Source organism: Triticum urartu, chromosome 2A (genome assembly GCF_056163025.1).
Source record: "Triticum urartu cultivar PI428250 chromosome 2A, HENAU_Tu73, whole genome shotgun sequence".
NCBI classification, from domain to species: Eukaryota; Viridiplantae; Streptophyta; class Magnoliopsida; order Poales; family Poaceae; genus Triticum; species Triticum urartu.
Window position 1 is genome coordinate 2,740,544 of NC_141874.1, and position 72,089 is coordinate 2,812,632.

At 44.6% G+C, this 72,089-nt stretch overlaps 1 protein-coding gene across 1 annotated transcript; it reads right to left on the bottom strand.

Moving 5' to 3' along the window:
* Positions 1-42,632: 42,632 nt before the first annotated feature.
* Positions 42,633-46,472, bottom strand: LOC147982676 (uncharacterized). Its single transcript, XM_087539829.1, has 3 exons — positions 46,394-46,472; positions 42,973-46,178; positions 42,633-42,866 (listed from the first exon to the last, which is right to left on the bottom strand). The coding sequence occupies exons 1-3, from the start codon at positions 46,470-46,472 to the stop codon at positions 42,633-42,635; spliced, it is 3,519 nt and encodes a 1,172-aa protein (XP_087395955.1).
* Between the last annotated feature and the right edge of the window lie 25,617 nt (positions 46,473-72,089).

Sequence of the window (72,089 nt, forward strand, 5' to 3'; positions counted from 1 at the left end):
GGTAATGAGATTGAACTAGGTATTGAGATACCGACGATCGAATCTTGGGCAAGTAACATACCGATGACAAAGGGAACAACGTATGTTGTTATGCGGTTTGACCGATAAAGATCTTCGTAGAATATGTAGGAGCCAATATGAACAAGGTCAAAAAATATGAGCATCCAGGTTCCGCTATTGGTTATTGACCGGAGACGTGTCTCGGTCATGTCTACATAGTTCTCGAACCCGTAGGGTCCGCACGCTTAAAGTTAGATGACGATCGGTATTATGAGTTTTGTGTTTTGATGTACCGAAGGTAGTTCGGAGTCCCGTATATAATCATGGACATGACGAGGAGTCTCAAAATGGTCGAGACATAAAGATCGATATATTGGACGACTATGTTCGGACACCAGAATGGTTTCGGGGAGTTTCAGACACATACCGGAGTACCGGGGGGTTACCGGAACCCCCCGGGGAGTTTAATGGGCCAAGATGGGCCTTAGTGGAGAAGAGGAGGGGCGGCTAGGGCTGGCCGATAATGACCCACAAATATAGGGGATCTATCGTAGTCCTTTCGATAATTAAGAGTGTCGAACCCAACGAGGAGCAGAAGGAAATGATAAGCGGTTTTCAGCAAGGTATTCTCTACAAGTACTGAAATAAGTGGTATCAGATAGTTTTGTGATAGGATAATTTGTAACGAGCAACAAGTAACAAAAGTAAATAAAGTGCAGCAAGGTGGCCCAATCCTTTTTGTAGCAAAGGACAAGCCTGGACAAACTCTTATATAGAGAAAAGCGCTCCCGAGGACACATGGGAATTATCGTCAAGCTAGTTTTCATCACGTTCATATGATTCGCGTTCGGTACTTTGATAATTTGATATGTGGGTGGACCGGTGCTTGGGTGCTGTTCTTACTTGAACAAGCATCCCACTTATGATTAACCTCTATTGCAAGCACCCGCAACTACAACAAAAGTATTAAGGTAAACCTAACCATAGCATGAAACATGTGGATCCAAATCAGCCCCTTACGAAGCAACGCATAAACTAGGGTTTAAGATTCTGTCACTCTAGCAACCCATCATCTACTTATTACTTCCCAATGCCTTCCTCTAGGACCAAATAATGGTGAAGTGTTATGTAGTCGACGTTCACATAACACCACTAGAGGATAGACAACATACATCTCATCAAAATATCGAACGAACACCAAATTCACATGACTACTAATAGCAAGACTTCTCCCATGTCCTCAGGAACAAACGTAACTACTCACAAAGCATATTCACATTCATAATCAGAGGGGTATTAATATGCATATAGGATCTGAACATATGATCTTCCACCAAATAAACCAACTAGCATCAACTACAAGGAGTAATCAACACTACTGGCAACCTACTAGTACCAATCCCGGACTTGGAGACAAGAATTGGATACAAGAGATGAACTAGGGTTTTGAGAGGAGATGGTGCTGGTGAAGATGTTGATGGAGATTGCCCTCTCCTGATGAGAGGAGCGTTGGTGATGACGATGGCGATGATTTCCCCCTCCCGGAGGGAAGTATCCCCGGCAGAACAGCTCTGTCGGAGCCCTAGATTGGTTCCGCCTCGTGGCGGCGGAGTCTCGTCCCGAAAGGTTGCTTATGATTTTTCCCTGGACGAAAGACTTCATATAGCATAAGATGGCCACCGGAGAGCTAACAGGAGGCCCACGAGGCAGGGGGCGCGCCCTGGGGGGTAGGGCGCGCCCGCACCCTCGTGGATAGGTGGTGGCTCCCCTGACGTATTTCTTCCGCTCAGTATTTTTTATTATTTCCAAAAATAACTTTCGTGGAGTTTCAGGACTTTTGGAGTTGTGCAGAATAGGTCTCTAATATTTGCTCCTTTTCCAGCCCAGAATTCCGGCTGCCGACATTCTCCCTCCTTATGTAAACCTTGTAAAATAAGAGAGAATAGGCATAAGTATTGTGACATAGCATGTAATAACAGCCCATAATGCGATAAATAACGATATAAAAGCATGATGCAAAATGGACGTATCAACTCCCCCAAGCTTAGACCTTGCTTGTCCTCAAGCGGAAGCCGATAACAATAAATATGTCCACATGTTTAGAGGTAGAGGTGTCGATAAAATAAAATACGGACATGAGGGCATCATGATTATTTTCATAACAGCAACATAGATGGATATTGTCATATGATTTCTTATGCTCAAGTAATAATCTATTCACAATGAAAAGTACGAATTAGAAACTTTATTGAGAACTAACAAACTATAATCTCAGTCATTGAAGCAATTGCAATTTATCATAACATCAGAAAGAGTCTATGTCAGAGCTTTCTAGCAAGTCCACATACTCAACTATCATTTAGTCTTTCATAATTGCTAACACTCACGCAATACTTGTGGTTATGGAGTTTTAGCCGGACACAGAGAAAGATAGGGGCTTATAGTTTTGCCTCCCAACCTTTTACCTCAAGGGTAATGTCAAGAATAATATTTCATGCTAACCTACATCCAATTATATATATATATATATCAGGATCTTTCCAACACCCTATGCTTGCCAAAGGATAAAATGTAAAAAGGAAAGGTGAAGATCACCGTGACTCTTGCATAAGGTAGAAGATAATGATAAAAGATAGGCCCTTCGCAGAGGGAAGCAGAGGTTGCCATGCGCTTTCAGAGTTGGATGCACAAAATCTTAATGCGAAAGAACGTCACTTTATATTTCCACTTGTGATATGAACCTTTATTATGCAGTCCGTCGCTTTTATTTCTTCCACATCACAAGATCGTATAAAGCTTATTTTCTCCCACACTAATAAGTCATACATATTTAGAGAGCAATTTTTATTGCTTCCACCGATGACAACTTACTTGAAGGATCTTACTCAATCCATAGGTAGATATGGTGGACTCTCATGGCAAAACTGGTTTAAGGGTTTTTGGAAGCACAAGTAGTATCTCTACTTGGTGCAAAGAATTTGGCTAGCATGAGGGGGAAAGGCAAGCTCAACATGTTGGATGATCCATGACAATATACTTTATCTCAGATATAAGAAAACATAACCCATTACGTTGTCTTCCTTGTCCAACATCAACTCTTTAGCATGTCATATTTTAATGAGTGCTCCCAATCATAAAAGTGTTGGGGAACGTTGCAGAAAACAAAAATTTTCCTACTTGTTTCACCAAGATCCATCTAGGAGTTCATCTAGCAACGAGTCATCGGATGCATCTACATACCTTTGTAGATCGCGTGCGGAAGCGTTCAAAGAACGGTGATGATGTAGTCAAACACGACGTGATCCAAATCACCGATGACCAAGCGCCGAACGGACGGCACCTCCGCGTTCAACACATGTACGGGACGGGAGACGTCTCCTCCTTCTTGATCCAGCAAGGGGGAAGGAGAGGTTGATGAAGATCCAGCAGCACGACGGCGTGGTGGTGGATGCAGGGCGTCACAGTAGCAGGGCTTCGCCTATACTACGAGAGAGAGACGTAACGGGGAGAGAGGGAGGCGCCAGGGGCTGGTGTATGAAGTCCTCCCTCTCCCTCACTATATATAGGGGTGCCAAGGGGGGGTGGCCGGCCCTAGGAGATGGGATCTCCTAGGGGGGCGGCGGCCAAGGGGTGGGGGGCTTGCCCCCCAAGCAAGGGGGCGCCCCCTTTAGGGTTTCCCCCCCCCCAACCCTAGGCGCATGGGCCCTTGGGGGGTGGCGCCCCAGCCCACTTTGGGCTGGGTCCCTTCCCACTTCAGCCCATGGGGCCCCCCGGGATAGGTGGCCCCACCCGGTGGACCCCCGGGACCCTTCCGGTGGTCCCCGTACAATACCGGTGACCCCGAAACTTGTCCCGATGGCCGAAACAGCACTTCCTAAATATAATTCTTTACCTCCGGACCATTCCGGAACTCCTCGTGACGTCCGGGATCTCATCCGGGACTCCGAACAACATTCGGGTTACTGCATATACATATCTTCACAACCCTAGCGTCACCGAACCTTAAGTGTGTAGACCCTACGGGTTCGGGAGACAAGCAGACATGACAGAGACGACTCTCCGGTCAATAACCAACAGCGGGATCTGGATACCCATGTTGGCTCCCACATGCTCCACGATGATCTCATCGGATGAACCACGATGTCGAGGATTCAATCAACCCCGTATGCAATTCCCTTTGTCAATCGATATGTTACTTGCCCGAGATTCGATCGTTGGTATCCCAATACCTCGTTCAATCTCATTACCGGCAAGTCACTTTACTCTTACCGTAATGCATGATCCCGTGACCAGACACTTGGTCACTTTGAGCTCATTATGATGATGCATTACCGAGTGGGCCCAGTGATACCTCTCCGTCATACGGAGTGACAAATCCCAGTCTTGATCCATGTCAACCCAACAGACACTTTCGGAGATACCTGTAGTCTACGTTTATAGTCACCCAGTTACGTTGTGACGTTTGGTATACCCAAAGCACTCCTATGGTATCCGGGAGTTACACGATCTCATGGTCTAAGGAAAAGATACTTGACATTGGAAAAATCTAGCAAACGAACTATACGATCTTGTGCTATGTTTAGGATTGGGTCTTGTCCATCACATCATTCTCCTAATGATGTGATCTCGTTATCAATGACATCCAATGTCCATAGTCAGGAAACCATGACTATCTGTTGATCAACGAGCTAGTCAACTAGAGGCTTACTAGGGACATGTTGGTGTCTGTTATTCACACATGTATTACGATTTCCGGATAACACAATTATAGCATGAATAAAGACGATTATCATGAACAAGGAAATATAATAATAATGCTTTTATTATTGCCTCTAGGGCATATTTCCAACAGTTTCCCACTTGCACTAGAGTCAATAATCTAGTTACATTGTGATGAATCGAACACCCATGGAATTCTGGTGTTGATCATGTTTTGCTCTAGGGAGAGGTTTAGTCAATGGATCCGCTACATTCAGGTCCGTATGTACTTTACAAATCTCTATGTCTCCATCTTGAACATTTTCACGAATGGAGTTGAAGCGACGCTTGATGTGCCTTGTCTTCATGTGAAACCTGGGCTCCTTGGCAAGAGCAATAGCTCCAGTGTTGTCACAGAAGAGCTTGATCGGCCCCGACGCATTGGGTATGACTCCTAGGTCGGTGATGAACTCCTTCACCCATATTGCTTCATGTGCTGCCTCCGAGGCTGCCATGTACTCCGCTTCACATGTAGATCCCACCACGACGCTTTGCTTGCAACTGCACCAGCTTACTGCCCCACCATTCAAAATATACACGTATCCGGTTTGTGACTTAGAGTCATCCAGATCTGTGTCAAAGCTAGCGTCGACGTAACCATTTACGACGAGCTCTTCGTCACCTCCATAAACGAGAAACATGTCCTTTGTCCTTTTCAGGTACTTCAGGATATTCTTGACCGCTGTCCAGTGTTCCTTGCCGGGATTACTTTGGTACCTACCTACCAAACTTACGGCAAGGTTTACATCAGGTCTGGTACACAGCATGGCATACATAATAGAACCTATGGCTGAGGCATAGGGGATGACACTCATCTCTTCTATATCTTCTGCCGTGGTCGGACATTGAGCTGAGCTCAATTTCACACCTTGTAACACAGGTAAGAACCCCTTCTTAGAATGATCCATATTGAACTTCTTCAATATCTTATCAAGGTATGTGCTTTGTGAAAGACCTATGAGGCGTCTCGATCTATCTCTATAGATCTTGATGCCTAATATATAAGCAGCTTCTCCAAGGTCCTTCATTGAAAAACTTTTATTCAAGTAGGCCTTAATGCTGTCCAAGAGTTCTATATCATTTCCCATCAATAGTATGTCATCTACATATAATATGAGAAATGCTACAGAGCTCCCACTCACTTTCTTGTAAACGCAGGCTTCTCCATAAGTCTGCGTAAACCCAAACGCTTTGATCATCTCATCAAAGCGAATGTTCCAACTCCGAGATGCTTGCACCAGCCCATAAATCGAGCGTTGGAGCTTGCACACCTTGTCAGCATTCTTAGGATCGACAAAACCTTCCGGCTGCATCATATACAATTCTTCCTTAAGGAAACCATTAAGGAATGCCGTTTTGACGTCCATTTGCCATATTTCATAATCATAGAATGCGGCAATCGCTAACATGATTCGGACGGACTTTAGCTTCGCTACCGGTGAGAAAGTCTCATCGTAGTCAACCCCTTGAACTTGTCGATAACCCTTAGCGACAAGTCGAGCTTTATAGATGGTCACATTACCATCCGCGTCTGTCTTCTTCTTAAAGATCCATTTATTTTCTATGGCTCGCCGTTCAATGGGCAAGTCAGTCAAAGTCCATACTTCATTTTCATACATGGATCCTATCTCGGATTTCATGGCTTCTAGCCATTTGTCGGAATCCGGGCCCGCCATCGCTTCTTCATAGTTCAAAGGTTCACCGTTGTCTAACAACATGATTTCCAAGACAGGGTTGCCGTACCACTCTGGTGCGGAACGTGTCCTTGTGGACCTTCGAATTTCAGTAGGAGCTTGATTAGAAGTATCTTGATCATCATCAATAACTTCCTCTCTAGTTGGTGCAGGCACCTCAGGAACATTTTGTTGAGTTGCGCCATTTTCCGGTTCAAGAGGTAATACTTCATCAAGCTCTACTTTCCTCCCACTTACTTCTTTCGAGAGAAACTCTTTCTCTAGAAAGGACCCATTCTTGGCAACAAAGATCTTGCCTTCGGATCTGAGGTAGAAGGTGTACCCAATAGTTTCTTTTGGGTATCCTATGAAGACGCATTTTTCCGACTTGGGTTCGAGCTTTTCAGGTTGAAGTTTCTTGACATAGGCATCGCATCCCAAACTTTTAGAAACGACAGCTTAGGTTTCTTCCCAAACCATAATTCATACGGTGTCGTCTCAACGGATTTCGGCGGAGCCCTATTTAAAGTGAATGCGGCAGTCTCTAAAGCATAGCCCCAAAAAGATAGCGGTAAATCGGTAAGAGACATCATAGATCGCACCATATCTAATAGAGTGCGATTACGACGTTCGGACACACCGTTACGCTGAGGTGTTCCAGGCGGCGTGAGTTGTGAAACTATTCCACATTTTCTTAAGTGTGTGCCAAATTCGTGACTCAAGTATTCTCCTCCACGATCTGATCGTAGAAACTTGATTTTCCTGTCACGTTGATTTTCAACCTCACTCTGAAATTCCTTGAACTTTTCAAAGGTTTTGGACTTGTGTTTCATTAAGTAGATATACCCATATCTACTTAAATCATCAGTGAGCGTGAGAACATAACGATAGCCACCGCGAGCCTCAACACTCATTGGACCGCACACATCAGTATGTATGATTTCCAATAAGTTGGTTGCTCGCTCCATTGTTCCTGAGAACGGAGTCTTGGTCATTTTACCCATAAGGCATGGTTCGCACGTGTCAAATGATTCATAATCAAGAGACTCTAAAAGTCCATCTGCATGGAGCTTCTTCATGCGTTTGACACCTATGTGACCAAGGCGGCAGTGCCACAAGTATGTGGGACTATCATTATCAACCTTATATCTTTTGGTACTCACATTATGAACATGTGTAGAATTACGTTCGAGATTCATAAAGAATAAACCATTCACCATAGGAGCATGACCATAAAACATATCTCTCATATAAATAGAACAACCATTATTCTCGGATTTAAATGAGTAGCCATCTCGAATTAAACGAGATCCCGATACAATGTTCATGCTCAAAGCTGGCACTAAATAACAATTATTAAGGTTTAAAACTAATCCCGAAGGTAGATACAGAGGTAGCGTGCTGACGGCGATCACATTGACCTTGGAACCATTCCCGACGCGCATCGTCACCTCGTCCTTTGCCAGTTTCCGCTTATTCCGCAGCCCCTGCTTTGAGTTACAAATGTGAGCAACTGCACCGGTATCAAATACCCAGGAGCTACTACGGACACTAGTAAGGTACACATCAATTACGTGTATATCACATATACCTTTTGTTTTGCCGGCCTTCTTGTCTGCTAAGTATTTAGGGCAGTTCCGCTTCCAGTGACCGCTTCCCTTGCAATAAAAGCACTCAGTCTCGGGCTTGGGTCCATTCTTTGGCTTCTTCCCGGCAGCTTGCTTGCCGGGCGCGGCAACTTCCTTGCCGTCCTTCTTGAAGTTCTTTTTACCCTTGCCCTTCTTGAACTTAGTGGTTTTATTGACCATCAACACTTGATGTTCCTTCTTGACTTCTACCTCAGCTGATTTCAGCATAGAAAATACTTCAGGAATGGTCTTTTCCATCCCCTGCATATTGAAGTTCATCACAAAGCTCTTGTAGCTTGGTGGAAGCGACTGGAGGATTCTGTCAATGACCGCATCATCCGGGAGATTAACTCCCAGCTGAGTTAAGCGGTTATGCAACCCAGACATAGTGAGTATGTGCTCACTGACAGAACTGTTTTCCTCCATCTTACAGCTGAAGAACTTGTCGGAGACTTGATATCTCTCGACCCGGGCATGAGCTTGAAAAACCATTTTCAGCTCTTCGAACATCTCATATGCTCCGTGTCTCTCAAAACTCTTTTGGAGCCCCGGCTCTAAACTGTAAAGCATGCCGCACTGAACGAGGGAGTAGTCATCGGTACGTGCCTGCCAAGCGTTCATAACATCTTGTTCTGCAGGGAGAACGGGTGCGTCACCAAGCGGTGCTTGTAGGACATAATCTTTCTTGGCAGCTATGAGGATGATCCTCAGGTTCCGGACCCAGTCCGTATAGTTGCTGCCATCATCTTTCAGCTTGGTTTTCTCTAGGAACCCGTTGAAGTTGAGGACTACGTTGGCCATTTGATCTACAAGACATATTGTAAAATATTTTAGACTAAGTTCATGATAATTAAGTTCATCTAATCAAATTATTTAATGAACTCCCACTTAGATAGACATCCCTCTTCTAGTCATCTAAGTATAACATGATCCGAGTCAACTAGGCCGTGTCCGATCATCACGTGAGACGGACCAGTCAACATCAGTGAACATCTTCATGTTGATCGTATCTTCTATACGACTCATGCTCGACCTTTCGGTCTTCTGTGTCCCGAGGCCATGTCTGTACATGCTAGGCTCGTCAAGTCAACCTAAGTGTTTGCATGTGTAAATCTGTCTTACACCCGTTGTATGTGAACGTTAGAATCTATCACACCCGATCATCACGTGGTGCTTCGAAACAACGAACTGTCGCAATGGTGCACAGTTAGGGGGAACACTTTCTTGAAATTATTATGAGGGATCATCTTATTTACTACCGTCGTTCTAAGTAAACAAGATGCAAAACATGATAAACATCACATGCAATCAAATAATAAACGTGACATGATATGGCCAATATCACATAGCTCCTTTGATCTCCATCTTGGGGCTCCATGATCATCTTGTCACCGGCTTGACACCATGACCTCCATCATCATGATCTCCATCATCGTGTCTCCATGAAGTTGCTCGCCAACTATTACTTCTACTACTATGGCTAACGCGTTTAGCAATAAAGTAAAGTAATTTACATGGCGTTTCTCAATGACACGCAGGTCATATAAAAGAATAAAGACAACTCCTATGGCTCCTGCCGGTTGTCATACTCATCGACATGCAAGTCGTGATTCCTATTACAATAGCATGAACATCTCATACATCACATATAGATCATTCATCATTTATCACAACTTTGGCCATATCATATCACAAACCACTTGCTGCAAAAACAAGTTAGACGTCCTCTAATTGTTGTTGCAAGTTTTACGTGGCTGAATTAGGGTTCTAGCAAGAACGTCTTATTACCTACGTTAAAGCCACAACGTGATTTGTCAACTTCTATTTACCCTTCATAAGGACCCTGTTCATCGAATCCGCTCCAACTAAAGTGGAAGAGACAGACACCCGCCAGCCACCTTATGCAACTAGTGCATGTTAGTCGGTGGAACCGGTCTCACGTAAGCGTACGTGTAAGGTTGATCCGGGCCGCTTCATCCCACAATACCGCTGAAGCAAGATAAGACTAGTAGCGGCAAGAAAGTTGACAAATCTATGCCCACAACAAATTGTGTTCTACTCGCGCAAGAAGAACTACGCATAGACCTAGCTCATGATGCCACTGTTGGGGAACGTTGCAGAAAACAAAAATTTTCCTACTCGTTTCACCAAGATCCATCTAGGAGTTCATCTAGCAACGAGTCATCGGATGCATCTACATACCTTTGTAGATCGCGTGCGGAAGCGTTCAAAGAACGGTGATGATGTAGTCAAACACGACGTGATCCAAATCACCGATGACCAAGCGCCGAACGGACGTCTCCTCCTTCTTGATCCAGCAAGGGGGAAGGAGAGGTTGATGAAGATCCAGCAGCACGACGGCGTGGTGGTGGATGCAGGGCGTCACAGTAGCAGGGCTTCGCCTATACTACGAGAGAGAGACGTAACGGGGAGAGAGGGAGGCGCCAGGGGCTGGTGTATGAAGTCCTCCCTCTCCCTCACTATATATAGGGGTGCCAAGGGGGGGTGGCCGGCCCTAGGAGATGGGATCTCCTAGGGGGGCGGTGGCCAAGGGTGGGGGGCTTGCCCCCCAAGCAAGGGGGCGCCCCCTTTAGGGTTTCCCCCCCAACCCTAGGCGCATGGGCCCTTGGGGGGTGGCGCCCCAGCCCACTTTGGGCTGGGTCCCTTCCCACTTCAGCCCATGGGGCCCCCCGGGATAGGTGGCCCCACCCGGTGGACCCCCGGGACCCTTCCGGTGGTCCCGGTACAATACCGGTGACCCCGAAACTTGTCCCAATGGCCGAAACAGCACTTCCTATATATAATTCTTTACCTCCGGACCATTCCGGAACTCCTCGTGACATCCGGGATCTCATCCGGGACTCCGAACAACATTCGGGTTACTGCATATACATATCTTCACAACCCTAGCGTCACCGAACCTTAAGTGTGTAGACCCTACGGGTTCGGGAGACAAGCAGACATGACCGAGACGACTCTTCGGTCAATAACCAACAGCGGGATCTGGATACCCATGTTGGCTCCCACATGCTCCACGATGATCTCATCGGATGAACCACGATGTCGAGGATTCAATCAACCCCGTATGCAATTCCCTTTGTCAATTGATATGTCACTTGCCCGAGATTCGATCGTCGGTATCCCAATACCTCGTTCAATCTCGTTACCGGCAAGTCACTTTACTCGTACCGTAATGCATGATCCCGTGACCAGACACTTGGTCACTTTGAGCTCATTATGATGATGCATTACCGAGTGGGCCCAGTGATACCTCTCCGTCATACGGAGTGACAAATCCCAATCTTGATCCATGTCAACCCAACAGACACTTTCGGAGATACCCGTAGTCTACCTTTATAGTCACCCAGTTACGTTGTGATGTTTGGTATACCCAAAGCACTCCTACGGTATCTGGGAGTTACACGATCTCATGGTCTAAGGAAAAGATACTTGACATTGGAAAAACTCTAGCAAACGAACTATATGATCTTGTGCTATGTTTAGGATTGGGTCTTGTCCATCACATCATTCTCCTAATGATGTGATCTCGTTATCAATGACATCCAATGTCCATAGTCAGGAAACCATGACTATCTGTTGATCAACGAGCTAGTCAGCTAGAGGCTTACTAGGGACATGTTGGTGTCTGTTATTCACACATGTATTACGATTTCCGGATAACACAATTATAGCATGAATAAAGACGATTATCATGAACAAGGAAATATAATAATAATGCTTTTATTATTGCCTCTAGGGCATATTTCCAACACTTGAAGGTGTTCAATCTTCTCGTGAAGCTTGAAGATGGTCTCCCCGATGTTGTCGGCATCCAGCTTGTGGTTGTTGGTGAACTCCGCGATCATCATGTGGTTGGAGTTGAGTCCACGTTTCACCATCCCCTGGCACTTGAAAACTTGTTGCTTCATTGCTTCGAGCCTCATCTCCACGCTTCCGGTCCCCTTCGGTCCCTCAACATCGCGGATGTGCAGCAACCCATCACGCATCTCAATGGTTTGAGGGTGTTGCAGCACCTCTGCGAGGTAAGGGTTGATGACTATCGGTGTCAAAACCAGCGGATCTCGGGTAGGGGGCCCCGAACTATGCGTCTAGGCCGGATGGTAATAGGAGACAAGGGACACGAAGTTTTACCCAGGTTCGGGCCCTCTCGATGGAGGTAAAACCCTACATCCTCCTTGATTAATATTGATGATATGGGTAGTACAAGAGTAGATCTACCACGAGATCGAGGAGGCTAAACCCTAGAAGCTAGCCTATGGTATGATTGTTGATGTGTATGTTGTCCTACGGACTAAAACCCTCCGGTTTATATAGACACCGGATAGGGTTAGGGTTACACAGAGTCGGTTACAATGGTAGGAGATCTTCATATCCGTATCGCCAAGCTTGCCTTCCACGCCAAGGAAAGTCCCTTCCAGACACGGGACGGAGTCTTCAATCTTGTATCTTCATAGTCCAGGAGTCCGGCTGAAGGTATAGTCCGGCCATCCGGACACCCCCTAATCCAGGACTCCCTCAATGACCTTCTCAAAGAACATGTCCTTGGGGGCACTTGGAGACGTCATGATAATCTAGATCTGTCAGAAAAACAGCTCGAAACAAGAACAGAGAATATTTGCGTGATACATGAGTCAAAACTTTCGGGAGAATATATAATGAATTTTTACCGACCAAAATACGTAACGTGCAAGAAAACGGAGTCCGGAGAGCACACGAGGTGCCCACGGGGTAGGGGGGTAGGGCGCGCCCTCCACCCTCGTGGGGCTCTCGTGTCCTTCCCGAACTACTTCTTATTTTTCTATTTTTCTAAATATTCCAAAACGGAGAAATATTGCCTTAAAAACTGTTTTGGAGTCGGTTTACTTACCATACCACATACCTATTCCTTTTCGGAGTCTGAAATGTTCCGGAAAGTGTCTCTTATGTATTCCTCCGAGGTTACGGTTTCAATAACATTGATTTCAACATTTATAGGATTACGTTAGATATAATGTTTGATTCTTTGACCGTTCACCACCTTCGGATTTGTGCCTTCGAAGTTGTTGATTTTTATGACACCGGAACGATAGACCTCCTTGATAACGTAAGGGCGTTATGCGAGGCGGTTTCCTTGGCACGTCTTGTTAAAGCAGAGATCGTGTCCCTTTATTTCGGGATTCTCATCAATACGGGTGTGGGTAACCCAACCGCGCCATCGATTACGGCGCTTGGAGATAAGCGAGTTTTACCAGGCTGGTGGGGACATGTAGTTGCGTCCACTCATATAAGGGGATAAGAATCCACCTTTTCACCTACGCCTTCTTCCTCCTTCGCCTATCGATTCTTGCGCACTCGAGCTCCAGCGCCCAAGTCCGCACTCCCCACCTCAACCTTCTCCAGTCATGTCCGGAGCGGGAGGCAAGTGGATGGTCTCCTCCGTCATGGAGGGACATATCAAAAAGCTGAGGAAGGCCGGATACCTGTCTAACGACATCGCGTACCGGCTCCCCGAGAAGGGGCAGCTCATCCCCACCCCTAGGCCCCATGAGAGGGTGGTGTTTCTCCCCCATTTCCTCCGCGGACTGGGCTTCCCTCTCCACCCATTTGTCCGGGGGCTCATGTTCTACTACGGCCTGGATTTCCATGATCTGGCCCCGAACTTCGTCCTCAACATCTCGGTGTTTATCGTCGTGTTCAAGGCCTTCCTCCGCATCCGCCCCCATTTCGGCCTATGGCTCAAGACTTTCAACATCAAGCCGAAGGTGGTGCGCGGCAGCCAAGCGGAGTGCGGAGGCGCCATGGTGGGCAAGATGGCCAACGTCCTCTGGCTCGAGGGCTCCTTTGTGGAGACCCTAAAGGGGTGGCAATCGGGGTGGTTTTACATCACCGAGCCGCACGACGCCGAATGGGTCGCACCCCCTGAGTTCCGGTCCGGACCCCCAACGCGGCTCATGTCCTGGAAAGAGACGGGCCTGTCGTGGGGTAAAAAAGGAGAGCTGACCGGACTCCAAACATGCATCAAAACCCTGGTGGACAAGAAGCTCAAACTTGTCAACATAGTCCAGGTTATGCTCATCCGCTCGATCCTCCCATGCCAACAACGGGCTTTCAACCTGTGGGAGTTCGACCCGGCACGGCACCAGACTCTAAGCAGGCTCTTCGACACGACGTACAAAGATGCCTGGAAGATGCTTTTCAAGGGCGCCGAGGCTCCCGCATCCGCTACTGAGGATCGCGGATTCAGTGCGCAGCGTCACGCTCTCGCGGTAAGCTGTTTTTTTTCCTTTTACAGGGTATCAGTTTTTCATAATTTGACTCCATGCCGGATCTAAACTCCCTTACCTTTGACAGGATTGGCAGGTGACATCCGGACAGATCAACTGTCCGGCTCCTTTGCCCGAAGGCCCAGTGGATGCTCGCTTGGCGAAGCTGCTGGTTCCGGCACCCTAGGTGGTGCCGGAGAAGAAGGTCAAGAAGAAGGCCACAGGGACTCGAAAGAGTGCCCGATGCCCGGAGGTGTCGGATTCATCATCCGACGAATCCAAGACGCATTCCTCCCGTGAAGACGAGGAGGAGGAAGAAGAGATCCCTCCCCCTCCAGCGGGGGAAGGGAAGAAAAGGAAGGCCGCCCCAACTGGGGAGGCCGAAGGGTCCAAGAAGGGGAAAACCCTTCCTCCGGACTGCTCCACCGACGCCGACGGCGGCGGAGAGGAGTGGGCGCCTAGGGCCAAGCCCCTGGCCAAATCGTAAGTATCCGGATACCAGAGTAATTCATAGTATTCGTTTATTGCACAGCTTTCCCTCACGTCGAATATGTTTATGCAGCCCACCCAAAGACCGGCTCGACGCGTCGTCGAGCGGCTCACTGGACTCGTCGGATGTGAACTCGCTTCCGACGGCTTCCTCCCCCCGTCCTACGGACGACACCGAAGTGTTGTCCCAACAGGTTCCAAGCCGGGAGGAGGTGGTCCTGGAGGCGCCGCAAGGCAACCTCCCGGACTCCAGGAGCAAAGGGGATGAAACCCCCCAGGGCTCCAAGTCCGGCTCTAGGCCGGACACCGCTCCGGAACCTTCAAAGGTTCCAGAGTCCAGCGGGCGACCTCCTTCCAAGAGGAGCCAGTCCACTATGCCGGTGGCCCCCGTCCAACCGGAGGCGCCGGACAATATGTTGGAGGCGCTCCAAGGCGCCTCCATCGACGAGGAGCACCGCGCTATTATGAGTGCGGTGGTCCCGAAGGTTCAGTCCGCCAAGAGCGGACTGACTGAAGCTTGTACTAGCCTTTTGACATGCTTTGAGGTAAGTGAAGAATATGTAAATAATAGTACCGCATAGACAGTAGCCCCTGATGCTCTGTTTGGCGTTCGGGAAGAAAAGCCGAATAGAGGATCAAATAAAATTCGCAGGAGTCTAACAAAAAGGAGTCAATATGCGTATGCAGGCTTCTCTGCTTGCGTCCGCCGCACTGACTACGGAAGTGGACACGCTAAAGCAGAATCTCGAGCGGTCCGAGCAAGAGCTCGGTCGTGCCAAGAAGCAGCTCGAGGACAATGAAGGTAAGAAATACCTTGTTTAAATATATAAAAAAAGGTGCAATTGCAAAAAATTACAGGATTATCGTGGCTATTGTAGGGGCCACGTCTGAGGTGGCGACCCTTAAGCAAGCGCTGGACGAGGCCGAGAAGAGGGCAGCCTCAGAGCGCACCGAGCGGGAGAAGTATGAGGCCGAAGTTGGCAAGGTGCGGCAAGAGCTCCAGGCTCTCATGGAAAAACATGAGAGTTTGGAGCTTGACTCAAAGACGCGGGCGTTCGAGCTCGCGGTGGCTATTGAAAATGCCAAGTCTGCCAAGGCCAAATCCCAGAAGACCCTCCAGGAGTTGGATGAGGTGAAGAAGATAGCGGCGGGTAAGGCATTCTTTATGCAAAGCAAACACATAAACGTGAGTTACTTGTTACTTACCCGAATCCGGAACTCTCCAGGAGCGTTCGCAGATCTTCCCCGGAGTGTGTCCGATGCCGCCGCATTCTATCGAGCCGAGGAGGGCAGCTCGACGGAGAAGGTGTTCTGGTCTCAGTACGCTGAGGCCGGACACCCCGTGCCCCTGAGCGACCAGCTGAAGCAACTGGTCGAGCTCCACAAGGCGGCCGAACAAGCCGTGAAGGGCCTCATTGTTCGGCTGTGGCCTGGAGGGGCTCTGCCTGGGAGCTATTTCGGGCTGGTGCGGCGGCTGGTGGAGGCCTGTCCAAGGCTCGAAGTCATCAAGCGCTGCGTCTGCATTGAGGGTGCCCGTAGGGCCCTTGCCCGTGCTAAGGTGCATTGGGGCAAGCTGGATGCTGAGAAGCTTGTGAAGGACGGGCCACCGCCGGGGAAAGAGCATCGCAAGCCCGAGAATTACTATAAGGATGTTCTGAAGGGTGCCCGCCTTGTGGCGGATGAATGTTCTAGGGATGTAATTTTTGAGTGAAACTTGCTCGTTTTGTCCTGTGTGCCGAAAACTTGTTTATATGCGCTAAGCAATGCTGTTAGAATTTACAATATTACCTTCTGTGCGGCTGTTTATCAATTCTGAGAGATGGCGAGTCGTCAGCTTCTGCCCCCGTGCCGCTAGTGCTGGGGTGTTCGGGGATAAACCTGAGCGCTCTTTTTCCCATGTTTGGGTCCTTCAAGGGAGGCGCTCAGCCCAACGAACAAGCCACTCGAACTATAATGCGTGAACACTCTCACTTAGCCATAGAATTCTATAATTTTAAATTTCGGCAAAGCCCCTAGTATTCGGAAGACCGAGTTTGGGGCGCTATCCACGCCTTGGCCGGACAGCGCCGGCTCCTCGCCCTAAGCGGCGTAAGTCTTTAGGGACTCGAAAAAACCTCTCGAACAGCGACCGGCTCTCGCTTCATCATGACAGTCAGTTTTAGCTTTCTCCACTGAGGTGCTCGACCCAGCTCAACCGGAGCACAATCGCAGTGGTTCTCCTAGTGCTACCTTAGCTGATATAGCGGAATGTAAGGCACCAAAACATAGGAGCCGGGCAAACCCAACTATTGACCCAAGACATGATTCGGAGCCGATGCATATAATGCTATAAGTTCGGGGTGCCGCACTTGTTAAAGTGTTCGGACTTCTCACACCGTATTGAGGGGTACTAAAGCCCCTGGCGTATTTTGGTCGTACCAACGTGTACGGGTGCAACATGTCGTTAAGGAACATATATAAAGAAAAAAAGGTAATGCAAAAATAGACGAAAGCTATGCATTGTTTATTAAAAAGGGCTGCGATCAAAGCAGAACGATACAAATAATGCAATAAGTGGAAGGTTGGACTAGTTAACATGTCCGTTCCAGGGGCAAGCTGCGGAATAGTATGCAGAACGGGTATACTGCTCGTGATAGAGACCACCTGGGAGTTCCGTAGTGCGGCGTGGCTTGTCTGCTTCCCTGGTTCTTGCATCGTTTGTGCGGCAATTGAACTGCCGAATAGGCCTTCCGAAGGATGAAGTCCTGAAAGTAAGAGAAAATTAAAAAATAGGCAGCCCCTGGTACGGTTTAAGCCGTGTTTTGGGCGTGCCGTGATAGTGCCCCTCCCCCTGTGCCCATGGTATCTCTAGAGCGTAGTTATGTATGGAAGTACTGGCGTCGCCTTTTTGCGAGGGTTGGGGTTGGGGCCGCATTGCTACGCCTGCTCGGATCGTGCCAGGCGGTCTTGTTGTAGGTTACTCCGGGCGTGCTTGACGGTGTCCGGTCGTTTAGTGGCTGGACTGGAGAGCTGCCTGGAGAGGCTGCTTTGAACTTCCGCTGCAAGGGCCGCCGTGTGCTCCTCCATTCGGAGGGAGCATTCGGTGTTTCCATTGACCGTAATTACTCCTCGAGGACCTGGCTGTTGGGGAACGTAGTAATTTCAAAAAAATTCCTACGCACACGCAAGATCATGGTGATGCATAGCAACGAGGGGGAGAGTGTGATCTACGTACCCTTGTAGACCGACAGCGGAAGCGTTATGACAACGCGGTTGATGTAGTCGTACGTCTTCACGGCCTGACCGATCAAGCACCGAAACTACGGCACCTCCTAGTTCTAGCACACGTTCAGCTCGATGACGATCCCCGGACTCCGATCCAGCAAAGTGTCGGGGAAGAGTTCCGTCAGCACGACGGCGTGGTGACGATCTTGATGTACTACCGTCGCAGGGCTTCGCCTAAGCACTGCTACAATATTATCGAGGACTATGGTGGAAGGGGGCACCGCACACGGCTAAGAATATGATCACGTGGATCAACTTGTGTGTCTATGGGGTGCCCCCTGCCCCCGTATATAAAGGAGTGGAGGAGGGGAGGGCCGGCCCTCTCTATGGCGCGCCTAGGGGAGTCCTACTCCCACCGGGAGTAGGATTCCCCTTTCCTAGTCCAACTAGGAGTCCTTCCATGTAGTAGGAGTAGGAAACAAGGAAGGGGCGCAGCCCCTCCCCCTAGTCCAATTCGGACTAGGCCTTGGGGGGGGGGGTCTTGCCCTAGGCAGCCCCTCTCTCTTTCCCGTATGGCCCAATAAGGCCCAATACTTCTCCCGGCGAATTCCCGTAACTCTCCGGTACTCCGAAAAATACTCGAATCACTCGGAACCTTTCCGATGTCCGAATATAGTCGTCCAATATATCGATTTTTATGTCTCGACCATTTCGAGACTCCTCGTCATGTCCCCGATCTCATCCGGGACTCCGAACTCCTTCGGTACATCAAAACTCATAAACTCATAATATAACTGTCATCGAAACCTTAAGCGTGCGGACCCTACGGGTTCGAGAACAATGTAGACATGACCAAGGCATGTCTCCAGTCAATAACCAATAGCGGGACCTGGATGCCCATATTGGTTCCTACATATTCTACGAAGATCTTTTATCGGTCAGACCGCATAACAACATACGTTGTTCCCTTTGTCATCGGTATGTTACTTGCCCGAGATTCGATCGTCGGTATCCAATACCTAGTTCAATCTCGTTACCGGCAAGTCTCTTTACTCGTTCCGTAATACATCATCCCGCAACTAACTCATTAGTTGCAATGCTTGCAAGGCTTAAGTGATGTGCATTACCGAGAGGGCCCAGAGATACCTCTCCGACAATCGGAATGACAAATCCTAATCTCGAAATACGCCAACCCAACATGTACCTTTGGAGACACCTGTAGAGCACCTTTATAATCACCCAGTTACGTTGTGACGTTTGGTAGCACACAAAGTGTTCCTCCGGCAAACGGGAGTTGCATAATCTCATAGTCATAGGAACATGTATAAGTCATGAAGAAAGCAATAGCAACATACTAAACGATCGGGTGCTAAGCTAATGGAATGGGTCATGTCAATCAGATCATTCACCTAATGATGTGATCCCGTTAATCAAATAACAACTCTTTGCCCATGGTTAGGAAACATAACCATCTTTGATTAACGAGCTAGTCAAGTAGAGGCATACTAGTGACACTCTGTTTGTCTATGTATTCACACATGTATTATGTTTCCGGTTAATACAATTCTAGCATGAATAATAAACATTTATCATGATATAAGGAAATAAATAATAACTTTATTATTGCCTCTAGGGCATATTTCCTTCAGTCTCCCACTTGCACTAGAGTCAATAATCTAGTTCACATCGCCATGTGATTTAACATCAATAGTTCACATCACCATGTGATTAACACCCATAGTTCACATCGACTTGTGACGAACACCCAAAGGGTTTACTAGAGTCAATAATCTAGTTCACATCACTATGTGATTAACACCCAAAGAGTACTGAGGTGTGATCATGTTTTGCTTGTGAGAGAAGTTTAGTCAATGGGTCTGCCACATTCAGATCTGTAAGTATTTTGCAAATTTCTATGTCAACAATGCTCTGCATGGAGCTACTCTAGCTAATTGCTCCCACTTTCAATATGTATCCAGATTGTGACTCAGAGTCATCTGGATCAGTGTCAAAACTTGCATCGACGTAACCCTTTACGATGAACCTTTTGTCACCTCCATAATCGAGAAACATATCCTTATTCCACTAAGGATAATTTTGACCAATGTCCAGTGATCTACTCCTAGATCACTATTGTACTCCCTTGCCAAACTCAGGGCAGGGTATACAATAGGTTTGATACACAGCATGGCATACTTTATAGAACCTATGGCTGAGGCATAGGGAATGACTTTCATTCTCTCTCTATCTTCTGCCGTGGTCGGGTTTTGAGTCTTACTCAACTTCACACCTTTGTAACACAGGCAAGAACTCCTTCTTTGACTCTTCCATTTTGAACTACTTCAAAATCTTGTCAAGGTATATACTCATTGAAAAACTTATCAAGCGTCTTGATCTATCTCTATAGATATTGATGCTCAATATGTAAGCAGCTTCACCGAGGTCTTTCTTTGAAAAGCTCCTTTCAAACATTCCTTTATGCTTTGCAGAATAATTCTACATTATCTCCGATCAACAATATGTTTTTCACATATACTTATCAAAAATGTTGTAGTGCTCCCACTCACTTTCTTGTAAATACAGGCTTCACCGCAAGTTTGTATAAAACTATATGCTTTGATCAACTTATAAAAGCGTATATTCCAACTCCGAGATGTTTGCACCAGTCCATAGATGGATCGTTGGAGCTTGCATATTTTGTTAGTACCTTTAGGATTGACAAAACCTTCTGGTTTCATCATATACAACTCTTCTTTAATAAATCCATTAAGGAATGTAGTTTTGTTTATCCATTTGCCAGATTTCATAAAATGCGGCAATTGCTAACATGATTCAGACAGACTTAAGCATAGATACGAGTGAGAAAATCTCATCGTAGTCAACACCTTGAACTTGTCGAAAACCTTTTGCGACAATTCTAGCTTTGTAGATAGTAACACTACTATCAGCGTCCATCTTTCTCTTGAAGATCCATTTATTTTCTATGGCTTGCCGATCATCGGGCAAATCCATCAAAGTCCATACTTTGTTCTCATACATGGATCATATCTCAGATTTCATGGCCTCAAACCATTTCGCGGAATCTGGGCTCATCATCGCTTCCTCATAGTTCGCAAGTTCGTCATGGTCTAGTAACATGACTTCCAGAATAGGATTACCGTACCACTCTGGTGCGGATCTCACTCTGGTTTACCTACGAGATTCGATAGTAACTTGATCTGAAGTTACATGATCATCATCATTAACTTCCTCACTAATTGGTGTAGTAGTCACAGGAACAGATTGCTGTGATGAACTACTTTCCAATAAGGGAGCAGGTACAGTTACCTCATCAAGTTCTACTTTCCTCCCACTCACTTCTTTCGAGAGAAACTCCTCCAGAAAGTTTCCGAATTTAGCAACAAAAGTCTTGCCTTCGGATCTGTGATAGAAGGTGTACCAAACAGTAACTTTTTGGGTATCCTATGAAGACACACTTTTCCGATTTGGGTTTGAGCTTATCAGGATGAACCTTTTTCACATAAGCATTGCAACCCCAAACTTTGAGAAATGACAACTTTGGTTTCTTGCCAAACCACAGTTCATACGGTGTCGTCTCAACAGATTTAGATGGTGCCCTTTTAACGTGAATGCAGCTGTCTCTAATGCATAACCCCAAAACGATAGTGGTAGATCGGTAAGAGACATCATAGATCGCACCATATTTAATAAAGTACGGTTATGACGTTCGGACACACCATTATGCTGTGGTGTTCCAGTTGGCGTGAGTAGTGAAACTATTTCACATTGTTTTTAACTGAAGGCCAAACTCGTAACTCAAATATTTTACTTCTGCGATCATATCGTAGAAACTTTCATTTTTGTTATGATGATTCTCCACTTCACTCTGAAATTCTTTGAATTTTTCAACTGTTTCAGACTTGTGTTTCATTAAGTAGATATACACATATCTGCTCAAATCATCTGTGAAGATCAGAAAATAATGATACCTGCCACGAGCCAATTCATCGGACCACATACATCAGTATGTATGATTTCCAACAAATCTGTCGCTCGCTCCATTGTTCCAGAGAACAGAGTCTTAGTCATCTTTGCCCATGAGGCATGGTTCGCAAGCATCAACTGATTCATAATCAAGTGATTCCAAAATGCCATCAGCATGGAGTTTCTTCATGCGCTTTACACCAATATGACCTAAACGACAGTGCCACAAATAAGTTGCACTATCATTATTAATTTTGCTTCTTTTGGCTTCAATATCATGAATATGTGTATCACTACGATCGAGATCCAACGAACCATTTTCATTGGGTGTGTAACCATATAAGGTTTTATTCATGTAAACAGAACAACAATTTATTCTCTTACTTAAATGAATAACCATATTGCAATAAACATGATCAAATCATATTTATGCTCAACGCAAACACCAAATAACACTTATTTAGGTTCAACACTAATCCCGAAAGTATAGGGAGTGTGCGATGATGATCATATCAATCTTGGAACCACTTCCAACACACATCGTCACTTCACCCTTAACTAGTCTCTGTTCATTCTGCAACTCCCATTTCGAGTTACTACTCTTAGCAACTGAACTAGTATCAAATACTGAGGGTTTGCTATAAACACTAGTAAAGTACACATCAATAACATGTATATCAAATATACTTATGTTCACTTTGCCATCCTTCTTATCCGCCAATCACTTGGGGTAGCTCCGCTTCCAGTGACCAGTCCCTTTGCAGTAGAAGCACTTAGTCTCAGGCTTAGGACCAGACTTGGGCTTCTTCACTTGAGCAGCAACTTGCTTGCTATTTTTCTTGAAGTTCCCCTTTTTCCCTTTGCCCTTTTCTTGAAACTAGTGATCTTGTCAACCATCAACACTTGATGCTCTTTCTTGATTTCTACCTTCATTGATTTCATCATCATGAAAAGCTTGGGATTCGTTTTCGTCATCCCTTGCATACTATAGTTCATCACGAAGTTCTACTAACTTGGTGATGGTGACTAGAGAATTCTGTCAATCACTATCTTATCCGGAAGATTAACTCCCACTTGATTCAAGCGATTGTAGTACCCAGACAATTTGAGCACATGCTCACTAGTTGAGCGATTCTCCTCCATCTTTTAGCTATAGAACTTGTTGGAGACTTCATATCTCTCAACTCGGGTATTTGCTTGAAATATTAACTTCAACTCCCGGAACATCTCATATGGCCCATGACGTTCAAAACGTCTTTGAAGTCCCGATTCTAAGCTGTTAAGCATGGTGCACTACACTATCAAGTAGTCATCATATTGAGCTAGCCAAACGTTCATAACGTCTGCATCTGCTCCTGCAATAGGTCCGTCACCTAGCGGTGCATCAAGGACATAATTCCTCTATGTAGCAATGAGGATAAACCTCAGATCACGGATCCAATCCGTATCATTGCTACTAACATCTTTCAACACAATTTTCTCTAGGAACATATCAAAATGAACACAGGGAAGCAACAATGCGAGCTATTGATCTACAACATGATTTGCAAAATACTACCATGACTAAGTTCATGATAAATTTAAGTTCAATTAATCATATTACTTAAGAACTCCCACTTAGATCGACATCCCTCTAATCCTCTAAGTGATTACGTGATCCAAATCAACTAAACCATGTTCGATCATCACGTGAGATGGAGTAGTTTCATTGGTGAACATCACTATGTTGATCATATCTACTATATGATTCACGCTCGACCTTTCGGTCTCTGTGTTCCGAGGCCATATCTGTATATGCTTGGCTCGTCAAGTATAACCTGAGTATTCCGCGTGTGCAACTATTTTGCACCCGTTGTATTTGAACGTAGAGCCTATCACACCCGATCATCACGTGGTGTCTCAGCACGAAGAACTTTCGCAACGGTGCATACTCAGGGAGAACACTTCTTGATAATTAGTGAGAGATCATCTTATAATGCTACCGTCAATCAAAGCAAGATAAGATGCATAAAAGATAAACATCACATGCAATCAATATAAGTGATATGATATGGCCATCATCTTGTGCTTGTGATCTCCATCTCCGAAGCACCGTCGTGATCACCATCGTCACCGGCGCGACACCTTGATCTCCATCGTAGCATCGTTGTCGTCTCGCCAATCTTATGCTTCCACGACTATCGCTACCGCTTAGTGATAAAGTAAAGCATTACAGCGCGATTGCATTGCATACAATAAAGCGACAACCCTATGGCTCCTGCCAGTTGCCGATAACTCGGTTACAAAACATGATCATCTCATACAATAAAATTTAGCATCATGTCTTGACCATATCACATCACAACATGCCCTGCAAAAACAAGTTAGACGTCATATACTTTGTTGTTGCAAGTTCTATGTGGCTGCTACGGGCTTAAGCAAGAACCAATCTTACCTACGCATCAAAACCACAACGATAGTTTGTCAAGTTGGTGTTGTTTTAACCTTCGCAAGGACCGGGCGTAGCCACACTCGGTTCAACTAAAGTTGGAAAACTGTCACCCGCAAGCCACCTATGTGCAAAGCACGTCGGGAGAACCGGTCTCACGTAAGCGTACGCGTAATGTTGGTCCGGGCCGCTTCATCCAACAATACCGCCGAACCAAAGTATGACATGCTGGTAAGCAGTATGACTTATATCGCCCACAACTCACTTGTGTTCTACTCGTGCATATAACATCAACACATAAAACCTAGGCTCGGATGCCACTGTTGGGGAACGTAGTAATTTCAAAAAATTTCCTACGCACACGCAAGATCATGGTGATGCATAGCAACGAGGGGGAGAGTGTGATCTACGTACCCTTGTAGACCGACAGCAGAAGCGTTATGACAACGCGGTTGATGTAGTCGTACGTCTTCACGGCCTGACCGATCAAGCACCGAAACTACGGCACCTCCGAGTTCTAGCACACGTTCAGCTCGATGACGATCCCCGGACTCCGATCCAGCAAAGTGTCGGGGAAGAGTTCCGTCAGCACGACGGCGTGGTGATGATCTTGATGTACTACCGTCGCAGGGCTTCGCCTAAGCACTGCTACAATATTATCGAGGACTATGGTGGAAGGGGGCACCGCACACGGCTAAGAATATGATCACGTGGATCAACTTGTGTGTCTATGGGGTGCCCCCTGCCCCCGTATATAAAGGAGTGGAGGAGGGGAGGGCCGGCCCTCTCTATGGCGCGCCTAGGGGAGTCCTACTCCCACCGGGAGTAGGATTCCCCTTTCCTAGTCCAACTAGGAGTCCTTCCATGTAGTAGGAGTAGGAAACAAGGAAGGGGCGCAGCCCCTCCCCCTAGTCCAATTCGGACTAGGCCTTGGGGGGGGGGCGGCTTGCCCTAGGCAGCCCCTCTCTCTTTCCCATAAGGCCCAATACTTCTCCCGGCGAATTGCCGTAACTCTCCGGTACTCCGAAAAATACTCGAATCACTCGGAACCTTTCCGATGTCCGAATATAGTCGTCCAATATATCGATTTTTACGTCTCGACCATTTTGAGACTCCTCGTCATGTCCCCGATCTCATCCGGGACTCCGAACTCCTTCGGTACATCAAAACTCATAAACTCATAATATAATTGTCATCGAAACCTTAAGCGTGCGGACCCTACGGGTTCGAGAACAATGTAGACATGACCGAGACATGTCTCCGGTCAATAACCAATAGCGGGACCTAGATGCCCATATTGGTTCCTACATATTCTACGAAGATCTTTTATCAGTCAGACCGCATAACAACATACGTTGTTCCCTTTGTCATCGGTATGTTACTTGCCCGAGATTCGATCGTCGGTATCCAATACCTAGTTCAATCTCGTTACCGGCAAGTCTCTTTACTCGTTCCGTAATACATCATCCCGCAACTAACTCATTAGTTGCAATGCTTGCAAGGCTTAAGTGATGTGCATTACCGAGAGGGCCCAGAGATACCTCTCCGACAATCGGAGTGACAAATCCTAATCTCGAAATACGCCAACCCAACATGTACCTTTGGAGACACCTGTAGAGCACCTTTATAATCACCCAGTTACGTTGTGACGTTTGGTAGCACACAAAGTGTTTCTCCGGCAAACGGGAGTTGCATAATCTCATAGTCATAGGAACATGTATAAGTCATGAAGAAAGCACTAGCAACATACTAAACGATCGGGTGCTAAGCTAATGGAATGGGTCATGTCAATCAGATCATTCACCTAATGATGTGATCCCGTTAATCAAAGAACAACTCTTTGTCCATGGTTAGGAAACATAACAATCTTTGATTAACGAGCTAGTCAAGTAGAGGCATACTAGTGACACTCTGTTTGTCTATGTATTCACACATGTATTATGTTTCCGGTTAATACAATTCTAGCATGAATAATAAACATTTATCATGAAATAAGGAAATAAATAATAACTTTATTATTGCCTCTAGGGCATATTTCCTTCACTAGCATCTTGAGCTTAAGGTATGCGTAATGCGGTACCGCGTTGAACTTAGCGAATGCGGTTCGCCCGAGCAGTGCGTGATAGCCACTGCGAAACGGGACTATGTCGAAGATTAACTCCTCGCTTCGGAAATTATCCTGAGATCCGAAGACCACTGCAAGTGTGACTGAGCCTGTACAGTTGGCCTCTACACCTGGTATTACGCCTTTAAAGGTCGTTTTGGTGGGCTTAATCCTCGAGGGATCTATGCCCATTTTCCGCACTGTATCCTGGTAAAGCAGGTTCAGGCTACTGCCGCCGTCCATAAGGACTCTAGTGAGATGAAATCCGTCAATAATTGGGTCTAGAACCAATGCGGCGAATTCGCCATGACGGATGCTAGTGGGGTGGTCCCTTCGATCAAAGGTGATCGGGCGGGAGGACCATGGGTTGAACTTTGGGGCGACTGGCTCTACCGCGTATACGTCCCATAACGCACGCTTCCGCTCCCTTTTGGGGACATGGGTTGCGTATATCATGTTCACCGTCCGCACTTGTGGGGGAAAACCCTTCTGTCCACTTTTGTTCGGCGGCCGGGGCTCCTCATCGTCATTCTTATGCAGCCCCTTGTCTTCATTTTCAGCGTTTAACTTGCCTGCCTACTTGAACACCCAACAATCCCTGTTGGTGTGATTGGCTAGCTTTTCGGGGGTGCCATGTATCTGGCACGAGCGGTCGAGTATTCGGTCCAAACTGGACGGGCCCCTAGGATTCCTTTTGAATGGATTTTTCTGCTGACCGGATTTAGAGCCTCTGAATCCGGCATTAACTGCCGTATCCTCAGCATTGTCGCCGTTAATGCGGCGCTTCTTCTTGTTGTGACGCGACCTGCCACTACTGTCCCTGGTGTCCGAATTACCAGGGTTCTTGGTCATATTGTTGCTACGAGCGAGCCAGCTGTCTTCTCCCGCGCAAAAGCGGGTCATGAGTGTCGTGAGTGCTGCCATAGATTTCAGCTTTTCCTGTCCAAGGTGCTGGGCCAGCCACTCGTCACGGATATTGTGCTTGAAGGCTGCTAGGGCCTCAGCGTCCGGACAGTTGACTATTTGATTTTTCTTTGTTAGGAACCGTGTCCAGAATTGCCTGGCCGATTCCTCTGGCTGCTGAATTACGTGACTTAGGTCATCGGTGTCTGGGGGTCACACATAAGTGCCCTAGAAATTGTCGAGGAATGCGGCTTCCAGGTCCTCCCAACAACTGATTGATCCTGTTGGAAAGCTGTTAAGCCAATGCCGAGCTAGTCCTTTAAGCTTGAGTGGGAGGTATTTGATGGCGCGAAAATCATCGCCGCGGGCCATGTGGATATGAAGGAGATAATCCTCGATCCATACTGCAGGATCTGTTGTGCCATCATATGATTCAATGTTTACGGGTTTGAAACCCTCGGGGATTTGATGATCCATTATTTCGTCTGTAAAGCAGAGTGGGTGTGCGGCTCTGTACTGGGCTATATCATGACGTAGCTCCAATGAGCCTTGTCTACTGTGTTCGGCCCCGCCGAATTTGTGGCCGGCATGACGGTTACCGTCTCGAGCCATGGGGCGCCCACACGATCCGTAGATCGATCTTGTTTGCCTTGCCTTGGTATGGGGTGCGGCTTGAGTGGAGGGCCGAGAGGCCTCTCTGTCGCGACCACGAGGTGGCCGGTCGGCCGCATCCAGTGCTTCCTCCTCTAATCGGGGTAGCAACCTGCGCTTTGGGTAGCTCTTGGAGGGGCGTTCGAGTTTATGCTCTTCGGCCGCAAGGACTTCAGTCCATCTGTCGACTAGCAAATCTTGATCAGCTCTGAGTTGTTGCTGTTTTTTATTGAGGCTTCTTGCCGTGGCCATAAGCCTGCGTTGAAAATACTTTTGCTCGACGGGATCCTCTGGCACGACGAATTCGTCGTCGTCGAGGCTTGCCTCGTCTTCGGAGGGAGGCATATAATTATCGTCCTCGACCTCTCTGTCTGCCGCTCTCTCGTGAGGGCTGGTTTCTCCATCCTCCTGTGCTAAATCTTGCTGGAGGGGGTTTTCTTCGGTGCTTTCCGGAGTATTATTATCTCCCGTGCTGGAATCACCGTGTTTGTTTTGGCGGGATTTTGAGCGGCGCTGTTGACGCCAGCGCTTAGGCTGTTTCTTGGAGGGGTCATCCTCCGCTGTTCCATCGCCATCTCCCTCTTTTGGGGTGTCCACCATGTATATGTCATACGATGAGGTGGCTTTCCAGGGCCTAGTAGGCGTTGGTTCTTCATCATCTCCTTCATCGGTGTCCATACCGTCGATGTCTTCGGAGTCGAAGTCGAGCATGTCGGTTAAGTCGTCGACAGTGGCTACAAAGTGGGTGGTGGGTGGGCTTTGAATTTCTTCATCGTCCGTACCCCAACCTTGCTGACCGTAGTCCGGCCAAGGCTCTCCTGATGAAGAGAGAGACTTCAGTGACTTCAGGATATCGCCGAAAGGCGAGTGCTGAAAGATGTCCGCGGCAGTGAACTCCATGATCGGCGCCCAATCGGATTCGATTGGCAGGGGCGCGGAGGGTTCGGAGTCCAAAGAGGAGTCTGACTCCTTGGAGTCACGAGTCTCGCAGAGTACGAGGCTGGTGCTTGGCTCAATCGCCGTTGGGGTCGTAGCCCCCGAGGTGGCGTCCAACCGCCCATCCTCGATCGGCGCAGTTGGCTCCGAATTAAGGGTCGGAGCCGATGCGGGTGCGGCCTCCAGGGCACTGTTCGGCGGCAGAGCTAGATCATGCTCGTCGTGACAGTGCGGCGCGCTCGGCAGTGGCTCGAATCCGTCGAAGATCAAGTCCCTGCGGATGTCAGCCGTGTAGTTGAAACTTCCAAATCTGACCTGACGGCCAGGGGCATAGCTTTCGATCTGCTCCAGACGGCCAAGCGAATTGGCCCGCAGTGCGAAGCCGCCGAAGACGAAGATCTGTCCGGGGAGGGAGGTCTCACCCTGGACTGCATCGCTATCGATGATCATCGGAGCCATCGAGCTTGACGGCGACGACACAGAGGAACTCTCAATGAAAGCACCAATGTCGGTGTCAAAACCGGCGGATCTCGGGTAGGGGGTCCCGAACTGTGCGTCTAGGCCGGATGGTAACAGGAGACAAGGGACACGAAGTTTTACCCAGGTTCGGGCCCTCTCGATGGAGGTAAAACCCTACGTCCTGCTTGATTAATATTGATGATATGGGTAGTACAAGAGTAGATCTACCACGATATCAAGGAGGCTAAACCCTAGAAGCTAGCCTATGGTATGATTGTTGATGTGTATGTTGTCCTACGGACTAAAACCCTCTGGTTTATATAGACACCGGATAGGGTTAGGGTTACATAGAGTCGGTTACAATGGTAGGAGATCTTCATATCCGCATCGCCAAGCTTGCCTTCCACGCCAAGGAAAGTCCCTTCCGGACACGGGACGGAGTCTTCAATCTTGTATCTTCATAGTCCAGGAGTCCGGCTGAAGGTATAGTCCGGCCATCCGGACACCCCCTAATCTAGGACTCCCTCAATGACCTTCTCAAAGAACTTGTCCTTGGGGGCACTTGGAGACGTCATGATAATCTAGATCTGTCAGAAAAACAGCTCGAAACAAGAACAAAGAATATTTGTGTGATACATGAGTCAAAACTTTCGGGAGAATATATAATGCATTTTTACCGACGAAAATACGTAACGTGCAAGAAAACGGAGTCCGGAGAGCACACGAGGTGCCCACGGGGTAGGGGGTAGGGCGCGCCCTCCACCCTTGTGGGGCCCTCGTGTCCTTCCCGAACTGCTTCTTATTTTTCTATTTTTCTAAATATTCCAAAACGGAGAAATATTGCCTTAAAAACTGTTTTGGAGTCGGTTTACTTACCGTACCACATACCTATTCCTTTTCGGAGTCTGAAACGTTCCGGAAAGTGTCTCTTATGTATTCCTCCGGGGTTACGGTTTCAATAACATTGATTTCAACATTTATAGGATTACCTGAGATATAGTGTTTGATTCTTTGACCGTTCACCACCTTCGGATTTGTGCCTTCGAAGTTGTTGATTTTTATGGCACCAGAACGATAGACCTCCTTGATAACGTAAGGGCCTTCCCATTTAGAGAGAAATTTTCCTGCAAAAAATCTTAAACGAGAGTTGTATAGCAATACATAATCACCTACATTAAACTCACGCTTTTGTATTCTTTTGTCATGCCATCTTTTAACTTTTTCTTTAAACAACTTGGCATTTTCATAAGCTTGGGTTCTCCATTCATCAAGTGAGCTAATGTCAAATAACCTCTTCTCACCGGCAAGTTTGAAATCATAATTGAGCTCTTTAATAGCCCAATATGCCTTATGTTCTAGTTCGAGAGGTAAGTGACATGCTTTTCCATAAACCATTTTATACGGAGACATACCCATAGGATTTTTATATGCAGTTCTATAGGCCCATAATGCATCATCAAGTTTCTTGGACCAATTCTTTCTAGATCTATTGACAGTCTTTTGCAAAATTAATTTGAGCTCTCTATTACTCAATTCTACTTGACCACTAGACTGTGGGTGATAAGGAGATGCAATTCTATGACTAACATCATACTTAGCAAGCATTTTTCGGAAAACACCATGAATAAAATGTGAACCACCATCAGTCATTAAATATCTAGGGACTCCAAACCTCGGAAAAATAACTTCTTTAAGCATCTTAATAGAGGTGTTATGATCAGCACTACTAGTTGGAATAGCTTCTACCCACTTAGTAACGTAATCAACAGCAACTAAAATATGTGTATAACCATTAGAGGCAGGAAAAGGTCCCATATAATCAAAGCCCCAAACATCGAATGGTTCAATAACAAGTGAATAATTCATAGGCATTTCTTGACGTCTACTAATATTACCAATTATTTGACATTCATCACAATATAGGACAAACTTACGAGCATCCTTGAAGAGAGTAGGCCAATAAAAACCGGATTGCAATACCTTATGTGGAGTTTTGTCTCCAGCGTGGTGTCCTCCATAAGCTTCGGAGTGACACTTGCGTAGGATATGTTCCTGTTCATGCTCAGGTACACAACGTCTAATACCACCATCTACTCCTTTATAAATATGTGGGTCATCCCAAAAGTAATGTCTCAAATCATAGAAGAACTTTTTCTTTTGATGGTATGTGAAACTAGGTGGTATAAATTTAGCAACAATGTAATTAGCATAATCAGCATACCATGGAGCAGTACAAGAAGCATTTATGACATTTAATTGCTCATCAGGAAAGCTATCATCAATAGGTAGTGGGTCATCAAGAACATTTTCTAACCTAGACAAGTTGTCTGCAACGGGGTTCTCAGCTCCCTTTCTATCAACAATATGCAAATCACATTCTTGTAGCAAGAGAACCCATCTAATAAGTCTAGGTTTAGCATCTTTCTTTTCCATAACATATTTAATAGCAGCATGATCTGTGTGAATAGTTACTTTAGAATCAACAATATAAGGTCTGAACTTATCACAAGCAAATACGACTGCTAAGAATTCTTTTTCAGTAGTAGCATAATTTCTCTGAGCATTATATAGAGTTTTCCTAGCATATTGAATAACATTTAATTTCTTATCAACTCTTTGCCCTAGAACAGCATAATCACTAGCATCACACATAATTTCAAAGGGTAAATTCCAATCAGGTGGCTGAACAATAGGTGTAGAGATCAATGCTTTCTTAAGTATTTCAAATGCTTCTACACAATCATCATCAAAGACAAATGGTATATCTTTTTGTAATAAATTATTCAGAGGCGAGAGATTTTTGAGAAGTCCTTAATGAACCTCCTATAAAATCCGGCGTGACCAAGGAAACTTCTTATACCTTTGATGTCCTTGGGACATGGCATCTTTTCAATAGCATCAACCTTGGCTTTATCAACTTCAATACCTCTTTCAGAAACTTTATGCCCCAAGACAATACCTTCATTAACCATAAAGTGGCACTTTTCCCAATTCAAGACAAGATTAGTTTCTTCACATCTCTGCAAAACTCGATCAAGGTTTCTCAAGCAATCATCAAAAGAGGATCCATAGACGGAAAAGTCGTCCATGAAAACCTCACAAATCTTTTCACAAAAGTCAGAGAATATAGCCATCATGCATCTTTGAAAGGTAGCAGGTGCATTACATAAACCAAAAGGCATACGTCTATAAGCAAAAGTACCAAAAGGGCAAGTAAAAGTAGTGTTTGATTGATCATTGGCTGACACAGGTATTTGAGAGAAACCAGAATAACCATCTAGAAAGCAAAAATGTGTATGTTTAGATAATCTTTCTAGCATTTGATCAATAAAAGGTAAGGGGTAATGATCTTTTTTAGTGGCGTTATTTAATTTGCGGAAATCAATTACCATCCTATAACCTGTAATAATTCTTTGCGGAATCAATTCATCTTTATCATTAGGAACGACGGTAATACCTCCCTTCTTAGGGACACAATGGACAGGACTTACCCACTGACTATCAGCAACGGGATAAATTATACCTGCCTCAAGGAGCTTTAGTATTTCCTTGCTTACCACTTCTTTCATCTTAGGATTCGGCCTTCGTTGATGATCACAAACTAGTTTGGCATCTTCTTCCAAATTTATTTTATGTTGACATAGAGTGGGACTAATGCCCTTAAGATCATCAAGAGTATATCCAATAGCAGCACGGTGCTTCTTCAGAGTTTTCAATAATCTCTCTTCTTCATGATCTGAAAGGTTAGCACTAATAATAACAGGATATATCTTCTTTTCATCAAGATAAGCATATTTAAGAGTATCAGGCAACGGTTTAAGCTCAAACACGGGATCACCCTTGGGTGGAGGAGGATCCCCTAGGATTTCAACAGGCAAATTGTGTTTCAGAATGGGTTCCTGTTTAAAGAATACTTCATCTATTTCGTCCCTTCTTTCATTCATAAACATATCATTTTCATGGTCTAGCAAATATTGTTCTAAAGGATCACTAGGAGGTATGGCAATAGAAGGAAGACCAATAATTTCATCCTTACTAGGAAATTCTTCTTCACGATGTTGTCTACTAAATTTAGAGAAATTAAACTCATGAGACATATCACCCAAGCCAATAGTAACAACACTCTTTTCGCAGTCTATCCTAGCATTAACTGTGTTCAAGAAGGGTCTACCAAATATAATGGGACAAAAGCTATCTTGTGGGGAACCAAGAACAAGAAAATCAGTAGGGTATTTAGTTTTCCCACACAAGACTTCAACATCTCTAACAATTTCAATGGGTGATATTGTATCTCTATTAGCAAGTTTGATGGTAACATCAATACCTTCTATCTCAGCAGGTGCAATTTCATGCATAATTTCTTTGTATAAGTCATGAGGTATAGCACTAGCACTAGCACCCATATCACATAAGCCATGATAACAATGATCTCCTATTTTAACAGAAATAACAGGCATGCCTACCACAGGTCTATGTTTATCTTTAGCACAAGGTTTGGCAATTCTAGCAGTTTCACCGCAGAAATAAATAACATGCCCATCAATATTATTAGCCAAGAGATCCTTAACAATAGCAATATTAGGTTCAACTTTAATTTGCTCAGGAGGTGTATAAGTTCTAATATTGCTTTTACGTACCACAGTTGAAGCTTTAGCATGATCCTTTATTCTAACAGGGAAAGATGGTTTCTCAACATAAGAAGTAGGAACAATAGGATCATTATAAGTAATAGTCTTTTCTTCAACTTTAATAGGTGTAGCTACTTTTACTTCTATGGGAGGATGATATTTAAACCACTTCTCCTTGGGGAGATCAACATAAGTAGCAAAAGATTCACAGAAAGAAGCTACTATCTCAGAGTCAAGTCCATATTTAGTGCTAAATTTACGGAAAACATCGGTATCCATAAAAGATTTAACACAATCAAACTTAGGTGTCACCTGACTCCTTAACTTCGTCGAGATCCTAATCTTCAGAGTTGCATTTAATTCTATCCAATAAATTCCATTTGAATTCAATAGTCTTCATCATAAAAGAGCCAGCACAAGAAGTATTGAGCATGGTGCGATTGTTATCAGAAAGCCGAGCATAAAAACTTTGAATAATTATTTCTCTTGGGAGCTCATGATTGGGGCATGAATATAACATTGATTTAAGCCTCCCCCAAGCTTGAGCGATGCTTTCTCCTTCGCGAGGCCAAAAATTATATATATAATTGCGATCATGATGAACAAGATGCATAGGATAAAACTTCTGATGAAATTCCAATTTCAATCGTTTGTAGTTCCATGACCCCGTATCATCACATAGCCTGTACCATGTCGATGCATCTCCCTTCAAAGTTAAAGGGAAGACCTTCTTCTTAAAAACATCACCGGGTATACCTGCAAGCTTAAATAATCCACAAACTTCATCCACATAGATTAGGTGCTCATCAGGATGCTTTGTTCCATCTCCTACAAAAGGATTAGCTAGCAGTTTTTCTAACATACCCGAAGGAACTTCAAAGGGAACATTTTCATTTTCAGTAGGTTCAGTAGGTTGAGGAGCAACTCTTTGCTCTACTGGTTGGGGTGAAGATACCCCAAACAAGCCCCTCGGAGGATTACTTTCCATAGTAACAAGTGACAGTAAATTTTAGCACACTATATAAATTTTTCCTTACCAAATTCCACCTACCAAAAGCTCTTCACTCCCTGGCAACGGCGCCAGAAAATAGTCTTGATGACCCACAAGTATAGGGGATCTATCGTAGTCCTTTCGATAAGTAAGAGTGTCGAACCCAACGAGGAGCAGAAGGAAATGATAAGTGGTTTTCAGCAAGGTATTCTCTGCAAGTACTGAAATAAGTGGTATCAGATAGTTTTGTGATAGGATAATTTGTAACGAGCAACAAGTAACAAAAGTAAATAAAGTGCAGCAAGGTGGCCCAATCCTTTTTGTAGCAAAGGACAAGCTTGGACAAACTCTTATATAGAGTAAAGCGCTCCCGAGGACACATGGGAATTATCGTCAATCTAGTTTTCATCACGTTCATATGATTCATGTTCGGTACTTTGATAATTTGATATGTGGGTGGACCGGTGCTTGGGTGTTGTTCTTACTTGAACAAGCATCCCACTTATGATTAACCTCTATTGCAAGCATCCGCAACTACAACAAAAGTATTAAGGTAAACCTAACCATAGCATGAAACATGTGGATCCAAATCAACCCCTTACGAAGCAACGCATAAACTAGGGTTTAAGCTTCTGTCACTCTAGCAACCCATCATCTACTTATTACTTCCCAATGCCTTCCTCTAGGCCCAAATAATGGTGAAGTGTTATGTAGTCGACGTTCACATAACACCACTAGAGGATAGACAACATACATCTCATCAAAATATCGAACGAGTACCAAATTCACATGACTACTAATAGCAAGACTTCTCCCATGTCCTCGGGAACAAACATAACTACTCACAAAGCATATTCATGTTCATAATCAGAGGGGTATTAAATATGCATATAGGATCTGAACATATGATCTTCCACCAAATAAACCAACTAGCATCAACTACAAGGAGTAATCAACACTACTGGCAACCTACTAGTACCAATCCCGGACTTGGAGACAAGAATTGGATACAAGAGATGAACTAGGGTTTTGAGAGGAGATGGTGCTGGTGAACATGTTGATGGAGATTGCCATCTCTCGATGAGAGGAGCGTTGGTGATGACGATGGCGATGATTTCCCCCTCCCGGAGGGAAGTATCCCCGGCCGAACAGCTCTACCGGAGCCCTAGATTGGTTCCGCCTCGTGGCGGTGGAGTCTCGTCCCGAAAGGTTGTTTATGATTTTTCCCTGGACGAAAGACTTCATATAGCAGAACATGGCCACCGGAGAGCCAACAGGAGGCCCACGAGGCAGGGGGGCGCGCCCTGGGGGGAAGGGCACGCCCCCACCCTCGTGGATAGGTGGTGGCCCCCCTGACGTATTTCTTCCACTCAGTATTTTTTATTATTTCCAAAAATAACTTTCGTGGAGTTTCAGGACTTTTGGAGTTGTGCAGAATAGGTCTCTAATATTTGCTCCTTTTCCAGCCCAGAATTCCAGCTGCCGGCATTCTCCCTCCTTATGTAAACCTTGTAAAATAAGAGAGAATAGACATAAGTATTGTGACATAACGTGTAATAACAACCCATAATGCGATAAATAACGATATAAAAGCATGATGCAAAATGGACGTATCAGCCGCGCGCCTCCTCCCCCTCTAGTCCGAATTGGACAAGGAGGGGGGGCGCCCCCTTTCCTTCCCCCTCTCTCCTTCCCTTCCTTTCCCCCTCCTACTCCAACTAGGTAAAAGAGGGAGTCATACTCCCGATGGGAGTAGGACTCCTCCCTGGCGCGCCCTCCTCCTGGCCGGCCGCCCCCTCCCCCTGGTCCTTTATATATGGGGGCAGGGGGCACCTGTAGACACAACAATTGATCTCTTGATCTCTTAGCCGTGTGCGGTGCCCCCCTCCACCATATTCCACCTCGATCATATCGTAGCGGTGCTTAGGCGAAGCCTTGCGACGGTAGCATCATCATCACCGTCACCACGCCATCGTGCTGATGGAACTCTCCCTCAAAGCTCAGCTGGATCGGAGTTCGAGGGACGTCATCGAGCTGAACGTGTGCTGAACTCGGAGGTGTCGTACGTTCGTTACCCGGACCGGTCGGATCGTGAAGACGTACGACTACATCAACCGCGTTGTGCTAACGCTTCTGCTTTCGGTCTACGAGGGTATGTGGACACACTCTCCCCTCTTGTTGCTATGCATCACCATGATCCTGTGTGTGCGTAGGATTTTTTTTGAAATTACTACGTTCCCCAAGACACGACTTCTACAAAATCCATGCTTTGACATTGCAGGGTATAATCCGAAGCAGACACCACCATTCTCCCATCATGATCTCAAACAACAACACCCCACGTTCCACTTTTGCCAGATCTTGCCTTACTTCATGCATGATCCTTGCGATCACGGAGATGCATTACAAATACATGACATGCCTCGAGAATCTGTCATGGGATAGCATTTAGTTTCTAATGCCCTCGCACATAGACTCTCAGGGCACTCTATGAGGCACGAAAATTGCCTTACGAGGGGGTTTGGTTAAGCACTTTTAGGTCATTGAGTCCCATACCTCCCTTGGCCCTTGTGCCGTGTTAGTTTCTCCCAACTTGACCAACGCGTGTGTCGTCGGTAAGTTTCGTCGCTCCACCAAAAATCTCTTGTCAAGTAAGGAGCTCCTTTCACATTCTTGCACCTTCCAAATGCGTTCTTTTTCATAACTTTTTTTGCTTACTATTTTTGTTTTGATCACGTACATTTGGCTTCATGTTTTCTTGAAATATCACGTACATTTTTTAATGGTCCAAAGAATTGATTTTAATTACTTGATTTTTTTATATTCTATAATTTTTTAATGTCATGAAACACATTTGTTGAAAGTTGTGGAATTTTTTTAAATGCCAGTATTATTTTTCTGAATGCTATCAACATTTTTTCGAAGTTCCATTTTTTAATTACTCGAATTTTTTACAGTGTATAATTTTTTTAGATGTGACAAAATATATTTTTGATACATGTGGACATTTTTAAATGCCAACATCATTTTTTTGAATGCTATCAACATTTTTTAGCAGTTCTATTAACATGTCTTAGTACTGCATCAACATTTTCTGAACGTGCTAAGAACTTTTAAAATATATAGTATGATATTTTTCATTTCCGACGGTACTTTTGTTCTAACGTGTCTGCGTTACCCATGCATGTAAGTTGTGCGTGCGTGATTGTCAGACTTCCTTGTGGTCAAAGGGGAAGGTGGGGCTCATGCCCTGCCAATTTTTTTCTCCAACGCCACAACAATAAAGGCACTAATTCCTCAAAAAAGAACAGGCTCTTGCAAAATGAGCTGGTTAATTCTTTTGGAATTGATTTTTTTCGAAATAAATTGTATTAGGACATGGAAAATAGAAATATTTTTTCTTGGGTACATGAACATATTACTCGATAGATTTCCATACTGATCATGATAAAGAAATGGGAATTCGCCACCACTTTTACTGCCGAGCTATCCAAGTAAGAAGGGTAGCGCCGTTGCCACCGAGCTGCAATCGGTTTCAATGACTAGGAGGATGTTAGAGCACAACTTCTACAAAATCCAAGCTTTGACATTACGGGGTATAATCCCAACCAGACATCACTATTCTCCCATCATGGTCTCGAACAACAACAACACCCCACGTTCCACTTTTGCCAGATCTTGCCTTACTTCATGCATGATCCTTGCGATCACGGAGATGCATTACAAATAAACGCCATTCAAGAGGCAGCAACATACTATCCCCTAGGCCCCACAACTAGCTATGTTTTTTTCTCTCCTTTAATGAAATTGTTAAAAAAACGGTGTGGATTATAATGAAGTTGTTAATTAATCAGAGATTACATAGTCAGTCAATGGCATGGGGCCTGGTCCATTTGTCGAGCCATCGCCTAGGCACCTCATATCAACCGCTTCTTTTCTGTTTTTATATTTCTTTGTAAGCTGTTGCTCGTGTACTCCTCGTCGATTGATGGCTTTGTTAATGCAAAGACCGCCTCACCCTGATCCTCTACTCTAAATGAAAGCAGCATGCACACTATCTATCCATTCATCATTATTTCAATGTTCTCTTTGGCATTTACCTTTTCAACTTTTTTCCTTTTCAGGTCTGTTTTTATATATTTGTATGTCCCCTTTTTTATATCTTTTTTTATTTTCAAGTTTCTGTGTTGTATATTTTTTTAAATGCAAACATTTTTTAGTTATACGATTTTGAAAATACCCAAACAATTTATAAAGTTACAAGAATATTTTTTTAAATTTATGAATAGTCACTAAAATTACAAAAAAAAATTCGAAAAAATACATGAACACTTAAAAAAATGTGTGATCACTTCTTAAAAAAAATGAACATTTAGATAGAAATCGTCAACACTTTTAAAAGAATACTGGCGCTACCGAAAAGCTTCTATGTGACGATCGTTGCGTCAAGTAGTAAATAAAATGCATACAACGTTCTTCCATGGGCCTGCCGATATTGTAGGTTCATGCAGGCTCCTTACAAATACGGTTTTCTTCCATAGCCTTTTTTTGCTTAGTTTCTTTCATTTAAGTTTTCCCTAAAATCCGGCTGCTAGATTTTTACAGATTCCAAATGTATCAATTGAGAATTTTACAAAATGCTCACATAATTAACAAATTTTTATGATTTTTAAAATCTTCATGATCTTGATAATGATTTATTAATTTTATTTTATGAAAAAGTATTTACTAATTTGAAGAATTATTCATGAATTTTAGAAAATAATCACGAATTTTAAAAAAATGTCATTTACAATTTTGCGGTAGCGTACTCAATGGCCCGCTTTGACTGGGTCAGTTGGGAAAATGTCTATGTGAGGATCGTTGTGTAGTCGAGCAAATGCACAAAATGTTCTTCCACGGGCTGGCCCATAGTGGCGCTTCAAATGCAAATGCACAAAATGTTCTGCAGGCTCCCTCCAAATGCTTTTTTCTTTCACAACATTTTTTCACGTATTTTTTTTCTTGTTTTCCCTGCAGACCGACTGCTAGATTTTTTTAATATATTTATAGGAAATATCTATTCCGAATTGAAAAGTAGTTCACACAAGTTTTGTAGAATTTATCATTTTTGAAATGTTCACAAATTCAAAAATATATTCTCAAGTTTTTCTAAATACGTTCATTAATATATAAAATACTCAGAAATTTGTAAAATGATCAGGGATTTAAAAAATTGTTGTATATTAAAATGCGTTCATGAATTTGACAAGAGGAAAGTATCGTTTCCCCCTCAAATCCTGTCTGATGGACCGATTTCCCCCCAAAGTCTAAAACTGGATCAATCAGCCCCTAAACTCTCCAAAACCGGATCAATTCTCCCCCGTGGTGGTTTTGCACCAGATTTAGGTGGTTTTGACTAGTCTCCTTGCTGACTGGACAGTGCTGACTTGGCAGATGCAACTTTCCCCAATTTTTAATTGCAATCCGCTCCCTCGCCGCGAAGCACTCTGTCGCCGTCCCCTCGCCGCCCCATCGCCGTCCCCTCGCCGTCCCCTCGCCGCCCCCTCGCCGCCCCAACGCCGTCCCCTCGCCGTCCCCTCGCTCGCCGCAGTCCATGGCGTCTGCTAGCTCGTCAAGCAGTCATCGGTCGCCGCGGTCCATGGCCTTCTCAGGGCAGTCGCCGGTGCCATATCGGGAGCCACCATTGGCGTACTCGCCTGAGAAGGTGTGCCACTGCAAAGTCAAGGCTCCGAGGTGGATTTCGTGGAGCATTGCCAACCCCGGTCGTCGATACTACAACTGCAGCCAATCTCTGGTAACTAGATCTGTGCCCGCCGTTTCTGTTTGTTGTTTCGTTGAGCAGCAAAGTTATAGTCTTTGCGTGATTCTTTTGACAAAATTGCACAATTTTTTGAATAGGGATATGACTGTGGGTACTTCAAGTGGCATGATGATCCCCTGGATAAGTTTGTCAGTACGCTACTAGGTGACCTGTGAGATGTTGTGAATCGGCTGAAGACAGAGGTTAGGAAGCTCAAGACCGAGAAATCACAGCTGGAGCATGCTCTCATGGATGCCAAGTGCAGCATTGGTGATGCTTATGTTTATGTGCTGGATTTGAAAGCCCAGCATGCTCAACAAATGGATGTTCTTGCCAAGGAATTTCAGAGAAGCAAAAAGATGTACAAATTTGCCATCTTTTTCTGCATTGTGTCTGCTGTTATCATGGCTTTGAAGATGTGATGTAGTATCTTAGTGAACCACCTATGTAAGCTCGAGTGAACAAATGTATTTGAGTTTAAAATTTCAAAAGTCTGAACTTGTGTCTGAAGTTAACTGAACTTTTGGTTGTCTGAATTTTTCTGAAGCGTTGTCTGAAGTTAACTGAACTAGACAGCCACCCATTTAAGGCCAGCGCTCGCCCAGACAGCACTAGCCCACCCACTCTCATCCACTCGCCGTTCCCCATTCTCATCCACTCCCTTCGCCTCTCGCCCACCCACTCCCATTGCTTCTCGACGCCGGCGATGGCGCCCAAGAAGAAGACTGCAAGAGATGTTCGCCGTGCTCAAGATTGGTGGGAGGAAACTGTGAGCAGGTTCTGCAAGGGGGATTCAGAGAAAAGGGCCGATGTGGAGGAGATCTGCAACAGATTTCCGAGCTTGCAGATGTGCGTGGACCACGCTAGGGGCCTCATCGTTGTGGCAACTGATGATGAGAAGAAGACAATGTTCCCCGACTGCCGTCCCATTCCAGCTATCTCTGTTTTCCTTTGGGCTATGAATGAGGCGGAGAAGTCACTAGATCCGCGTCAGTGTGCCAGGTGGTACGAGTACCGCTCCCGCCGTCGCACCCCTCCACCTCCAGTTGAAGGTCTCGTCGGCGTCGTGGTCGCTGTACCAGCTGCAGTGAAGCAGGTTATTGTGCACTCTGACAGTGACGGAGAGTGCAGTGAAGATGTGCTGGAGGACAGCGAGCAGGAGCAGGATGTGGAGGACAGCGAGCAGGAGCAGGTGGTGGTGGATGTGGAGGACGGCAGCGAGGGGGAGGTGGCGCCTACCGATGACGACGTGTACGTGGTGGCGCCGGTGATCCCGCAGCTCGGCGACAGGAGCATGCCAATCGAGGCGGAGACTTACATCTGCGTCGGCATCCGCCACTCCGACCGCATCAAGAAGATGAAGGACATGCAGAAGTGAAGACAGAGAAGTTAAGTTTCTAGTTCAGTGTCTAGTTCATTATGCACTGAGAAATGCAGTTAAGTTTGTAGTCAGGACTGGAGAAATGCAGTTAAGTTTCTATGTTAAGTTTGTATGTTAGGTACTGGACAAATACAGTTATGTATGCACTGTCAGAGTTTCTAGTTAAGTACTGAACAAATGCAGTGATCAAATGTACTGAAGATGTTCAAGCATAAATGTTTTCAACTCTGTTGTCCTCTTTGTTTTAATCCAAAAAATTATAGTAGCAGAAATTGTGCCTCAAATTAACAGAAGCAGAAATTTAGGACAAGTGTGGCACAAATTTAGCACAGTATCACAAATTTTGTAATCAAATGGATGGCCCTTTCTTAGCATTTAGTGCCTCCTTGTATGCAGCAAGGTTGAACACACAATATTGTGGAACTCTAGGTTGAGAGCTTGGTTGTGAGCTCTGTTGAGAGCTTGGCTGTGAGCTTTGTTGAGATGTAGGTTCATTGATCCTCCAGGTTCCTGGTTTTCTTCTAACTTCCAACTTTTTTGGCCTAGGTTGCACAGCCATTGCCTTGCCTTTTATATCAGCAGCCTGCAAACAAGTTTTCATTAGTATAAACAAAAAAGCAACCAAGTTTTCATTAGTAGAAACAAAAAGCAACCAATTTTTCATTAGTACTAACAAGTGTCATCTTAACCTGCTTTTCAAGCACAGCTTTCTGAGTCTGAAGAGCATCAAAAGCCTCTTTGTCTTGCTTCTTTTGTTTTGCAGCTTCTCTGACCAAATGAGCATTTCCATGATGTTTAGCTGCATCATTGTTCTTACAGCTTGATCTATTATGTCCTTGCCTTTTGCAAGAACTACAAGTGATCTTGCCACCTACTTTGCTCATCTTAGTACCCTTAGGTTTTTCTCCTTCCTCTCTCCTTCTTTCTGTTTTAGGCCTTCCAGGCAAGCTAATGTGACTAGGTGGTTGTGGCTTTGGATTTGTTGAAATAGGCCAACTCTCCTCTCCCTCCAAAGGTTGTAAGCAATGATCATATATCTTGTTGTACACTTCTATGGAGTAGCAAGGAGCAATATAATCATCAATTTTCTGTTCTGTTTTATAGATAGCACTAATGGCATGGCAGCAGGGTAAACCTGACAGCTGCCAATATCTACACGAGCAAGTCCAGAGCTGCAAGTTAACAGTAAATTTGAATTTCTCATGCTCTTTCACTTCAAATCCATCTTTCCCATTCCACAGCGCATGGCAGAAACCTGATCTCCTTATGTTTTGCTTCAGTTTTTTGAAAATGTTGGGACATATAGTTCCTTTCCAGTTAACTGACTTCCCTCTATTTTCTTGTACCCTCACCATAATTTTGCACCTGATCCACTCAAGCATTGAGACAATAGCAAGGTACCTAGCTAACAGGATGTAGTTGTTGAAAGATTCACACATGTTGTTATCAACTGAATCACAATTAGACCCCAGCTTCATGTAGGCCCTACTCCAATGTACTGGATCAGTGTTCATCATATCTTTTGCACCCTCAACAGTAAATTGTGCTAGCCTGGCCCTGTTGTAGTTGAAAATCACTTTGTTTGATGATTTTGCACATCTCCAAAACCTTTTCTGAAGATCATGGTCTGGGTGTTTTTTCTTCCAATTAGCATATATGTGTCTTGCACACATTCTATGCTCAGCTTTAGGAAAAATGTCCTCCATTGCCCCTATAAGTCCCTTTTGTTGATCTGACATAAATACATATCCATCTCCTTGATTGCTTATTTTCAAGTCCTGGTTTATTTTGGCAAGAAACCAGAACCATGACTCATAATTTTCTTTCTCCACAACAGCCCAAGCAATAGGATACATCTGGTTATTTGCATCTCTTCCTATAGCACACAACATCTGTCCATAGCAAGCACCTTTGAAAAAACAACCATCAAGGCCAATAACTTTTCTACAACCTGCCAAGAAACCTTTCTTCAAGGCATCAAAACACATGTAAAACCTTTGAAATACATATGACCCATCCTTTTCATTATGGTCCAACTTCACTGCAACTGTGCTTCCAGGATTAGTTCTCAGCAGCTCTAACTGATAATTAAATAATTTTGAGTACTCTCCTTCAGTGGAATGCAATAGTTTCTGCATGACCATTCTCTTTGCCTTCTTGCACTGTGCAACTGTCACATCAGCAAATAAGTCCTCAAGTACAGTTTTCCTCAAATCTTCTAACTTCCAATTTGGATTTGCTCTTATAAGCCTGCCATATTTTGTAGCAATAACAGTTGATGTGACCAGTTTGTTATCTCTTCTTGGAATGCAATGGTGCTCATCTACAAAGGTAGACACCTGTAGCCACTTATTTCTAGTAGTTTTAGAAGCATAGATCATCCAGTTGCAGCCAGGCCAAGTACACTTTGCACCTACTTTATGATTTTCATCCTTTGTGAAAGCAATATGCACATGTTTCTTAATGCCATATTTTATTAGAGCTTTCTTCATCTGATGTCTTCCTCTAAAAACCATTCCTATCTCAAATGTAGGAATTTCTGATTTGCTGTCATATTTTCTCCATTCACTTTTCCTTCTCACTAGCTGTGTGGCCCCCTCACCATCACTTTCCTCATCAAAAGAGCAGTCATCATCTGATGACACAACATCATCTTCTATGCCATCCAGCTTCTCATCACCAGACAATCCTTCAATCACATTATTATCTTTGATGACAGGCCCCACAGCATCCCCTAATTTCTTTGCTCTCTTCTGCCTCCTAATTTCCCTTGCTAATTTCCTTAATTTCTCTGCCTCTGATTCTTCAGCAAAACTGTGCTCTGACAAAGGCTGGTAGTCAATGTCACTTTCATCATCACCTTCTTCTCCTTCTTTTACATTTTCATGTAATACTTCATTAGCACTTGTTCCATTTTCAACATGATCTGTAGATGTATACTCAAATTCAGAAGTAGCTGCTGGGTTCTGTCCTTGAGTAAATTGTGGCATTGTTCCTCTCTGTGGTGTACCTGCTACTGCTTTGGTCTTTGCAGATTTTGCTTTATTTCCTACTGGAGCTGAAGAAGATGCACCTGTACATGAAGAAGATGCACCTGGACATGAAGAAGATGCACCTTGGGCTGCACCTGGAGTTGGAGGAGGAGCACATGCACCTTGAGCTGCACCTGAAAATGTAGTTGCTGAAACTGGAGCTGCAAGAGGTACTTTTCTTCTTTTAGCTGCAACTCTACTTGCTCTACTTTTCTTAATCTTCACTGGACTCTCAAATGTAGTAAGAAAGTCATTAGCCTCACTTATTATCCTCAAATTTTCTTCCTCAGCAGCTGTCCTTTTCACACCTACAACAACTTCTGGCTCTGCTCTTTGTTCTGCTAAAGCTGCTACATTTGATAAAAACATCTCATCGACCATGTTTGTCTCCACAGCATCCACATTTACCAATGCAAATCTGCTACCTTTATGCTTGGAATATGTTTCTGAAACTACCACAGGCACATCATCTACTCTGTTTTGCAACTGCTTTACTGCTTCTTCACACAACTGCACTTCCTCCACATAGATCTCTGCACATGACCCAATAAGTGTTGCATTCCCCATCTTCTCCACACTTGAATCATCAAAAATAAATTGCAAACCCTCACTCAGTTTTTTCCCTGGAACAAGCCAGTGCATCTTGTAACTATAACCCCCCCTACAATGTCCTCTTTGTACATGATACATGTCCTGAGCATAAGACAACAAAAGCTCAAACTTTAGGCTTTTCCTATCGAACGGAAAAGTAATCATCAGACCTCCGTTGTATACAAGCAATCCATCCACTGTCTCAAATTTGCCAAAATAATGTAGTGACACATAACTTATTTCTTCTTCATCTGCTACCTCATCGACAAGACCTGCCCAAAAAAACAATCTTTACCTCATTACATAGCTCAGGACCTACCCATAAAAACAATCTTCCTATGATCTACCCTACACCTCCACCATCTGCCTGCCATGGCAGCAAAATTGGGTGCAGTAGATGACTTCTAAGCGCAGTTTTGATTTCTCCTAAACTAAGATCATGCAGTAGATGACTTCGACGGGAAAGAAAGGGGGGCGGTTGACTCACCATCGGGCGGCGTGGAGGCCGGCGGCAGGGCGGACGCCATGGCGGCGTCGGCGGACGCCGCCGGCGTGCTTGACGCCATCGCGGCAAGGTTGGGCGTCGTCGTCCAGGCACAGGGAGGTTGGTCGATGCACATGGACCGAAATCACCTGAATTGGGGGCTGATTGGTCGACCGGCTCCCCCAATCGATGAAAACACCTGAAATCTGCCAAGTCAGCACTGTCCAGTCAGCAAGGAGACTAGTCAAAACCACCTAAATCTGGTGCAAAACCACCATGGGGGAGAATTGATCCGGTTTTGGAGAGTTTAGGGGCTGATTGATCCGGTTTTAGACTTTGGGGGGAAATCGGTCCATCAGACAGGATTTGAGGGGGAAAACGATACTTTCCTCATTTGACAAACTGTTCTTAATGGCCACACTGACTGGGCTGCTATAGGGAAAGCACCTATATGACGACCGTTGCTTCTAGTTGAGCAAATGCACATAAATTTGTTGCAGTCTGCTTCCAAATTTTCACAACATTTTTGCTTGCTAATTTTGTTTCGTTCACATACATTTTGTTTCACAGCATTTATGAAAATTTGAAAAGTCGTGAACATTTTTTAAAAGATGAAAATAAGATAATTTAAAACCATGGAAAAAGTGAGAAGAAAAATAAATAAAAATAAAACCATGGAAAAAGGAAATAAAAATAAAAATAAAATTGCAAATCATCTTCTTAGAGGATCTACCATGGGACCTAACTAAATCCGGCCGCAAAACGTCCACGGACGCGCTCAAGCGTGTCTGCGGAAAGTGACAGGTCAACAATCAAATGTTCGATGCCACAACCGGATACCTCATTGCTAATCATCAAGTTCATACAATTACATGCAACATAAAAGCTAGTCTAAATCTTCACTGGCGCCCATCCTTGTAGTTCTCTCAGTGTCCCGGTCCGGTGGCCGTGAGAGTAACAAAGTGAAGGTCCGGTCGCCAGCGAGTTAGAGTAGGACATGGGACACAAGGTGCCAGCGTCTCCCATGCCCTACCCTTCCTTATCGAACCCTATGGACAAGAAGGTTGAACTCCTCTATTCCATTAAATAATACTGAGAAGTTAACTGAACTTACCATATTCATAATCAGAGATACCCATGACGGTGCAAAACCCAGCTTTAGCATTATAGCCTGCAGATACTCCCACTCGACATGATCCTAAGACTTCATCATGTCCAACTTAAGTGCACATAACTTGTGTTTCTTCGCTTTGTTTCTCTTCATAAAGTGTAAGCACTCATAAGTAGAAATTATGTTATCTGTGATCAATAGCCTTGGTACAAAAGTAGATTGCTCCTCTGAAATGAAGTTAGGTCAAATCTATTTTAAGTGATTACAAAGAACCTTGGAGGCTATGGCCCTGTTTGGATCCATGGGTTAGAGTTAGTTTGAGCTAGTTTGGGCTCAAATAGCCCTAAAGGATCCAAACATGAGGGCTGAGATACTTGCATCTAACCCACTCAAAAAAAAAACTATCCCACCCAAGAGGTGCTAATTGGAGCTAGTTCTCCTGGAGCCGACTAAAAAAATCACTTTTTATCTCTCTTCCCCCGCACCAGATCCCTCCCTCCCGCACCCCCTCGCGCGACTCTCCCATTCCCCATCACGCCGCCGGCATCCCAGCCGCGCCCTCCTCTAGAACCCCATGCGCGCCCTCCTCCGGCCGCTGCTCGCCCCGCTCACCCGCTACCCAACACGCAAAACCCTCGTTTTCCCCCGTCACCCGTCTCTCTCTCTCTCTCTCTCTCTCTCTCTCTCTCTCTCTCTCTCTCTCTCTCTCGTGCGGCGGCGCCGACGCATCTACCAGGGAGGTCGCGGGAGGTTCGTTCGTTCCTTCTCTACTCATGCCCTCCCTCCTCCTACGCGTCCATCTCTCCAGCAACGGCGCGTGGCGGGGATCTGAGCCGGCGGCGCGGCTGCATCCATCGGTCCGGCAGCTAGGGCTTTAGGTGGCGTGCGTGGCCGGTGATTGAGGGCTGGGCGGTGGGTGTGTGCATGTGCGGCTGGTGCATGCATGAGCATGAGCACGGCTGCGTGTGCAGTGTTGAGTTCGGCTTGCTTGTAGCTAGATTTGTAAAGATCATTTGTTTATGTCAATTGTGAGCGGGAGGAGGCCACATAAGAGGCGGCCACACCAAATCCTGCAGGAAAGAGGGTTTAAAGGAGTCAAATGATTGAGAAAGTGCATTTAGTGTCAATCTAACCCTGTCATCCAAACACCTCTTTGGCTAGAGTTAGTTCAGGGTTAGTCATGAGCTAAAAACTAACTCTAACCTCTAGCTATGTTAGAGTATCCAAACAGGGCCTATCTTGTACAAAAAATTGCATAAGAGGGCCTAAACTGCACGAGGGAACTTGGGTCCTTAACCTTAGGAATCAAAACTAGGATAGTCTTTTTTACGCACGCAAGACTTTCATCCCCTCTCAAGATGCGGGATGTGCCATTGGTGCCGAAAGAAATGAGCAGGATAACCATCTGGCCCTAGGACTTTTGTGGTATTTGGAAGAGAGCCTTCTTTATCCCGTCACATGTGTATTCTCGTAGTAGTGAGGCATTCATCTCCGCTGTCACCTTAACAGGCGCTGGATCAAGCACTTCGCCCACGCCCGAAACCCTTTCTGATTAGAACAGATTCTGATAGAAAGAGTGGGTGATATTTCCCATCTCCGTCGCCACATCCTCCGTGACCGAACCATCACCACAATCCAGCTTCTTTATTTTGTTTTTTCTTCGCCTCATGCTAGCACGCCGTTGAAAGAAGCGTGTATTTCTGTCACCGTCTGTCAGCAAGTCAACGCGAGAACGTTGGCGCTGTAAAATCTCCTCCATACGCTATGGTAGTACTACTGTACTCGTACTCAATCAAGTTATCGTTGATTTTTATCTCTGCATGTGAGGGATCAATTCTGGAGGGGCGGTTGTATGAAAGTTGCAGCTGCATGCCTTTTCAATTTCTGATGCATGTGCGTCAAGGCTGCAGAAGGAAACAGGGGCAACTTTGGAAACGACGTGTGTGGAGGTGCCCACGCGAGAGCCCAATGTGTCGCTCCCAATCTGACAAATTTAAGTGCACGTGCGTGCTCTCACTCATTTCCTGCATGTGGTCTTTCTTATAGAGTAGAGGGGCAGGTTGAGCTCATCCCACCATTTTTTTCCATGGCGCGCTAGTTTGTCGGTCAGCCATGCACGCACGCCATTTAAAAAAAAAAACTAGCTGCACCTGCTGACTCTCACGAGAAGACTTATATTTTGAGAGCCGAAATACTACTATGTATGTAACGTCGCACTGTCACGCGACCGAGATTATTTTGCTTAATTACAATGTCAGAACGTTGGCAATGGAACGTTAACCTGTGCTAATTTGGATTCTTGCCTGTCGAAGGGTTGTCCAGGTTGCAGTGGATATGCACGTCAAGAAGCTGGTAGTCGAGCTGGATTGCAAGGCAGTCGTGGCCATGTTGAATGATCCGTCAAAAACTGTTCATGCTAGGGCTTGTGATTGAGGAGATCAAGGGGCTACTGAATACAAGGATGAGAAAAACGTAATTTGGGCGCGTCTTTCTGCAAATGGAGTTGCCCATACTCTAGCAAAGTTTGGTTTACTGTTCTTCTAGATTGTATCTTGCACATTTTCTCATTGAAAGCCCTCGATCTTCACGAATATATAAGACACAATTTTGCCCCTCGAAAAAGAGAAAGAAGAAGCGAAGTGAGCATAACTCAGATGGTTAGGTTGCTTGTGGTGGGACCAGCCCACTAGGGTTCAAGTCCTAGATTGACACTGTCGCTCGCATTTTTTGGATTTATTTCAGACTTTTCGACAATGCTCGTTCAGTGCAAGACTGCGAGGAGACGTTTTCATGACAATGAGACACCTGTGGTGTTGTCAATCTCAAGATGCCGTGACGGCTCAATATTTTAGAGGTGCTCAAAGGATGTCTGTGCATATGTTCATAAGAGTGAGTGTATGCGTGTCTATCTGAGCATCTGTGATTTGTACCGTGTTCAAGCAAGAAAATGAAAAAGTCCAGTCGATTTAAAAAAAAGAGTAAGAAGACAAGTCCAACTTTTTTTTAACACGTCTAGTGTAATTTAATTAGTTTGTACGTATTTATTGAGGTCATTGGCATGTTGACGTTGGTAAGTACACTGGGGTGGTGTCATTCCTAAAAAAACACTGGGTGTGGTGTCATTGCCTCATTGGGACGGTGTTCATTGGCACGTTGGGGTCATTAGTTTTTTTAGTCTGCATATAAGATTTGGTCAAAGTCAAACTTTGTAAAGTTTCATCAACTTTGCAGGGAAAAATATCAGCATCTACAATACTAAAGCTATATGGTATGAAAATTAATTTCATGATGCATCTAACAATATTGATTTCATATTGTGAATCTTGACATTTCATTAGTTTGTACTCCCTCGGGTCATTTTTTACTCTGCATATTAGAATTGTTTGAAGTCAAACTTTGTAAACTTTGACCATATTTATATGAAAAAAATATCAACATCTCTAATACTAAAGTTATACAATACGAAAATCAAATTCACAATGCATTGAATTATATTGATTCCGCATTGTGGATGTTCATGTTTCTTATCAACATCTCTAATACTAATGTTATACAATATGAAAATCAAATTCACAATGCATTGAATTATATTGATTCCGCATTGTGAATGTTCATATTTTTTCCTATAAAATTTGTCAAACTTTACTAAGTTTAACTTCAAACAAATTTTATACATAGAGTAAAAAGGCCCGGAGGAAGTAAGTACGTACGTATTGGGGTCATTGCCACCCAGCGATCAGTTTGGTAAGCTATTAACAGAAAATTGCAAAGGGTCATTGGCACGTTGACGTTTTTGTTTAGGTCATTGGGACGTTGACGTGCGTACGTATTGGGGTGGTGTCACTGCGACGTTGACCTGCGTGATCGGCGCTCGCTCTCTGTTGCATGCATGGATGTAATCTGTTGACCCTCAGGCTTCAGCTCGTTCGTCACCGTCCTTGTCGGACGGGGAGGTGCGTCAACTTTGATGCATGCATCATCTATTCATCAGGGTGGGTTATACTATTAAATAAATTTGATTAACTAACTACTCCCTCCGTTTCAAAATAGATGACTCAACTTTAATACAAAGTTGGTATAAAATTGAGTCATCTATTTTGGAACGGAGGAAAAAGTGCGGAAGATGGCGCATGCGTGCTTGGCTAGTGCGGCCGGTGCGACACCTCCTCTGGTCATCTCCGGGGGTGGATCTTGGCCGTTCCGACGCCCTTGTCGTCTATCGACGGTGGGGGCGGGCTCCTCGCAGTACTGTTCTTACGACTGCGGTTGGGCGTTGCAGGGGCGACGTAGGGGAGGTAGGCAGGAGCGATGGGTGGTGAGGCCACCCGTCATTGGCAGGGGTGCTGATCGAGGTTTCCGACGCTCCTCCTCCTCTCCCTTTTCCTGACAAGGTGCACAGTGTAGGCATGCTGACGTTGGCGGCACTAGCTCTGGTAGGGATCTGCTGGGTGGTGAAGGCCCATCCCTTTCGATGGCCGATGGGGTGTCAAGATACAGGGCGGCGGCTCTGTGGTGCTTGACACAAGAGGGTGATTTGATTTCCATGTGCACGCCGGCCTCTCAAGTCCCACGGATACCTATGACCAAACGCTCTATCGACCGGGATTTTACATGTCACAAGGTATCCACGCACGCTATGAATTGAACGGGATGCTTGATCATCCCTTTCGATGGCCGATGGGGTGTCAAGATACAGGGCGGCGGCTCTGTGGTGCTTGACACATGAGGGTGATTTGATTTCCATGTGCACGCCGGTCTCTCAAGTCCCAACGGATACGTATGACCAAACGCTCTATCGACCGGGATTTGTACATGTCACAAGGTATCCACGCATGCTATGAATTGAACGGGATGCTTGATTCTGTACGTGCCGGTGATTAACAACTTTTTTGTACTAGTACAAAAGATGGTACATCCCATCTTTTAATTTGTATACACGGGCGGCCACGTTGGAAGCTCGAAGTTATGCTACATAGGAGTACAACATACGAGAGCGTCGAGAGGGAAGGATGCTGCGACACATGGCGCCAGGAAATAAAAGATGAAGCCACTTTTGCGAGAAAATGAGCTTCTCCATTGTGTTCCCGCTTCTCGTCGAAGAATAGTAGCATCGTGGCAAGGAGCTTTGGTGTCAATATTCCTCACAACTTCCACACAGTCTGAGGCGATGCAAACGGAATCAAGGTGGAGGTCCGGCACGAGAGCCATTGCTTCATTATTACGTCTGAGCTTCAAGAGTCGCCGGATCGACGAGGCCTTCGAAAACAACAGCCGAAGCACCTAGATACTGGCTGCGCTTGTCCCACCAGATTGCCGCCGCCCCGCCCCTGGTTCCATTCCTGGAGATGCCCCCATCAACATTCACCATCGCGTCATGAGCCGCAGGTGGGAGCCAACCCCTCATTAGACATAGTTGCCATCACATATAGGTCCCTAGGTATTACATAGAGGTCCCTGAACTTCACATGCAGGTCCCTAGACCTTACATGCATGTCCCTGGGAGTTTGAGAGTTACGTGGAGGAACTGATTCCAAGTCTTCCAGGAATTTATAAGTGATAATACAAGAGGTGCTCATGGAGCTCCGAAACTGCTTATCATGTATAGCACGTATTCTGCCCCACCATATTGCCCACATCGTCACTAGGACGCGTGTCAACTAGCCAGAACATCCATAGCTTAGCATCCTTCAATTAACATACGTGGTCTTGAAACGTCACTAGGTGCACTTCAATTAATGTACGTGATCTTGAAACTTCACAAGGCCAGCATCCACCTTATGAACGATATTACCACTGCCGGTGAGGGCTAAGCCGCTTCTTAAAAAAGCACCGCTATCTATGGAGCCACCCTTAGAAGAAGTCGAGGTGCAGGAGGAGCTTTTCCAATCAAAGGCATGCAATGTCGATGGTTTTACAGGGCATTTGGAGCTCAATCGTGCAAGACGATGAGTGCAGACACTCAACGTGGTATTATTGGAAAGCACGGGCCCGCATTTCTTGGCAAATCCAACTTCGTTGTATCCGAGGGCGTGTGGCCGCTCATCGGAAGGCGTTGTAAGTTGGTCTGATCAAGCGGGTTGAAAACAACAAATGGATACTGGTTTGCGTATCCGTGTCTCCTCTCAGCACACCCCTAGGGTTAACAGTTGCTAAAGTTAGTGATCTAAGTGACACTAATGACTGGACCTGGCACAGAGAATTGGTATGTGATACCTTTATTGCATCTTATACAGAGGCGATGCCTAATTAACATCCCCTTATGCAACGGTGGTGGTGAAGATTTCTAGTTTGGGATCCTCAAAAAGCCCGATGTGTATTTTGTCACGGCTAGCTCCCACCTAGTTCTGAGTGGATCAAAATAAACACCAACGGTGCCATCAATTTTTTTTAACACAACACTGACGCAGATACTTGTATATATGCACATACACTCAGCCGTATGAGAACACACACACACACCCTAGTCTTATATGCACCTTCGAGAGACTGAAACCGACACATAATCTTGAGATTGACGAAGTCGCCACAGATGCCTTTATAATCAACGGAACATCTCCTCCCACATAACAAACATTGCCGGAAGGCTTAAAATAAATTCACGAAAACACGAGCACCAATGCTAAGTCTAGGACTTGAACTCTAGTGGGCTAGGAATACCACCGTCCTTCTAACCATCCAACCACAGGTTGATTCACACGGTGCCATCAATTCTCATGATAACAAAGGGGGCGAGGGTGCTGTTGTGAGTTACTTCGAAGTGACTAATCCTCTCATCGCTAAATGTATGTCCTCGCAGGTTGGTGTTCTTTTTTACCAAAAACATTGATGGGTCCAATTTTGCATCATTTTTACTTTATGTTTTGCTACCTGGTCATATGACTTTTGTGATTTTATCGCATTGCACACTTTTTATTGGATCACACCAGGATCTTAAGCGAGGAGGAGAATTGAGGCATTAAAGTGGAAATCACAAGTGTACGGGTGAAAATCATGTTAACTAGAGTGATTGGAACCTACCATAAGAAGCAGCAATCAAACGAAGCAAAAGTCAGTTGCAACAGAGCTTCCAGGAGAGAAGATGGCGCCTAGTACAAGTGTGAGCCTCTGGATCGGAGTTATAACACATAGGGAGATAAAAAAACTCCGCAAAACCAAGAACCCAGCTTCAGAAGGGATCCGGAGGGGGATTTGACAAGAAGGAATCTGCACGCTATCTACCTGATGTGGGGCCTCGACAATTAGCCACCTTACTAATTGAATGAGTATACTCAAGTTAAGTGGCGGTGCCGGGCAATGAAATCTATTTGATGCAAACTATTCAAATTTTGTTCAAATATATTTGAATATGTGAATTGACCACACTACTTGTACATGGAATCGCCATTTCTCAAGTTAATCGTCATTACTGCTCCCATTAACAGCTTCGCCGAATCTTTTCCCGTTGCTGCAAATGGAGCCAAAGCAGTGTGGATTAATTACAGAACTTTTCGTTTGGAATGGCCAAGCAGTGTGGATTGGCTTGCTTGGAACGCAAGAAGCATGGCAAAGTTTGATCGTTGCGTGATCCAATAGTCGTGATCCAAACAGCTCACCTCGCCTGCCAGCGTGGAGATTTCCGTTACGGCCCTGTCCCCTTCCTCACTCGCACTTTTCATTTACCCATCGAGGTTAAACACGCTCTGTGAGATATTTTCGTTTTACTTGCTCCTCTAGCATTACTGTCTCTACAAAAGGGTCTAGTGATTGGAATATTTTCCTTTATGTGATCTAATAAAAACCTTTGAGTTTGTTTCAAACAGGGATGAAAATGGAGTGCAAATTTCCGCTTTTCCGGCGGAAAATTTGGAAACGGTGAGGAAATATGGAACTGGAAATGGGAAGGAACTTCTTTCTTTTGGCGAGGCACGAAAACGGGTTTGATGAAACAGGCGTGAAAACTGGAAATGGTGAGGAAATCTAGCAATTGTTCCATGTACAAGTTGTGCGGTCAGTTCACATATTCAAACATATTTGAACAAAATTTGCATAGTTTGCATCAAATAGTTTTCATTGTCCGGCACCGCCACTTAACTTGAGTATACTCATTCAATTAGTAAAGTGGCTAGTTGTCGAGGCCCCCAGATCAGGTAGATAGCGTACAGATTCCTTCTTGTCAAATCCCCCTCTGGATCCCTTCTGGAGGTGGGTTCTTAGTTTTGCGGAGTTTTTTTTTATCTCCCTGTGTGTTATAACTCCGATCCAGAGGCTCACGCTTGTACTAGGCGCCATCTTCTCTCCTGAAAGCTCTGTTGCCACAGACTTTTGCTTCGTTCACATGCGATGAGGCGCGAAAACGAAATTTTCTGTTTCCGTTTTGAATATGAGCCCATCCGTTTTGCAGCCCAACAAACACACAATTAGGCCCTACATGCGATGAGCAGAATCGCCTAGATGGCCCAACTTCCACAGTACTACTACTACATCAAGCATGACAGTACACGAGCAAAATCCCAAATCCCAATATACAAATGTGGCAACAACCTGATCTGGGGGCCTCGACCAGGTTCGCCTGTTTCCGCCCCGTTTTCGACCCTAGTTTCAAAGTTCAAACATTTGCGGAAAAAATGGCCATCCCATCAACATTTTGAGACATTTGTAGTGTTAGTGCGTATCCCTAATGACCCGTCAATGGAAGGTCCATCCCCATTAACGAGCGAAGACCTCGTGCACCAGAGATTATCGTCGAGGAGAAGCAAGTGGTGGACGAGCACGGCCTTGCGCGCCCGCCCGAGATAATGCGGGCCATCCCGTCTCATGGCCGCTCATGGCCGTGTGATTCACACCCCTGTTTTAATCCTAACACTCATGCCACCATGGATCATTGTGTTCTGCTTGACTCCCGTTACTTTGATCGTCTCTGATCGCGACTAGTCCCTTCGGTCTGTTGGCTCGGCTTCTTCCTCCCTACAGACAGTCTATACACATGCAACATTTTCCACTGATTTTGTTTGATCGATGTACTAGGTCGATCCCCTGTTGGAGCTCCCGCCAGCCGCTCCTGCACAGGGGCCTATCTAACCGTCCATGAAAATTCGGAAACGGGTTGAAATAAATAAATAGCTTTTAACCAAAATTTTATTTTTATTTTTATCATACGTACTACAGTATTAAGGAGTATCTATCAAGTTACTAAGCTCCCAAAGAATGTTGTGACGTGAGAAGCTGCAAGTTCTAATTTCGATTCTTTTCCCTGTTAGTTCCTGCAGCAGGAGAATTTTTTGGTGTTTGGCTCGGTAAAAGCAGTGTGGCTCAATCGGTGCCGACTGAGTTGTGCGACCTTGCACAGTTAGGCGGTATTTGGGCTATAGGCGGCCACGGAGGGGGTCAAAGGTTCCGCTAAGCTATTCCCCATGTTTTGGGTTGTTCGATGGGTTTGGCAACGCACACCGGCGCTGGTGGCTGTCCGGTTGTTGAGTTGGATCTTGCATGTCGTCGGCCCACTCTGCTTCCGAGGCGCTGTCCCCTACCCCTAGCCTTATGTTTCCCTAGCTCTATGCTCACCATGTCAACGCCTTCTTCTCTTGCCCGCCCAGCGGCGGTGCCTCACTCTTCCACCCTCCAGCTTTCCAAAGACCGGTGGAGTCGCATGCCCAGGCAATGGAGACACCGGCTACTCAGGCCATGCCGTGTCGCTACCTCCATGTACATCGTTGTCCGAGTGGACTTCCCTCGAGATTTCCCTATTTACCGTACCCCTGCTCCTTTCGTGTTGCAGCCCTTGCCGGTCGGTTGCACCTCATGCCGGACCACTGATGGTCTACGACCAGCCACCACAATCAGCCACTCCATAACAATCAAATGGAGATGAGCGATCTTTGAAAGCTCAAATCGAGTGCACTAGATTTAGATATGCTTTCTTTTTCACTTCTCAGTACCATCCATGTCAGCCAATGTATTTGATTTGTACTGTGCCTGTGAGCGGGTTGGGGAAAGAGGTGCTCATAGTTCTTCCTACTTATCAGCTATACTATATGTTTTTCTTGTGATTTCTCTTTTTAGGATCTGAATCATATTTGCAAAATAAAATTTTTTTGTGTTGCATCTGCTAGCAGGTTGGAGGAAAAATGCTTGGAATGATTTCTTATGAATGTTGCTTAGTGAAGCAAACAATGTTGTTCCTTCACTTGAGAGTCTTCAGTATTATCCGGCCTTCGAATCTCTTAGTATTATTTGCCCTTCAAATATTCAAATGTTTCACTTGAGTGTAGAATGTAGAAGCATTTCGGATGTTGGTAGACCTAATCTAAACCAAGGACATGGATGAAATTTTAAACCTTCAGCAACGATGTCAACGAAGGTAATCTAATAGTCAATCCACAATATCTTAAATCACAGAATTTTACATCTAAAGGTGTGCATCACCGTGAGAATTACTTATGTTCTGTAATATATAGCAGGTTACGTTGGGGGCATCTTGGGAGGCGGCTCTACGTGCCCCCTGGTCCCCGTCTTCCGCATTGGTCTCCTCCGATATGCTCATCGGTGGATGGATGGGTTTGGCGTGGCTTTTGGCTAGCTGATAGCCTGCGTCGGTCTGCTCACCTTCCTGCGCTCCGTCTGAAGGTTTGGATTTGCTTTTCTTTGTTTTTATTTCATGGTTTTCTAATTGGTTTGTTAAATTGTGTGATAGGGTATGGTTCTGGGGGATTAGGGGTAATGTTTTTTGTGGAGGGGGGGGAGTGGTTTTTGATTTTGGGCGATGGGGAATGCCTGGTTGAGTGCTTGGTTGATGTGAGTGTGGTTCATGCGGTTGATTGGGTCATTTGTGAGTGTCGCAGTTTGTTTTGTGGTCAGTTTTGGTGGCACTGTTGTGTTTGGGGGCGGGGTTATTCGATTTGGTTGTGTGGTTGTTGTTCTTGTGGCGCGGTGAGGACGATGGTAAGGACCTGTGTTGCTTTTTAATTTCTTAGAATGGTTCCAGAGATTAGCTCACGCATCCATCTACCAATCTCTTTGTATGCTTGCTCCTTTGTCCTTTTGGTGGTTCATAGATAAATATATGTGAATTAACTGGATAGTGCTAATGTGAGCTAGCTAAAATTCATTCGATAGGTAATGAGATATTAATAGGATCGGATGAGACGTGTTAGGGGTGGAAGAAAATGTAGTAGTCACCCCTAATAATATAGGAATATGAAAATGATAATGGTAGCAAGCCAAAATGATTTTTTTAGATAACAAAATCATCATTATATTTTTATGCTATTGACATAATAATTTATAAGAACAATACATATAATATAACAATCATTGGAAAAGATGCTTCATACACAAAAATAAAGAAAAAAAACAGCGCGGCTAAGCATGCGTATGCTTCTAGTAATTTTAATTATTTAGTTGGTATAATTAACCACATAATTTAATTGGTATGGCTAAGCAGTGATTTTGGTTGTCAATTGTAATGCATATCACTAATCATTTTGTTTACGCTAAATATAAATTAAGTGATGTAGCATAAGTTATCTTAAAATTACTTTTGTGGCGATTACACAAATTTATAGTGCAGATACATAATTTGTCCCGCCTGCCGCTCCCGCGCAGGGGCCTATGTAACCGTCCAGGATAATTTGGGACTGGGTTGAAATAAATAAATAGCTTTACGCCAAAATTTTGTTTTTTATTTATTCTATTTTTATCATACTACAATACTAAGGAGTACAATTTTTATTATTTAGTTGGTATAATTAACCATATAATCTAATTGGTATGGTTAAGCAATGTTCTTTGTTATCCATTGTAATGCATATCACTAATCATTTTGTTTACGCTAAATATAAATTAACTGATGTAGCATAAATTATCTTCAAAATTACTTTTGTGGCGATTACACAAATTATATAGTCCATATATATATATATATATATATATATATATATATATATATTTGTTTGTATGTGCATATGTTCATGTATGGTTAATGCATATATTCATGTTATAAGTGTCCAAAGAATAATGTCCAACTAATATCTTAATAGTAATTTCTAGTGTATTATTAGGCGTGCATATTTTTAGAAGCTTGTAGAATACAAACTATACAATTTGCAAATGTGTTGCAAGTTAGATTCGGTAAAAGTTCAACACATATAAGATACTGAAATAGCACCGATCACTAGATGCATGTGTCATGTCTTGGGTAGTTATCCCCGTCGCATGCATGTGCATGGGGAGGTAACCCATGCGAGCGACTAGACAGTCAGCTGATTAGGATCATTTTCGTACTTGGTTTTGATGATGCAGAGGCAATCCCTAACATTCCCGTGTGCGATGGAGGCAGCAAAGATTTCTTAGCTTGGGCTCATGAAAAAACATGGTGTGTAGTCTATTGAAATGACATACAATGCTCTAGTGACTCACAATGAAGAAGGGATGAATACTTGGACCTCGAGGAGTGAGGAATGGACGTGGACATCCCATAGGAAACTACAAGTTGTGCCGAAAGTTTGGGTCTTCTGTTGGCAGGTCACTACAAGAAATATGTCAACTTATGACCTTCTGTCAGTGACCCTCAAAGAATTGGTCATAAATTTATGACCATTTTAGACCAATTGGTCAAAAGCTGTCTGGGGGGCTCTAAACCCTAAACCATAACGACCATTTTGGTTAGAAAGGTCATGATTTCATTAGAGGAAATGGTCATAAAGCAAACAGCGCTAGTCCGCTGCCTTATTTCTAGTTGTTAACGACCAATATAGATGGTCATAGCCTTGTAAATTGTGGTGGGTTGCTATGACTAGGCGCCACCTCATCAGTTTTACCTATGTGTCATGTCCATGTGACAGTTTTTGCCCTAGGTTGTGAAGCAACCTATATTTCTGTCATTCCCAAAATTCCCAAAAAAATCTCATAAATTCTTTGGGTCATATCTTCGTCAAATATGTAAAAACCTTCCTTGCCTAGTTCAAAAATAATTCAAAAATATTCATTTTCCTATTCTGTTCAGAACAACAGTTTGTGAAGGAAGTACCACTTTGGCATGTCCAAATAGTATCCATTTTCTACAGTGCTTTCCTATGCCCAAATAACCATCCTCCAACAAATACAAGCTCAATCCATTCATTATTTTGAGCCGAGCTTCAACATTTGTAGTTATGTCCAATGTGGTAGTTTGCAAAGCAAGTACCACCTAGGCTCCTCCTTTTGAGCTGAAAATTTGTGAAGACGGTCTTCTTAGTAACTGATCATCCTCAGCCAAAACTCACGCCCATTAGCCATGTACATTTCCCATACCGCTAATCAAACACTTGGCCGCTAATTCATGTTTGAGCATGGATCGGTCTCCTCGTGAGAATCTTATGTTGTAATTTTCTTCCTAGCACCTACCTGGGGAGTGCCCAACCCACTAGACATGCCTATGCCGCCCATAACACATGGCAATGCCAGGGTCACGCGGTGACCACGCGGCGGGCATGCGAGTTTACGCGCTCTAGAGTTGGGGCCCTCGGCCACCGCCCAAACCTCGACGTATCGCCACCAAACCATGTATTTATGATTAAATAGGTACTTATGTACCTAGAAATGATTTTTGGAAAAAATAAATAGCAAACTATGAGACAGCTTCAGTTCAAATTTGACCCGCTTCCATCTGAATCGGCAGAAATTTGTCTTTTTCACGAGAGGTGGATCAAAACTTTTTACACCCAACCATTTTGTCAATTGTGCATTAAATATGTCCTAGTATTTTATAAAAATGATTTGGTCCAATTTTGCAACAATTATTTGGGAGGTCCTTCACAAAAAAAACCTCCTTTTAGGCACTCGAAAAATGGAAAATGGTTTTTTCGTCCAAAGAAAAATGAAAACTTCCTTAGGCAACATTGTTTACCATTCCAATATGCACCCTTGTGCACAATATGAGATCATTTGAACAAACTATGCCATGAATGTGGCCATAAGATTGATCATTTGGCTTGAAAGCCATTGATCTCCACACGTGATAGCTCGTTTCTGAGAACACTTTTTTAAAATAATTGTTGTATTACAAGTTTGTTATTTTTATTGGTAACTTGGCCACATATAATGACACAATGCAAAGGTTTCCCAATTTTTTGATTTTTTTGAATTTTTTATGCCCGTTTCAAAATGCAGTCAAAACGGCGGGAATGACCGTTCCTAGCTAGTGGTTGAATCTTGGAATTTTTTGGTGTTTCTCTGATTAAATAGGTACTTATGTACCTAGAAATGATTTTTGTAAAAAATAAATAGCAAACTATGATGCAGCTGCAGTTCAAATTTGACCCGCTTCTTGCTGAATCGGCGAAAATTTGTCTTTTTCACGAGAGGTGGATCAAAACTTTGTACACCCAACCATTTTGTCTATTGTGCACTAAATATGGCCTAGTATTTTATAAAAATGATTTGGTCCAATTTTGCAACAATTATTTGGGAGGTCCTTCACAAAAAACCTCCTTTTTGGACACTCCAAAAATGGAAAATGGTTTTTTCGTTCAAAGAAAATGAAAACTTCCTTAGGCAATATTTTTTCCATTCCAATATACACCCTTGGGCACAATATGAGATCATTTTAACAAACTATGCCATGAATGTGGCCATAAGATTGATCATTTGGCTTGAAAGCCATTGATCTCCACACCTGATAGCTCGTTTCTGAGAACACTTTTTAAAAATAATTACCGTATTACAAGTTTGTTATTTTTCCTGGGAACTTGGCCACATATAATGACACAATGCGAAGGTTTCCCAATTTTTTGATTTTTTTTGAATTTTTTATGCCCGTTTCAAAATGCGGTCAAAACGGCAGGAATGACCGTTCCTAGCTAGTGGTTGAATCTTGGAATTTTTTTGGTGTTTCTCTGATTAAATAGATACTTATGTACCTAGAAATGATTTTTGGAAAAAATAAATAGCAAACTACAAGGCAGCTACAATTCAAATTTGACCCGCTTCCAACTGAATCGGCGGAAATTTGTCTTTTTCACGAGAGGTGGATCAAAACTTTTTACACCCAACCATTTGGTCAATTGTGAATTAAATATGGCCTAGTATTTTAGAAAAATGATTTGGTCCAATTTTACAACAATTATTTGGGAGGTTCTTCACAAAGAAACCTCCTTTTTGGACACTCGAAAAATGAAAAATGGTTTTTTCGTCCAAAGAAAATGAAAACTTCCTTAGGCAATATTGTTTTCCATTCCAATATGCACCCTTGGGTACAATATGAGATCATTTTAACAAACTATGCCATGAATGTGGCCATAAGATTGACCATTTGGCTTGAAAGCCATTGATCCCCACACCTGATAGCTCGTTTCTGAGAACACTTTTTAAAAATAATTACCGTATTACAAGTTTGTTATTTTCCCTGGGAACTTGCCACATATAATGACACAATGCAAAGGTTTCCCAATTTTTTTATTTTTTTGAATTTTTTATGCCCGTTTCAAAATGCGGTCAAAACGGCGGGAATGACCGTTCCTAGCTAGTGGTTGAATCTTGGATTTTTTTATGTTTCTCTGATTAGATAGATACTTATGTACCTAGAAATGATTTTTGGAAAAAATAAATAGCAAACTACAAGGCACCTACAGTTCAAATTTGACCCGCTTCCAACTGAATCGGCGGAAATTTGTCTTTTTCACGAGAGGTGGATCAAAACTTTTTACACCCAACCATTTGGTCAATTGTGCATTAAATATGTCCTAGTATTTTAGAAAAATGATTTGGTCCAATTTTACAACAATTATTTGGGAGGTTCTTCACAAAAAAACATTTTTGCCACAAGAAAAATGATTACAAAAATATAGAAAGATAAAAATGCATGGAAATCGGTGATCATCCATAAAATGGGGTCTAATTCGAGTGAAAAATTTGGTTGTGCCATTTTGAAAAATATTTTGATAGTTGCTTCACAAAATTCCCCTAGTTTTAGAACTTACAAACTATTTTAAATCACAAAATTTCTGAACCAATCAGGGCTCTTCTCACGGATCACCCCACTATAGTCGATCTGAACCGTCCGCGTCCGAAGGATCCAACGTCTATCATTCACCTCTCAGGTCATAGAGACCCAACCCAAACCCTAGCAGCAATGCAATCCCCCTCTCCCCCTCTCCCGCCGCCGCCTGTCTCTCCCCATCTCCCCGATCCAGATCTCTCCGTCGCCGCCCAAACCCAATCCCCAACCCAATCTCCTAAGTGCGGTGCCGCGCCCCTGCTTTGTCCCTCTGCATCGCCCGCATCATCCGGCACCATGGCCTTCTGCATCGCCGGATCAGGGTGCCACCACCGTGCGGGCCCCGACCCCGCACCCCACGGCGGCCGGAGACGATGGCGAGGAAGGACTCGGTCCCCTAACGAATCCTCCTCCCTCTATGCCCGCACGCCTCGATCCCATCGACCCAACGCCCAGGCCCAGCATGTGTTGCCGCCATGGACTCCACCGCGAGTTCTACCAGGCCGAGGACGGGGAGCACAGCCGCCGCCTCCTCGCGCTGCTCGCCACCTCCCTCACCGTGCTTGACGCCATGCAAGGTCCGCCTCTCTCTCCTCCTCCTGGTCTCTCTCTGTTGCTTGGTTTGATTTTGCTGATGCGGTTTCCTTCCTCCCCTCCCTAATGCATGCGCGCAGGTGCACAACCTAGTAGGAGACCACGGCTCCGTCTGCTTCTTCCGTTATTGTGTGGTCGACGACGATGACGACGCGGCCGTGCGGTCGGTGCCCTCTGAAGCCGCTCGCCCGGGACGTGCCATGCCGGAGGAGGGGTCCAGATCCGGGCCTCACCAAGATCAATCGTCCCTGGAACTCGGGGGGACAAGATGGACGTGCCTCTGCTGGTCCCCGAGCTCCCTCCTCTCGATTCTTCCTTGTGCTACTCAGGCCCGCTCAGTCCGACTCTGCGGATGTAGGTGAGCCACTACCTTCCCCTCCTTTGTTTTCTCCAGTGCTCTTTCTGTCCATGCCCGGCCATCGAGCCCTGTTCTTTGTGGTCTATCAAGCTTCTGTTCTACAGAATGCCTGCAAGCTGCTGCTAATCACTTGCACTTGCTAGCTGCTGCTAGTGGTCTCATGTTCCTGAAAACTAACAAGAGTGGTATTACTGAAAACTGACAATCTCAAGTCCAAATTTGATTGGGTGCTCTACCAGCCATTGTTCCTCTTTCTAGTCTAGTACAGACACTGCAAACCTGCTATTTCTTCAGTACTACGGACGTAATAGCAGCTCTCCCTTTAAAAAAATTTCAGAGCAGAAGCATTCCTGGAGCGAAAACTTGAATAGCTTGTCGTGTCTGGATCAGTAAGCATAATCATGGGCTTATATTCGTGTGTAGCTTGACTGATCACTTTCTTGCTTCAGTCTTCTGTTCGACGGAACGCTTGCAAGCTCTGTTAATCCAGTAGTTAGAGAAGAGTTTCCAAGCTTTCATCTTTGAGTGTTACTGGAAACTCGATGGTTATTACAATCTAATTACAAAATGATAATCACCAATTTTTCTCTAGTGCACTGTTCGTCGGTGATAAGTAGCCTTCGTTTATACAATTATTTAGAAAGCATTCCTAGAGTGAACACTTGAACAACTTGTTGTCTCTTGTGTATGTATAACAACAAGCAGTATGGGTTGAGGGGCAATTAGTAACCCTAGTCACCGAATGCTCTCTTGCGGGACGATGTACGATGCAAACGTATTTTTCTCTCTCACTATCAGCTTCCTTTCTCGCATGCATGCAACTTGTAATAAGGATTTGTCCATAAAAACTTTTGTAGAAACTTTGTGGACCGCAGTTCTTTCTCTCTATTTTTAAATTAAAATCTTGTATGTGGCAGATTACCTCTTTCTCTCTATTTTTAAACGTATTTCTTTCTGTCCAAGTGCTCTTCATCTTGTGTGTCATCTGCAAGGCAATCAAGTTAACTAGATGTTGCTCTTTTCATGATCTGCTTCATAGATACATGCATATGTGATTGCTTCCTGCCTTCCTGCCTGCTACATCTCTGCTAGCATAAATCAAAGAGAAGAAATAGATCTACCTATTTTTTACCTGTAACCTTTAATAAATTATATGAATCTGTAGCCTTTAATGAATTCAATGTATGACTGTGATGGGAATTATGGCACTACTTGATGTTTGCATCCTATACTTTGCTTGTGAATGATGCTATGTTGTTCTGCAGACTATCAACAGGACTCATATTTAGCCATGCTTTAGTCACTGTGCCCTTAGTTCTTTTTTTGTAGGGAGCTATGCTTATCATCAAAAACTCTTGGTGATGATGTTATTCCTCTTTTGGTTCATGTGTTGCAATTATATACCACATAACTCTACACCATGTGGTGGACATAAGTATCTTAGTGACTTCATTTGAGTGTGCATTTCTGTTAATTCTAAGCTTCTGTTGCTGTGAAAATGTACCTCACTGACCATCTGTCTATTTATTGTGTACTTCTTGCATGAGAAGGTGACTACTGATGCGGCGCGCGAAGCAGCAGTAGGGGAAGGGGGTCTCCTGCTCGAGGAGGCGGAGGAGTAGGGGTGTGCCCAGCCGGCAGCCCCGTCCTGCTTGTGGGGGAGGGGCAGGAGGGGTCTGCTCCTCTGCTTCCATTGCGATCGCGGCAGGTAGCTCCTCCATCTCCGCCCCCCTCTTCCTGTGCTCACTACTTCTGCTGCTAAGTTGACGAATATGTGATGCACTTGTCCCAAGGAATTTTAGAGGGATCTGTATGAACAAGTCATGTTTTTATTTTATTTTATTTAGGTTGTTAGTTACCAAACAGAGAGAGAAGATGAGCTCATGCTTGGACTTTTTTCTGCCAGCACATGATTTGTATGTATGCAATCATCATCTTGCGTGTGCGAGCTGGTTCTTTGCTTGGGCATCGTGTCGATGACCAAGTGTTAGTGCCGATTTGTTGTGGTGGTGCTCATCTGGCCATTGATTTCTTGCTGATAATTTGTCTACTCCACTTGTTTATTTTTACTGAAACCTTTGTTTGCATGTTTCTAAAATACAGAGAAGAACACCCTGTGTTCTGGTAAAATATTTGTTGGCTATGATATGAAATTCCATGATGTGTGTGTTGTTTCAGTTTCTGTAGCTACAACAAAGTCCCAGTTTACTCTGTACTTGCTGCTGATGATTGCTAGCTAAATATACAGCGGTGGTGTCCAGGAGGAGAGCAGCGGGCTGGAGTAGCCGCCGCTGGTTTTCTTACTGGTTTTTTTAAATGTCACAACTTACTATGCCGCTACCTAGTAAAAACCAACTTACTATGCTGCTACCTGGTAAAATTATTTCTGTGTTTGATGCATGGCCTATCTTACTTCATGCTTATACATTCTGTTCTGTACCTATCTTATATTGGAAGCTGACTATTCTGTAAGATGGATCTAACCATCATTAAGTGCACAAGTTTTCAGGATAATTCACAACTGCATTAAAAAATTCTAGTGGGAGTTATACATGTTTTCTCATGATAGATTGATCTGGACTGAAACATGATTTTGCATCCCGTTTTCCGTCGACAAATATACAAGTTATACAAGTTATATCAGCAAGTTACTGTATGTGTTAGAGAAATTAGTGTTGATTTATTTGTTGTTCTTTTTTTTCTTTCTAATTTTTGCATGAGAGCAAACTGGTGTAGCTAGCTGAACTATGCAGCCATGAATCAAGAAGTAGCATATTCAGTTTTGCTAATAGAAAATAAATGTATTAAAAACTTTAAAAATTGTATAATAAGTGCTTGTTCATGTTTGGTTTTCTCTAAACTTTGTTTGTATGATCGAGGGCAAATTTACTTGGTTCTTTTCTCTAAACTGTGCTTGGAACATTCGTTTTTATGATCTAAAATTGCCTTCCTGTGATGATGCAGGTGCCCAGTTTGTGCTCGCTACCGAAGGAGCTCCATGTTGAAGAAGATTGAAGACACTTGTAGAGCTACAGGGTTAACACCAGGGCACCGTATCACGTGTAGAGCTTGTATGAGCTTATTATGTGTAGAGATTGTAAAGTATATGTTATTTGTACAATAGGAGTTCTGTACTGAATCTGGCTGATAATATTTGGAATATTATGTGTGTGTTTTGTTTGTGCCAATTTAAATACTGGTTATTTATTTACTGTTAAATTGAAATATGAAGAATATGAACTTGCTAGCTGGGACCCACGTACCTGAACCTGACATCTGGGACCCATTTGACTAGTGGACCTTTTTTATATTACAAAAAAACTAAAACTTTCTAGCGGAAAAGGCCACGGCCCAAAAATGAGAAGGCTTAATTGTTGGTCTTGGCCCATCTACCTAGCCAAAATTAATATGAGAAAAAACACAAATAGGTCGAATTGTTGGGCTAGGCCCATGTAGAAAATCGAATTGGACCGGGCTGAATCTTGTGCTACGTCAGATTGCCACGCTAGATGCCTACGTGGCCTGGGGAGGTTGCTAGTGACCAAAACGCCACAGTAGACGTATTTTGGTCATAAACGTCTTCGACCATTCCAGAAGAAAGGTCGCTATAGTCAATTTATGACCGCCAGCTTTTGACCTTCTGTTTTTGGCCACAAAAAGGTCGCAAATGAAAAACCATGACCTTTCAGTGACCAATAGTGGTGGTCACAAGTTGACATATTTCTTGTAGTGGGTGACTCATGGGATCTTACCAGATGAATGCACCTTGAGGCGATTGCATATCATGTAATTTTGCCGATGAAATGTTTGTATGGCTATGGCGGAGGATCTTGAACATGTCTTAATACACTTTCACATGCCAGATGTTTTTGAGATGAAGGGGTCGTCTTGGTTTGCTTTTCGTCTAACAAGGCGTCATCCTGACACTTGGGCCAAAGACATACTTTGTGACCGGTGTTTCCTGGATCAGGATCTAGCTAAAATGCCTACCATTATGTGGGCTACCTGACACTTTTGTGGCCTTTTGACACATGATCATGAAGGTACTGATTCGACAAACTCAATGTGACTAACTAGAGAAAGCCTACACTCAAGTGACTCAAAAAGAGCAATCAAATCGAGAGGGAGGTACGGATATCAAGATCTCAGTAAGTGAAGAAAAAATTTGGACATCTGATGTCTACGATGCAACTTTATTTTTGTAGACTCGTGTTGGGCCTCCAAGCACAGAGTTTTGTAGGACAACAACAAATTTCCCTCAAGTGTATGACCTAAGGTTTATCAATCCATGGGAGGCGTAGGATGAAGATGGACACTCTCAAAAAAACCTGCAATCAAACACAAGAAATCTCTTGTGTCCCCAACACACCCAATACAATGGTAAATTGTATATGTGCACTAGTTCGGCGAAGAGATGGTGATAGAAGTGTAGTATGGATAGTAGATATAGGTTTTTGTAATTTGAAAATATAAAAGCAGCAAGATAGCAAGTGATAGAACGGAGCACAAGCGGTATTGCAATGCTTAGAAACAAGGCATAGAGTTCATACTTTCACTAGTGCAATCTATCAACAATGCTAACATAACTGAATCATATAACAATCCCTCAACGTGCGAAGCCTCAAGATCAGGAGAGCGAGCAGAGCTCGATCCAAGGGCGAGCGAGAACCGCACCTGCACCATGCCGAGTCCGCCGCACACCTCGTGCGTAGTACCCCCAGTGTGCCCACCATACTCATCCCATGGTCCAGCTCGCCGGAGAGAGCAGATCCGCTGTCAATGATATATAGTACATGCCCCACGCCCGCACGCGGCCGTCGAGGCTGAGAGAAGATGGCTCCGCTGCAGCCCTCACGGCCGGGGCAACCGCCACGCCACGCGCGCCATGGGAAGCACCACAGGCAATGGCCAACCCACCAGATCAGGATGCGACGCGCACCACAGAGGAGCATAGGGCGCACCTCCTCCCTGCCGTGAGCACCGCTGCCCTCCCACCGCCACCCGAGCACGAACGGCGCGCATGGAGGAGCGCCGTGTTGCCGGCGCCACAGAGTCCCCCGCTCGCAGGACGAGCCGCTTTGGTGCGCCAGGGCCCCGCCATTGCTGGATCCACGCGGGGGCTTTGCCCGGCGGAGGCAATTTGGGTGGCAGCGAGGGGAGGGGAAGCAGGGAAGGGGACACTGCAAGGCCGAGGAGCGCTGCCGCCTGAGTCGCCCTGGGGAGGACGACACGGGGGCCTTTTTTTCAAGGTGAGAATAGTTCTTGCTTAACAACATTGGTTTGATGTGGGCTAGCTTTAAAAACTAGTAATCTATTGTTTGCAAACACGAGATGAGGAATTCACGGGCTTTGGTGACAAATTTCCAGCTCCTGCAATTCACTTGATTCAGCTCCTCTCTACCAATCATGAGAGTCCATCTGCAACAAAATGAAAGAGGTAGGTTAGGGAGAGGGGGGGTCTCCCTGTCCGAAACCACAAGTCGGCGAAAAAACTCTCGAGCAAGTTTCCATTGTAGCGGACAAAGTATTTGACAGACTTAACACATTCCATGATCCATTGGATCCATTTATCCGAAAAAACCCAACTTTTCCATATCCACTTGCAGATACGCCCAATCAACTCTGCCACAAGACTTTACGGGTACATAATTTTCCTTTTGTATCTGAACTCTTCTAGATAGTATCAATGCATTCAAAAGCTATGAGGGTGCCATCGTAATTACTCTCCCTACTATGAACGGCGCTTTGAGTGGGGGAGAGTTAATCATTAAGGTGAAGTCACATTTTGTTAACTAAACACTTTGACGCGAATCAACTATGGTTGGATGGTTAGAAGGACAGTGGTATCTCCAGCCCACTAGGGTTTTAAGTCACGGTGCTCGTATTTATTCCTGGAACGAGGCGCCTTTGATGACTTCGTCAATCTCAAGATAATACACCAGCTCGGTCTCTTGGAGGTGTTTATAAGGGTAGGGTTTGCGTGTGTGTTCATAAAGATGAGTATATGCGCGTATATATGAGCGCATGCATCTGTACTGTGTTGAAAAAATATACACATTGACATAATTTTATACAGTACATTAAATAAGCTGATGGGTCTTTAGTCATTTAGGGTGTTGGGATTTTTTTTCTCTTCCGGATTAGCACATTGATAGTTTCATTAATGGCCTACAACATTGACAACATTAGCAAATTATTCTTTAATTTTTGTGATCACATCGCTCTTTAGAATACCTCAATGTCTTGAGTAAAAATATTGTTGGGGATCCATCTGCTATAGATGCACTCCCGGGTAAGATTTCTACAATTCACTGCATCTCTTCCTCAGTCAATAGTGATGCACTACAACTCTTGCTGCATCACATATCACTCATAAGTTGTGTTATTAACGGCTCTATGGAATCAAGGATAATGTCAGGTTGCACTCCCTGGTATGATTTCTATAATTCACGGAAGAAACATATAAACATCTCCCAACTTGGAAAGGGGTTTAGGGCATCTCCAACGCAGACACCTAAAACAGACATTATATTTATCTGTGAGGCAGCTATCCAACCATGCCCGCATACATTTCAAAACGGACAAACCGGACGATATTCATGCAGATAAGACGGAATTCACTTAAGTTTGAATATAATTTACATAAAACAAAAGATATTTCGTCCTTCTAAGGAGAAGGAGGCCGGCGATCTACCTGCAGAGGAGGAACTCTATACTGCCTTTGGGGTGTGGTTGCGTATGTTTCGTGGGACGGAACAACCAGAGTAATCAAAGGTTAGCCGAGGACGCGTGTGTACGTTTAATCTCTACTCCTAATGGAGCAGTTGGTAGTCTCGCTTCCAGGTTTTTTTTCGTCCCACCTTCCATGATTTTTTTGTACCTCCTCCCACCTTCGCTGGTTTTTTTTCGTAGATTTTTTTGTCCCCTCCCCCCACTTCGGTTTGTTTTCGCGTCACCCTCTCACACAACGAAAGAAAATCTGAACAGATCAGAACTTTCCATACTGATGCAAATTATTTAGTAATGTATAATCAATCACGAACAATCTCTAAAGATCAAATCTAAATTAATTAACCTTACATTAAATCACTCAATCACATTAATTAGAAAACAAATAATTGATTTTCAGAAAAATCGCTCAATCACATTAACCTTACCTTAACTCACGGATGGTAATCAATCTACAAACAAAGGAAACAATACATCGAGGGAGCAGTAAATAAACTCCCTTTCTTATGACATGTATATGATCTTCCCTTCCCTCTCCGTTGTGGAGCGTTCTTGATTCTCGAGGCCGATGCTTGGGCTGCGTCACTGGGTCGCGACGGTGCCGGAGGATGAGGACGGCGAGGCCGGGTGCTGAGGCCGGTGAAGGGGGCGAAGAAGGGCGGCTTTCCTGGCCCTGACCGTGGCCGTGGCCCTGGGAGTTGGTGCGCTGGAAGCAGCACTTGAAGGACCCGGCGTGGGTGGCCGGCACGCAGACGCACTTGGAAGCGGGCCCGTGGCCCGCGCCGGACGGCGCCGACGCCGACCCGGGCCACCTCCTTCGCGTATTCTTGGAGCTGTGGCTGTCCGATTTACATGAAATTAATTCGCTCAGTTGTGGTGACAAATATAATGCACATAATCTCTACTCCTAATGTCTGAGTTGGTAGGATTGCGTCCACGGCTTATTTTCGTCCCACCA

What these genes read in the sequence shown, in the direction of transcription:
- LOC147982676 (XM_087539829.1), bottom strand. Translation starts at nt 46,472, where the DNA reads ATGGCGTCAAGCACGCCGGCGGCGTCCGCCGACGCCGCCATGGCGTCC. An exon ending in GGCCTCCACGCCGCCCGATG is followed by an intron (nt 46,179 to 46,393) that starts GTGAGTCAACCG and finishes TTTTTTGGGCAG; the next exon opens with GTCTTGTCGATGAGGTAGCA. An exon ending in AAGCTGTGCTTGAAAAGCAG is followed by an intron (nt 42,867 to 42,972) that starts GTTAAGATGACA and finishes ACTTGTTTGCAG; the next exon opens with GCTGCTGATATAAAAGGCAA.